At 39.1% G+C, this 72,089-nt stretch overlaps 2 protein-coding genes and 1 non-coding gene across 3 annotated transcripts; 1 reads left to right on the top strand and 2 right to left on the bottom strand.

Moving 5' to 3' along the window:
* Positions 1 to 34,694: 34,694 nt before the first annotated feature.
* LOC107785464 (respiratory burst oxidase homolog protein B) lies at positions 34,695 to 39,790 on the bottom strand. The gene is made up of 12 exons (XM_075217653.1): positions 38,813 to 39,790; positions 38,332 to 38,491; positions 37,756 to 37,804; positions 37,543 to 37,656; positions 36,844 to 37,272; positions 36,381 to 36,767; positions 36,190 to 36,285; positions 35,983 to 36,098; positions 35,791 to 35,893; positions 35,633 to 35,706; positions 35,028 to 35,542; positions 34,695 to 34,926 (listed from the first exon to the last, which is right to left on the bottom strand). Exons 1-12 carry the CDS (start codon positions 39,276 to 39,278, stop codon positions 34,817 to 34,819), a joined length of 2,619 nt encoding a protein of 872 aa, XP_075073754.1. The 5' UTR covers positions 39,279 to 39,790; the 3' UTR covers positions 34,695 to 34,816.
* An 18,666-nt stretch (positions 39,791 to 58,456) lies between these two features.
* On the bottom strand, positions 58,457 to 60,964 carry LOC107785465 (probable xyloglucan endotransglucosylase/hydrolase protein; the record flags this gene model as incomplete). Its single annotated transcript, NM_001325402.1, is given in 4 exon segments — positions 58,457 to 59,162; positions 60,212 to 60,405; positions 60,587 to 60,687; positions 60,771 to 60,964. Coding segments are annotated over 4 exon segments (888 nt in total). The 5' UTR covers positions 60,958 to 60,964.
* Positions 60,965 to 66,168: 5,204 nt separating this feature from the next.
* Positions 66,169 to 66,275, top strand: LOC142162551 (small nucleolar RNA R71). Its single transcript, XR_012693799.1, has one exon. It is a non-coding gene; the product is annotated as a small nucleolar RNA R71 (small nucleolar RNA).
* Positions 66,276 to 72,089: the final 5,814 nt, after the last annotated feature.

Raw genomic sequence — 72,089 nt, 5'->3', positions numbered from 1 at the left:
TTATACTGGTGGGCGACCTAGAACTTAAATGCATTCCCGCATTATACTGGTGGGCGACCTAGAACTTAAATGTATTCCCGCATTATACTGGTGGGCGACCTAGAACTTAAATGTATTCCCGCATTATACTGGTGGGCGACCTAGAACTTAAAATGTATTCCCGCATTGTACTGGTGGGCGACCTAGAACTTAAAATGTATTCCCGCATTGTACTGGTGGGCGACCTAGAACTTAAAAGTATTCCCGCATTATACTGGTGGGCGACCTAGAACTTAAATGTATTCCCGCATTATACTGGTGGGCGACCTAGAACTTAAATGTATTCCCGCATTATACTGGTGGGCGACCTAGAACTTAAATGTATTCCCGCATTATACTGGTGGGCGACCTAGAACTTAAATGCATTCCCGCATTATACTGGTGGGCGACCTAGAACTTAAAATGTATTCCCGCATTGTACTGGTGGGCGACCTAGAACTTAAAATGTATTCCCGCATTGTACTGGTGGGCGACCTAGAACTTAAAAGTATTCCCGCATTATACTGGTGGGCGACCTAGAACTTAAATGTATTCCAACTGTTTCCCCGTTCTTCCGAGAAAATTTTCGACAATCGGCAGAAAATTTTCTGCCCCGGTTTTTGGTGACTTCCGTGGCGTTGCATCTTGCTGCCCTCATCAATCCTCTGTTCCCCTGCAACAGACAAAAGGATTTGGTCAGTTTTAATCGTGGTGGTAGAGGGTGCCTTTCTGGCGAGCAATTTTCTCTCTTCCTCTTTTCTTGCTCTTTGTCCCCATAATTGGTTGGCGGGCAAAGTTGCCTGTTGGGGGTCTCTAGCCGGCTGGGGATTGGTTTTCAATTTATCCCCTTTTAAACACATGATGTGGGAGTCTGCTTCTAACCCCCGAAACCACTCCCTTTTGGAGCTTACTTCTTCCAAAATTTCCGGGCACAATCCCTGCATTGCCTGGGACCGGCCTTTAAGACTGTTTGTATTATCCTGCATTGGATGAATTCCCCTTTGGTTTCTGGTAGTAAGCTTTGAAAAATCCTTTCAAGACACATTTTTAGGAAAAGAAATAAAGATATGGAAAAGAGAAAAAAAAAAAAAAAAAACTTTCTGAACCAATATTTTGTGGGAGGAGACAATCCAAAGAACTTATCTGGAGGACACAACTGGTCCCCGTGATCATGACGTGCACCATAGATTCCCGACCCAGTCTATTTGTATCAATCGATTTGTCCGACGGTCTGACTTGCTGGGGATGATAAATGGATGTTCATCTTGTTGCGAATGTGGTAGCTTTTGCTGCTCTATCTTGTTGTCTCATAGTGCCCTTCGAGGGGTTTTCACTAATGAGACTCTCTCTTTTCTCATCTCCCGGCGCCTTATGGTGCCTGTGAAGGTTTTCACCAATAAGACTCTCTCATTTCATATCCCTCGTCTTACGTCGCCTCTCGGTGCCTGCGAAGGTTTCCACCGATGAGACTCTCTCATTTTATTTCTTTTGATGAATCGGGGCGTTGTAGATACGACCCTCTCTTCTGGAGATTCCTTTGACTATCAATTCATTCCCAGTCTCACGATCCTCTTCTTTGCTGGGGATCAGTGTATCATTCTCGGTCTTATTTGCCGGATTTGGCATCTCTCGAACATTGATCAGGAGGTCTTTTGGATGTTGACGTTGGTTTTGGTGTGGAGTTAAAGAAAGGCTATGAAAATGAAAATAATTTGATGGGTGATGTGCTACAACTTTTGGAATCAAACCTTTGTTGGAATTTTAAAACATAACTTCTGCCCCAGTTTTCTTGCTTGGGGAATTTATTTTTTACTCTTATGTTGTGCTATGTGCGTTACGCACGCTGTGCCTATTATGCACACTATGTACATTATGCATCCTATATTTACTATGATGCATACTATGACCGAGCCGTGAGGCGCCTACGTATCCTCTTTGAGGAATCAGGTCAAACGTAGTTCCCACGGTTTTGTATTTCTTGATTTTTCTTTTCTTTCTTTTCATTTTCTTTTCCTTTTTCATGTCTTTTTCTTTTCTTTTATTTTCTTTTTCTTTTTTTTTTCTTCTCTTTTTTTTGTATCTTTCCCATTAGTGATTCCAAAAGAGGGGTATTGAAAGAATTTGCTTAAGGCTCAAAAGGGGGAAGCAAGGGTTAAACAGTGTTTGGGTAGAAGGAGAATTGCCTCCGTCATCTCATTATCCAATAAATGCCAAATACAAACAAACAAACCGAATAATTGCCATACTTAAAGAAATTACGCATAATATCTCTTGACTGCATCTGAATTGATAGCCATGTCGACACATCTACCTTCGACATCTGTCAAACACAAAGCACCGTTGGACAATATTCTGGTCACGATATAAGGCCCTTGCCAATTTGGGGCGAATTTGCCTTTTGCCTCGACCTGATGTGGGAGGATCTTCTTTAATACCTGCTGCCCTACTTCAAACTTCCTGGGGCGCACCCTTTTATTATACGCTCTTGCCATTCTCTTCTGGTACAGCTGACCATGGCACACTGCTGCCAATCTTTTCTCATCTATCAGGCTCAACTGTTCCAAGCGAGCTTTGATCCATTCATCATCATCAATTCCGGCTTCAGCGACAATTCGGAGGGACGGAATTTCGACCTCCGCTGGTATCACGGCCTCAGTTCCATACACCAACAAATAAGGAGTTGTGCCTATGGAAGTCCGGACGGTAGTGCGGTAACCCAACAAAGCAAAGGGTAATTTCTCGTGCCACTGTCTGGACCCTTCCACCATTTTTCGCAGTATCTTCTTGATATTCTTATTGGCTGCTTCGACTGCTCCATTCGCCTTGGGACGATATGGGGTGGAATTGCGGTGTGTAATCTTGAATTGTTGGCATACCTCTTTCATCAGGCTGCTATTAAGATTCGCACCGTTATCCGTGATGATCACTTTTGGGATCCCAAATCTGCAGATGATATGGGAGTGAACAAAGTCCGTCACTGCCTTCTTGGTTACCGATTTGAAGGTTTTAGCCTCAACCCATTTGGTGAAGTAATCAATGGTCACTAGAATGAACCTGTGACCGTTGGACGCTGCTGGCTCGATGGGCCCAATGACATCCATGCCCCATGCCACAAACGGCCAAGGTGCTGACATCGTATGTAACTCTGTTGGCGGAGAATGAATCAAATCTCCATGTATCTGGCACTGATGGCATTTTCTCACAAAAGTGATACAGTCGCGTTCCATGGTGAGCCAATAACACCCTGTTCGAAGGATCTTTCTTGCCAATACATATCCGCTCATGTGCGGTCCGCAAACTCCCGCATGTACCTCTTCCATAACCGTCATTGCTTGACTGGCATCTATGCATCTCAACAATCCCAAATCCGGGGTTCTTTTGTACAATACTCCTCCACTGAGGAAGAAACCATTCGACAAACGCCGAAGGGCTCTTTTTTGGTCTCCAGAGGCATGTTCTGGATATATCCCCATTCTGAGGTATTCCTTGATATCATGAAACCAGGGTTCGCCATCTGCTTCTTCTTCTATGGCATTGCAGTAGGCGTGCTGATCACGGACCTGGATGTGTAGAGGATCCACATACATTTTGTCAGGGTGGTGCAGCATTGATGCTAAGGTGGCCAAGGCATCCGCATCCTCATTGTGAATTCTCGGGATGTGTTTGAATTTTACCGATCGAAATTGCTTGCTCAGATCATGCAAGCATTGTCGGTATGGTATGAGTTTTAGATCTCGTGTTTCCCATTCACCCTGGATTTGATGTACCAAGAGGTCCGAGTCTCCCAAGACCAAGACGTCCCGGACATCCATGTCAGCGGCCAGGCGCAGACCCAGAATGCAAGCCTCATACTCGGCCATATTGTTGGTGCAATAGAAGCGTAGTTCAGCCGTGACAGGATAATGCCGTCCTGTTTCAGAAATGAGTACTGCTCCTATTCCAACCCCTTTTGCGTTTGCAGCTCCATCGAAGAAAAGCTTCCAACCCGGTTCCTCAGGTAATTCCAAATCAGTCGTGTGCATCACCTCTTCGTCAGGAAAATACGTTCTTAAGGGCTCGTATTTTTCGTCAACGGGATTCTCTGCCAAATGGTCTGCCAGTGCCTGGGCTTTCATGGCCGTCCTCGTTACGTAGATGATATCAAACTCTGTGAGCAGAATTTGCCACTTTGCCAACCTTCCCGTGGGCATAGGTTTCTGAAAGATATACTTCAATGGGTCCAAGCGGGATATGAGATAAGTAGTATATGAAGACAAGTAGTGCTTCAACTTCTGAGCTACCCAAGTTAGGGCGCAGCATGTTTTCTCGAGTTGAGTGTACTTGACCTCATGCACTGTGAATTTCTTGCTAAGATAGTAGATGGCCTGCTCCTTCCTTCCTGTGTCATCATGTTGCCCCAGTACACAACCAAATGAATTTTCCAAGACTGTCAGGTAAAGGATTAGGGGTTTCCCGGGCTTAGGCGGGACCAACACGGGTGGATTAGACAGATACCCTTTGATTTGGTCGAAAGCCTCCTGACACTCTGTCGTCCAACCTTCTGCAGCGTCCTTTCTCAGTAGCCGAAATATGGGCTCGCAAGTTGCTGTGAGTTGAGCGATGAACCTGCTGATGTAATTGAGTCTACCCAGCAAACTCATTACCTCTGTTTTGTTCCTTGGCGGTGGCAAGTCTCGGATGGATTCAATTTTGGATGGGTCTAACTCAATCCCCCGTCGACTGACGATGAAGCCTAGCAACTTTCCTGATGGAACCCCGAATGCGCATTTGGCCGGGTTAAGCTTGATATCATACCTCCGGAGTCTTTGGAAAAATCTCCTTAGGTCTGCTACATGGTCCTCCTGACGCCAAGATTTGATGATCACATCATCGACGTACACCTCAATTTCCTTGTGTATCATGTCATGAAACACCGCAGTCATTGCTCGCATGTACGTTGCCCCGGCGTTCTTTAACCCGAACGGCATTACCCGATAGCAGTAGGTTCCCCATGGCATAATAAACGTTGTCTTCTCAGCATCCTCTTCGTCCATTAGGATCTGATGATAACCCGCATAGCAATCCACAAAGGATCCGATCTCGCGCCCAGCGCAATTATCGATCAGGATATGAATGTTGGGTAACGGGAAATTGTCCTTGGGACTTGCTTTGTTAAGGTTGCGGTAGTCGACGCACACCCTGATTTTTCCATCCTTCTTTGGGACTGGTACCACATTGGCCAACCACTCGGGATATCGAGTGACCCGAATGACCTTCGATTGCAACTGCTTAATCACTTCTTCTTTGATCTTTACACTCATTTCTGTTTTAAATTTCCTTAGTTTTTGCTTGACCGGAGGGTATGCCGGGTCAGTGGGCAATTTGTGAACCACTAAATCGGTGCTCAATCCAGGCATATCATCATATGACCATGCAAAAACATCTTTGAATTCCCTGAGAGTTTCGATCAATTCTGCTTTGACATTCGGCTCAATGTGGATGCTAATTTTGGTCTCTTGGATGTTATCAGCGTCTCCTAGGTTCACAGCCTCAGTGTCATTTAGGTTAGGCTTGGGTTTCTCTTCAAATTGGCACAGTTCTCGGTTTATTTCTTCGAAGGCTTCCCCTTCGTCACCTTCGGATTCATTATCACAAACGACCTCTTGCATCATTGAGTCAGATTTAGATTGATTATTTAGACTAGGTCGAAGATCCGCTGTGCATGCCATGTCATTAGGACCAGTAAAAAGAGAACTGTTCAGAAAGAAAAAGAACAAAACAAGAAATTAAAATGGGACAAAGAAAAGAACTTTATTAAATTTGCAGGATAAAAAGGGTTCACACTTTTACAAAACGGGAGTAAAATTTGGATTACACCCTTGAATAATCCGATCAAACAAATAAACAAACAAAACATTAATCAAAGCCTACTACCAAGACTCCCCTCGGACAGGAAGAGGAGTAACCGTCCAATTGTTGGTCTTGGCCTCGGGCCCCACGAATTGTATCTCTGCTCTGTTGGAACCCTCTCCAGCTTCCACCATACTGACATCCGCGAATAGTCTCTCAAAACTTTGATTCAGGTCTTCACTTATGCCGATCAAAGGTCCTCGAATCTTTGGGATCGCTGACCCCTTGGCACTAGCTTTAACAAAAGACCTTGAGAGGCGTGGCACTGGTTTAGGCAGAAACCAAACTCTCTTCTTCATTTTTCGCGCTTGCTTCCTGTCTGCTGCGGTTGGTTTGAACCCCAACCCGAAAGTTTCCAGATTCTTAGGAAGGGAGACAGGTTGGACTATCCCTTGAAGTTCAACTCCCAGGCCTTTGCCCGGCACAAACCCATTACCCAGCATTTCTGATATCATCATGACTGTTGCGGCAGCTACCCTAGGGTGCGGGATGATTTCTCCTTCAGAAATTTTGTTGGCCGACCCTGTATCGAGAATCTGGTAGGCCCAGGGACCCTTGTCATCAGTGGTCTCTATGAAAGGCACAATGGTTCCGCCCATGGTGCATGTTGTATCCTCGCCGTGCAATACGACCTCTTGTCTTTCCCACTCGAACTTCACTGTCTGATGTAGGGTGGAAGGCACCGCTTTAGCTGCGTGAATCCAGGGTCGTCCTAACAGCAAATTGTAAGATACTGTGGCATCCAATACCTGGAATTCCATGGTAAACAGGACCGGTCCAATGGTTAGTTCAAGTACAACATCCCCCACAGTGGCTGTTCCGTTTCCGTCAAACCCTCGGACACAGATGCTATTCTCCCGGATTCTTCCACGGTCAATCTTTAACTGGTCCAGGGTGGATAATGGACAAATATTGGCGCTTGAGCCGTTATCCACCAATACTCGGGTTACCACCGAGTCTTCACATTTGACAGCTAGGTATAGAGCTTTATTGTGCTCCGTTCCTTCCACCGGCAGGTCATCATCTGAGAATGTTACCCTGTTCACCTCGAAAATCTTGCTGGCAATGGTTTCCAGGTGGTTTACGGAAATCTCACTGGGTACATGGGCCTCGTTCAGTATCTTTAACAGGGCCCTGCGATGTTCCTCGGAATGGAGGAGTAATGACAATAGTGAGATCTGGGCAGGCGTTTTTCTCAGCTGCTCAACCACAGAATAGTCTTGTACTTTCATCTTCCTCAGGAAGTCTTCAGCCTCTTCTTCTGACACTGGCTTCTTGGTTGCCACTGGGTTGGTTTTTCTTAACTCCACCGGAGCAAAACATCGACCTGATCGAGTCAGCCCTTGCGCTTCACAACTGACTTCTTCCACCTGTTTTCCTTGGTACGTCACCACTGCTTTTTCATATTTCCAGGGCACAGCCCTGCTGTCAAGCATAGGCAGTTGGACCACCGGCTTTATGGTTACCCGTTCTCTACATACCCCTTTCAACACGACCGCCGGTGTGGGCAGGATCCCTGGTATTACCAACTTACTTGGCTCGGGTTTGCTTGCTATGACGGACGGGTTCTTCCCCCATAATACTACCGGCTTGACACCTTCTCCCTGCGACTGTACATTTGTTCCTCCACTGGTTAAGACTTCTTTTGGGGCAGCTTGGATCATCATCACTGTTTGTGAGGGTTTTCTTAATTCACCTCCCTCACACACCAACTCAATCATGTGAGCTTCGTGGTGCGCTGGCAACGGGTTTTGGTTGATGTTAGGAGCCTCCGGTGTCTGGACCTCGATCTTATTGGTGTCAATAAGATCCTGTATGGCATGCCTTAACTTCCAACACTTCTCGGTATCGTGCCCGAGCATCCCTGAACAGTATTCACAACTGATTGAACGATCCAAATTCTGAGGCGGGGGATTTGGTTCCCGAGTATGGACAGGACTAACCAAACCTAATTGCCGCAGCTTGTGGAACACAGCGGTGTAGGTTTCTCCCAGTTCGGTGAAGGTTCTTTGTTTCCGCAACCTGTCATTTCTGGCATCTGGATTTCCCCGGAAACCTGCCCCCGAAGGATTTCTATATGCCCTTGGTGGAGGGTAAGTGTTTTGTGGTGGTGCATATATGTTCTGGGGAGCCGGTGCGTGCCATTGTGGGCGAACCGGAGGCTGAGTGTATACCTGGGCTTGGTGTACGGAACAATGTGGTTCTCGAGGTGGATAGAAATTTTGTGGTGGGTTGTATGGGTAGTTTGACCTGTGAGGCCTGGGTTGGTTGTAGTGCGGCCTGCCAGCCCTGGACCAACTGCCTGCCTCGATCGTGGCAACCTCTTCTTTCTTTCTTCTTAGCGCACCTCCCGTGCCGCTTTGAATAGCCTGGGTTGTGGCCTTAAGTGCCGAATAGTTTAAGATCTTGTCCGACCTCAAACCTTCTTCTATCATGACCCCTATTTTGACCACCTCGTTGAAAGATTTTCCAACCGTTGTCACCAAGTGACCAAAGTAGGTTGGATCCAATGTCTGCAAAAAGTAGTCTACCATTTCTCCCTCTCTCATGGGAGGATCGACTCTAGCTGCTTGTTCTCTCCAGCGGAATCCGAACTCGCGAAAACTTTCCCCGGGTTTCTTCCCAGTTCTCAATAACGTGAGACGGTCAGGGACTATCTCTAGATTGTACTGGAAATGACCTGCAAAAGCCTGTGCCAGATCATCCCACGTGTACCACCTGCTGAAATCCTGCCTGGTATACCATTCCAGTGCAGATCCGCTCAGACTTTGGCCGAAGTAAGCTATCAAAAGCTCATCCTTGCCTCCTGCCCCTCTCATTTTGCTACAGAATCCCCGCAAATGTGCCATGGGATCACCGTGCCCTTCATATAAATCAAACTTGGGCATCTTGAACCCTGCCGGGAGTTGGACATCTGGGAAAGGGCACAGATCTTTGTATGCCACGCTGACTTGGTTGCCCAGCCCGTGTAAGTTCCTGAAGGATTGCTCCAGGCTTTTGAACTTTCTCAACACTTCATCCTGTTCAGGGGCCTTAACCGGCTTCTCAACCTCTGCCGGAACTTCCAAATGGGGATTGTAAGCCTGTGGTTCGGGTGCATGGAATGTAGGCTCAGGGGGATAGTATTGTGTATCGTGAGCCTGAAACAATGGCTCACTGGTCGTTCGCTGCAAAGGGGCTGATGCAGGTCCCACAAAAATGGGAATATTGGGTGTTGGGAGAGGTTGATGGGGTGGTGGAGCTTGGGAATCATGAGGGCTTCTTTCTTGATGATAGAGGGGATTTGGGCGGCTTGTGGAGGGGCCAGAGTGAGGGTATTCCGGCATGTGTCCCAGTGTCTCAGGGCTCTTTTGTGTTTTGGCCAGGGCTAGCTGCATTGCATGCATCTCTAGTCCCATCCTTTCAATCTTTTCCATTGCCTCTTTTAGCAGCTGGCTCATCGGCCTTTCTTCCTCATTACTATTCTCTGAAGTAGTCATGCTTGTCGCTACCGGTCCTTTGGATCTGGTTTGGTATGAATGTGTTGCCAGAATTCTTTAACAACTAACTGTCTGATATCAGACAACAACAAACTTTGTTAGTGTTAGAGCTTAACAGATTTGATCATAACACATAGAGGATGCAATGCACCTAGGCAGTTAACCGTTTCTACATGCTTTGCTTCAAACCACATGCGTCATCCCGGTTTGTTCATTCGTCTCTTTTTAGAGTATTCTGCGAAACCCCGCGTTTTATTTTATTTACATTTTCTTTTCTTTATTTATTAAAAGCGGTCGAATCTTATGGGGATTGCCTACGTATCACGTCCCCGCGTGAATCAGACCAGGCGTAGTTCTGCCTCAAAGTATAGACACATAGAAATTCTTCCGGAGTCACTTAATTTCATTATCAAAATTTGCTATTACACATTACTTCAAACAAAATAGCAACAGTACAGACTCCAGGGTTTTAAACTTGGTTTGAGGAAAAGAAAACAATATTGGGGAGACAACAAACAAAACAACCAGGACTCGATTAACAACTAATTTTCCAACTTAGGGACCCACGAGGCATCTTTCGGCCCTTTCGCGGCCCTGGGTGTAAGGTCTCGTTGCAAGCTCTTCAACTCGTTCATAATCCGATGGACGCAGCCCATGATGGAAGCAATGAGGTTTTCCCGAGGTGTCTGCTCGCATGCCAAACATTTTAGGTAGATGTAATGCCCGACTTCGTCAATTCTTGCCCGAATGTTGTCCCTTTCTGCGAACAATTGCCTTATCTGTCGGCTCTTTAATCCTAGCGTTTGTGCATTGGCGGCGAGCTGATCCTGGAATATATCCATTTGCCTTTCCATCCTTGTCATTGTATTGTAATAGCGTCTCCGGTCGGCCTGGGAATCTTGTGTTTGCTTGAAGATCCGCTCTTGCAAAGCGGAATTTGTTTCCTTTGCTGCTTTGACGCTCAGTTCACAATTCCTCATGACTTGCTGTAGGCGCTTCCTCCGGGCCATTGTACCTTCTGCCCATTTGTCCCTCATCCTTGCTATGCAAGCCTTTGATTGGTCTAATTCTTCTTGGCTCTGGATGACCTGATTTCTCAAACTGGCTATCAATCTTTCGTCGGAGCAGCGCTTCTGTCGGTCGATGTTATTCTTACTGGCTTGGCGAAGGCGGGCCCTCAGGGTTTGGTTCTCTTGGGCTAACTTGTCTTTTTCAGCCTGCTCTTGGGCGACTCGCACGTTGTTTTCGAATACCATCCTTTCAATTTGTCGCTTCAACTTCCTAATTTCAACCAGGTAACCTTCCTCTTTTGCGAGCCAATCCCATTGTTCTTGCGATGACTCAACAAAACTTCGGAGGTGAGGCCGTTTGGTTGGTCGTTTCACGATGCTCTTCTTGTTCTGCCAAGTGAGATAGGCCGGCGAGACTTCACCTCTAGACACATCATTTACCCGGGTATTTGCCGTTAAGTACTGGCATTCACTCCATATGCAACGAACTGTCTTTTCAGGAAATTGGCCGTCACTGCTGACCTCGACTGCATAAGTGCTGAGATCTTCGTCCGGGTGTAGTACTTGACATCTTCCCAACTGTCTCATTACCCTGTAAGGGGCATAAGGTTGAATACCCCTGAGTCCCATCAAGAGGAAGTGAGGACCAGTGGCGGGCATATATATGATTTCTTCCACAGAAAGCCAACCCAAAGTCCAGTTTACTTGGTCTGCGGTGATGATCCGGAGATAGGATATCCATTCTTCAAACCCTCCCGGTGATCGAAAACCTGAAACCCTTAGGCTATAACCCTCGATGCAGCCCCCATTTGTAGACATGTAGTGCATATACTGAGGATGGTGACACAAGTGTTTGATCATCCACATCTGTAACAACAAGTTGCACCCTTCGAAGAAGTCTGCTCCAGCTTTACAAGTTGTGAGGGCTCGATATATTTCTGCCATTATCATGGGAGCAAGGATGCTTTTATCGTTGGTAATCAAGATTTTGACGATTCCAGCCACCTTTAGATCGATATTTCTATCTTTTCGGGGAAACACCACAAGGCCCAAAAATGCCACCATAAAAGCGAACCGCCTATGCTCATTCCATTTTACCAGATTTCCCCTGCTACAAATACCACTTTCTGGATCATTAAATCCTCCTTTGCTCCCGTACCTCTGGTATATGAATTGTAGGGTAGAAAAACCTCTATCCAGTTCAGCGTATGGGACTCCTTTGCTTATCTTCAACAGATCCATGAATTTGTGTGAATTCACAGCCCTTGGAGCGATCAGGTATTTGTGTCTCAAACCTTCAGTGACGTCCATGTAACCCGCCATTTCTTCTAAGGTTGGGGTGAGTTCAAAATCTGAGAAACGGAACACATTGTGGGCTGGATCCCAAAATGTAACTAAAGCCTTTATGATGTCGCACCGAGGCCTAACTTTCAACAAATCAACCAAACCTCCCAGGTGCAGTTTGATCTTGTCTTGCTCTGACCTTTCCAAATCCTCCCACCATAATCGCACTTCCAGGGGGATTTTGCTTCTAACTGTTACCGGCAAACTTGGACTCATACTCATTCTGCATGAGCATTGGGGTGATTAAGCAAAGATCCAGACTCATTAGACTCAAATACCAAATTGACACACTTCTAAAAGAAAAAATGAAATTTGGTTGTTTTTCAAAAAAGCATGATGTTACCTTAAGAACTTTCGTTCTTTGGATTGTACCTATATTTTGAAAAACAAGTTGAGCCCGATGGGGGTGCCTACGTATCCCGCACCATGCGAGAATCAAACTGACGTAGTTCGGGCATAAATTGAATTTTGGGGACACCCTATTTTTCTCTTAAAAATGAATCAAAGACTCCTTTTTTTCTTTTTAAAACAAATTAATAAGACACACATTTTTTCAAAATTCTGGCAGAGCTTTGACCATTTTTGTGACTTTTCAAGAATAAATAAGTAACCCCTTAACCGTTATTCCTCTTCCTTTTCCAAACATTCCCGATATTCAAAAACCGGTCAGCATGCAAGCCTTGAAACAAGTAAATGCATAAAGCAAACAGGATGTAGCAGGATGGTCTTTATTCTCAGGTTGCCTGTCCTAGACGGACCCAGCCCCTGTGCTGAGTCCCCTAAGTCAAATGAACATGATGCAAATAAGCGTTCCTACTAGGGATCCGGCATGAAGTTATGTTATGCTAAGCTGTAAAACCTAGGTGCTTGTTCTAGACCTGGCTTACCCGAGCGGACAACTCGAGCCGAGGATGGGAGCTGTGTACCGGTAACCAAAAGGCCATCCGACTTTGCAACTCCTCCGAATCCTCGTTCTATTTTGGCATATGACACTAACAGAAAGAAGCCACGACCAGCGTGCGCTCCTCAAGAGAGAAGAGAAGGGTTTCGGCACAGTTTATATATACAGTCCAAATAATATCAAGGCGGTAAAAGCAACACTTAGCACATTAGGCTCAAAACATGTAATAAAATCAGATAATAAATAAAACCAAATAGTAACAATTATTCTAAGCTCGAATTCTTAACCCTGAACCAGTGGTTCTAGGTTCGTTCCCCAGCAGAGTCGCCAGAGCTGTCACACCTCCTTTTTCCGCACCCGAGAGGGTACAAGGGAGTTTTTCCAATTAAAGGACAATCGAAACGGGATGAGTTTATTTATTTCAGAGTCGCCACTTGGGAGATTTAGGGTGTCCCAAGTCACCAATTTTAATCCCGAATCGAGGAAAAGAATGACTCTATATTACAGTCTGCGTACCAGAAATCCGGATAAGGAATTCTGTTAACCCGGGAGAAGGTGTTAGGCATTCCCGAATTCCGTGGTTCTAGCACGGTCGCTCAACTGTTATATTCGGCTTGATTATCTGATTTTAAATACAATACGAACTTATGTGCAAATTTTATCTTTCAACCGCTTTTATCATTTACCGTGATTTTTATCAAGAATTGCAACGTTATAAAATGTATCTCGAACCACGTTACAATCAATGTACCCGTGGTCATCGACACGCTTTGACTCCGTTGAGATTTGGATTTGGGTCACATCAATGTGCACCCGAGTTTAAGGAAATTAAATTATTAAAGGCGCGTCTAAAGCGACTAGCGTATTTATTTTGGGTAGGACCGTGAAATTTTACTAAACGGTCCATCCCGAAGTCTAAACAATTTTTAAAGCAATATTTATTGAGGGCCCCGCAATTTGTATTTTATTTGGCGAGGCTCATCTCGTTCTTTATTTTTAATGAATTTGCAACGTCATGGACATGCATCTCGAACCACGTCACAGTCAATGTACCCGTGATTAGAAAGGCATTTCGAATCCGTCGAGATTTGGATTTGGGTCACATAAATGTGCACCCGAGTTTAAGAAGGTAAAGTTTATTAAAGCGTATCCTAAAGAGACTAACGTGTTGTCATTTCAGGAAGGTTGCGAGATTTGCTAAGCAACCCGTCCTGGAAACTAAATGCTTCAATAATATACATTTAACAAGGGCCCCGCATCTGCGCGTTTTGTTTATTTCATCGAGGCTCATCTCGTTCTTATTTTAAAGGGATATCTTATAGCAACTACGTTTCTTGTCGTGTTTGTCTCTATCAATTGAAAACAGTAGAAAGTCCTAATTAATTACATGTTTGAAGATATTGTAACAACATTCAGAAAGGCTAAAAAAAAATCCGAAACGGGGCTGCATACATAGTCAGCCGATCCAGTAACCACGAGCCCAAATCCAGCCCAAGCATGATTGGCCAGACCCGGGCCACTGTTTGTTCGATGCGAGCCTGCCGGGTCTGTTTTGACCCGGGCTCGACTTCTCGTGGGGTTGAGATTGTAAACCGGGTTCTTTATCTAAAAAAGGTTTTAGCAGTTATATACGGAACATGTACTGGAAAGGAAAGAAATTAATTTATAGTGTACAATTTTCATGCTTCGCATACATTACTTGTTTATACTACACTATTGCATTAAATCTGAGATACAACCCACTGCCTTGGGCATACTCTTATCACCATCCTATATACACAATCTAACATTCAACTACCATTCATTGACAGTTTACTAGGACTGTAAGCTAACTTTAGTATCCAAAACAAGAAGGTAAACTATTATACATTATATGAGGTCTAACATAATATTCTATGTATATATAGACATCTGCAGATCTTCTCCATTCATGCTCAAACTTTTCAAGTTACATTGGTAATATATTTGTGTACCTGGTATAGAGGACAACAGGAGGGAGAAAATGATCAGCTGAGTGGTATGCAACAAACACAGCAACAACAACCAAACAGTAACAACTCAACAACAAACCAACAGCCACAAAATGCTCTCCACAGTCCAACAGACAAATAGCAACAGTTTCCAGAACAACAGAAACCACAGATGGTCGAGGCCCAAAAAAACAATCCCAGAAAAAGAGTAATGAACCAGTAGAAAATCCAAGATACCAAATGTGACAGCAACAGAAAACCCAATAACCCCAAAGCTCAGCTAATACCCGATACAGTTCCAGCAATCAGGAAGACTAAGACTCGAACCACAGCCCACAGAAAACTCAGTATAGTAACAATCACAGCAGAAAACACACAGCCTTTCTCTTAATGGAACAGTAATGACTCTGGTTAGAATAACTGGCTTGGCCAGGATAGCCCAACCAATTTAACCCCTCGTGCAGTTTTGGGCAGTGATTGGTTAAAGTGTTCTGAAAATTTCCCCCTTTTGTTTTCTCTCTTTCTGAAGACTAAAAAGTCCAGCCTCGTTTAAGTTATCAAATGGCCTATTTATAGGCCAAATGAACCAGTACAGCTGAGCTGCCTGCCCTGCCAATTGGCAGAATGCCCATACCCTTTAAGCCCATGCCTAAGCATCTTTGGTGCCAGCCCCTTTGCTCCCCACGCCTGGTCTTTGTTTAATCAAGAGTTATGGGCTCGTTTTATTTATTCATTTTAAACCCATACTCTTGTGTCTTGTCCCCCCATTAGCATTAGTTTAATCCTAATTTCGTACCCCATTTGCCAGCTCACTTAAACTAATTACTTCTGTTCTTTTTGACACCCTAGAATACCCCTGTTAAACCCTGGTTATCACTGTCTTGACCTTTTTGCAGCATCAGGGCATTTTTGAACTGATGAGAGTTCAAATTCAGGACTGCCTAGACTGAACCCTTTTAGTCATTTTTATAATGCCAACAAACCATTTCAAACATTACTGGGACATTCAGTCAGTGTCCGAGTTCAATTAGTTACGTGAAAATACTAGCTCATTCGATTCATTAGTTATAGCAAACTAATCGACGACATTTATCGAGTCGACTATACTAATTATAACAGGTAATAATCAGTCGCTCACATAAACAATACATTTAGGGATCTAAAGGGCATCAGACAATTTTTGTTCAATTACTGGGGCCTATATGAGTTATCATGTTTATCACAGAGTACATTCAGAATCATACACAGAACACAATCGACCAAATAAAAGGTCTTTACAGAGATGAAAGAAATCCGAATGAAAAAAAATAACAAAAAATAACAAACAAACACAATGAAGCATGCTGACCACTTAATCAAAACTAAACACAAAAGAAAGGAAAACTTACCGAAAATGTTTAAATCAAAACAGACCCAAATCTGATTCATCTTCGAACTTTTGGGGCCGAACAAACTTTAATCAGGGTGTTCTCACATGAGAACACCTTGATTAAGGTCTATTAGACCTCAAACCCATGTCCAAACCGGCCGATTCCCCAGGTGCATGTGTTCTAAAGTCTGGATTTCCAGATCTGATTTTTAGGGAGTTGTGGGTAGATTCGGACCAAACCAAGCTTGGTTTGGTCACGAGGAAAGTCAGGGGAGTGTCTGGTATGAAGATGGGATGGTTTGGCATAGATCCGGGTTCGACTCAAATCTTCAAATGAAGATTCGAGACGAACGGAAGTGATTCGAGGCTCGTGGTTAGTGGATTTGTGTTCAGGACAGTGAGGTGGTCCTAGGGTGTTCAGGAGGTGGCCACCGGCGTCCATGCCGCCGGTTTTAATGGCGAGGGATACTGGGGCGGCATGCTAGGGTTCGAGGATGAGAAGGGGCTGTGTTTAGGACGAGGGTGTACAGTGGGGAAGGTGGGGTTTGGTTTGGGGGCGTGGGGTGTAATGGAGAACTTATATATGTATTGAGGATTTAGATCCTGGCCGTTGGATCAAGTGAGATCTATGGCCAGGATCCATCCACTTAGGAAAGACGGTGTCGTTTGGGCGTGATGGTGGGTGAGACCGGGTAAAGGGCATGGATCGGGCCATGTTGACGGGTTTAGAGGAGGGCCTGGATCCGTTGGATCAATGGGGTTGGACGGCTTAGATCATCTTGCCTGAAACGACGTCGTTGAGGCGAGTTGAACAGCCTGATCTGGACCGTTCGTTTGAATCAGATCAACGGCTTTGGTAGGGATGCCGATACGGCGTCGTTTGAGTCCGTGTTTGGGCAGGCTTGTTTTGGACTGGATCAGAGTGCTGGTTTGGGCCTGTTTTATTTCATTTCTTTTGGGCCCAAACCGGTTTTCCCTCACTCTTTTACTTTTCTTTTTTTTTCTTTTTTTTCTTTTTTTTTCTTTTAATAATAATAAAAATAGTGAAATTAAAATCAACAACACTGTGACATTTCCACATAATTATCACAAAATAGTTAAGTAAGTTAAATCACAACCTAGAACGAACGACGCACATATATTCATATTTTTGAATTTTCTTTTAACGACACATATACTTTATATATATATATTTATTTATTTATTTTATTTTTTTTTTATTTTCGTTTGATAATGACTAGATGCAAAATGGACAGACCCACAAACACATGTCACGGACAGATCGAAAAATTGTACAGCGAAACCATTTGTCACTATTTTTATTTTCTTTTGGAGCGATTGTCCGTAAAGCAAAAATCACGTGCTTACAATTACTAATCACAGTACTCGTGCCAAAATACTAAATGTTTCACCTCGAGCAATTCGTACAAATTCCTCCAATCAATCTATAATTACATGATATCGATCTCATGAGCCAATTCCTTGGAGTCTGATCCTTGGAGTCTGATCACTATTTTTTTTCTTCTATTTACTTAATGTAAGAGTATGTGAATGAAAAAGGAGATAACCTATTTCTATGTTTGTCATTATATTGATGATACTACCACCTCCAAGGCAGAAGGTTTGACTTTCTTATTTGAAAAAGAATATACTTTGCTGCAAAATTTGAAAATTTCTTCTCTGGAATTCATGAATACAAGCACTCTGCTACAAGTACCTTGTCGAAAGAAATTCCATAAGCCATTTTATTCCCTTTTCTTATGTCTGCCTGTAATTAACTAACCAACTAATAAAGGATAGATTATATATTGAGTAATAAGGAAGAGAATCTGAAACAAATTATCTAAGGTAAGTAGAATATCAAATTACCTTGTTCTTCTTCATGGAAGGAAAATCAATGGTGGACGGCGAATCACTTGAACCAAGAAATTCCCAAAATTGGCCTCAAACTATGGAAAATACTATCAGATCATATGCGTCCATCTCTTCTCTTAGTTAACAATTTTTTTTCCTCTTTCACATTCTACTGCTTAGTGCCAAGTACTCCTCTCCAAAATTTCTTTTTGACTCCTTATGTTTGCAGAACTCTTGCCTCTGCTAGGTTATTTCTCATGGGCTAATTCGGCCCTCTTTTTTTTTTAGGAAAACTTAAATTATTTACTAAATACCCCATATGACCTCATTTAAAATATTGGGGGTATTACACCCTCCCTACCTTATGAAATTCGGTCCCCGAATTTAACTCAAGTACGTACCTCTAGACTGAAACAAATAGGGATACTTCACTTGCATATCTTTTTCTACCTCCCAAGTAGCTTCTTCAACGGTATGATTTCTCCATAAAACTTTAACGAACACAATTGTTTTTGACCATAGCTTTCTTACTTGCCTATCAACAATTGCCATCGGCTCCTCCTTATAAGACATCTTTTCATCGAGCGGTATAGTCAGTGCTTCAATCACCTGAGATAGTCTGATATACATTTTCTTAGCATTGAGACATGAAACACTGGATAAATAAAGGACAACTCAAGAGGAAGTGCCAAATGATAAGCCACCGCTCCCACTCGGTCTAGTATCTCATACGGTCTTATAAACCTGGGGCTCAACTTGCCTCTTTTCTCAAACCGCATTACACCTTTCATAGGGGAGACTCGTAGTAACACTTTGTCTCCAATTGGAACACTAAATCTCTTCTTCTCTTATCAGCATAAGACTTTTGTCTGCTTTGATCTGTAAGCAATCTCTGTCTGATCAAATGGACTTTGTCCATAGTTTCTTGTACTAAGTCAGGTCCCAATAAGTTAGTCTCACAAGTTTCAAACCATCCGATAGGAGAACGACATCTTCTACCATACAATACTTCGTACAGTGCCATTTGAATACTGGACTGGAAGCTATTGTTGTAAGTAAATTCAACTAAAGGTAGATAAGTGCCCTAGCTACCTCCAAACTCAAGAATACAAGCTCTCAACATGTCCACCAAGATCTGAATAGTACGTTCAGACTGCCCGTCAGTCTGTGGATGAAATGTAGTACTAAGATCTACTCGTGTACCCAATGCTTCTTGAAAATATTTCCAAAAGCGTGAAGTGAACTGTGATCCTCTATCAGAGATGATAGATACCGAAACTCCGTGAAGTCGGACAATTTCATTCATAAATATCTGTACATACCTCACTCCACCTTATGTAGTCTTCACTGGCAAAAAGTGTGTTGATTTTGTCAGTCGATTTACAATTACCCACACCGAATCATAACCTCTAAGGGTTAGTGGTAGACTGGTGACAAAATCCACAATAATTTTTTCTCATTTCCACTCTGGAATCTTAATTTGTTGTAGTAGTCCTGCGGGTCACAGATGCTCAGCCTTGACCTGCTGACAAGTCAAACAACTAGAAACAAAGTTAGCAACATCTTTCTTATACCTTCCTACCAATAAAATTGCTTCAGGTCATGGTATATTTTTGTGGATTCAGGATGTATAATGTATTTAGAGTTGTGGGCTTCTTCAACAATAGTATGTATCAACCCATCTACGTCTGTTACAAATAGCCTGTCACCCATTCGAAGCACACCATCACTTTCAACAACCATATCCTTGCTTTTACTAGCTAAGGCCTCATCTATGTATTTGCAAAATCACTCTTCCTCATGTTGGGTGGCCTTAATGTGCTCAACTAATGAAGACTTAGGCTGAGCACAAGCCAATAATACCTCTGACTTTCCGACACTAAATATGATACATGTATCTTCTAGTCTCTGAATATCTTTGGCCAAAAGTCTCTTTGCAGGAGCTATATGTGCCAAACTCCCCATAGATTTTCTACTCAATGCATCAGCCACCACATTGGCTTTTCCAGGATGATATAAAATAGAACAATCATGGTCTTTGAGTAGTTCCATCCATTGACGCTGTCGAAGATTCGGATCTCTCTGCTAAAAGATATACTTCAGACTTTTATGGTCAGTATAAATCTCACAAGTTTCTCCATATAGGTAATGCCTCCAAATATTTAGAGCAAATACCACTAAATCCATCTCCAAATCATGTGTAGGATAGTTTTGCTCGTGCTTTTTCAATTGTCTCGAGGCATAAGCTATAACACGACCATTTTGCATGAGAATACATCCTAATCCCACCCTCGAGGCGTCACAAAATACTGAAAATCCTCCAGAACCTGATGGTAAGGCTAATATTGGTGCAGTTGTCAGACACGTTTTGAGTTTCTGAAAGCTTTGCTCACATTCCTCCATCCACTGAAACTTTGCATTTTTCTGTGTTAGCTTGGTCAATAGCTGTGAATCTATGTAGGAGAAGTAGGCCTTGGCCATTTCTGCACAACTTCTGTCTTCTTTAGATCTACCATAATTTCATCTTTGGATACAACATGTCCTAGAAATGCTACCAAGTCTAGCTAGAATTCACACTTCGAGAACTTAGCATAAAGTCGATGTTCTCACAATGTCTGCAACACAGTCCTAAGATGATCCTCGTTCTCCTTGGCTACGAGAATATATCAGGATATCATCAATAAATACTATTACAAATCTATTTAGAAATGGCTTGAACACCCTATTCATTAAATCCATGAATGTCGCTGGAGCATTAGTCAGTTCGAAAGGCATCACAAGAAACTCATAATGCTCGTATCAAGTTCTGAAAGCAGTCTTAAAAATATCTTCATCTTTGATTCTAAGCTGATGATAACTAGAACAGAGATCAATCTTTGAAAAGTGGGCAGCTCCTTGTAACTGATCAAACATGTCGTCTATATGAGGCAAAGGATATTTATTTTGTATTGTTATCTTGTCCAACTGCATGTAGTCAATGCACATTCCCAGGGATCCATCTTTCTTCTTTATGAACAGTACTGGTACACCCCTTGGTGATACACCAGGTCTAATAAAACCCTTATCTAACAAATCCTGTAACTGTTGCTTTAGCTCCCTCAACTCTGCTGGTGTCATTCGATATGGGGGTATAGATATGGCTATGTGTCAGGTAGCAAATCAATACCAAAGTCTATTTCTCGTACTGGACGCAATACTGGAAAATCCTCAGGAAATACATCAGAAAATTCTCTCACTATTGGTATATTTTCTATACTAACTGTTTCCTTTCTTGTGTTATTTACAATAGCTAAGAGACCCAAGCAACCTTTCTTTAGAAGTCGTTGAGCCTTCATAAAAGATACAACTTTGCAAGTCTTTGAAACCCGACCCCCTTTTAGAATATAACTAGGTTCCTTTGGTATCTCATCCTTGACTATCTTTGCATGACAACCAACGATAGCATAGCAAGAAGATAACCAATCCATTCCCATCAACAAGTCAAAGTCAATCATATCAAGTACAATAAGGTCATCTAGAGTATCTCTACCCTCAACCCGAATCTGACAAGCACGATACACGTATTCAGCTAATAGAGACTCTCCAATAGGAGTAGCAACTAGAAAAGGATCATTCAATAGCTCAGGCTGTCTACTAAACCTCAAAGAAAAGTACGAGGACACATAGGAGTGAGTAGATCCTGGATCAATCAGCGCAAGTGCATCAAATGAACAGACAAAAAGAATACCTATAACCACTGCATTCGAGGCCTGAGCATCATGTCTAGTAAATGCAAAAACTCTCGCCTAACCTCTACTAGCATTCCCTTATCCTTGATTCATAGTAGCACGGTCTCCAGCACCTCGACCTCTATTTCCTATACCTGTAGCACCTGAAGTATTACGAGTAGTCTGAGTCGGTGCAACTGACTAAATACAATCCTGGTTGAAATTTCTTAGAGGTTGAGGGCAATCTATCAAGTGATGTCCCAACTGGCCACACCGAAAGTACTCTCCTGTTAGAACACGACATTGGCCCAAATGTGATCTACCACAGGTCTGGCAGACTGGAGTAGTGGCATATATCTTCCCAAATTACGACATCCAAAAGATGATGGTCCCCTATTACCTTGTCTGTAGTGTGGTCTGTATGTGGACTGTGAAGGCATGTGTGTCCCTGTCTGAGAACCCTGTTGTTGTCTCTGATTTCCTGCTCTTCTGTTTTCACTAAAACCGCCACTGAAAGCCCCTCCTATCTTGGCCTTCTTATGTAAATCACTAGTTGCACGCTCATCACGTCCCTTGTTTTCAATCTTTCCAGCAAGGTTGACTATATCAGAATAGGATAAATTCTTCATATGTGGGGCTACTACAATATATAGACGACCAACCAATCCATCAACAAACCTCATAACTCGAGATTCTTCGGTAGGCACTAATTAAGAAGCATATATAGCCAGCTTACAAAACTTAGTGTTATATGTTGACACATCCATATCTGGAGTCTGAACCAATCTCTCAAAGTCTCTAGCATATTTTTGCATTAGGCTATTCGGAAGGAAATGATTCTTGAACAACTTAGTGAACTCGTCCCATGTCAGTGGTGATGCTCCTGCTGGCCTTCGTAGCAATACAGTTTCATACCATGTGTTGGCCATATCCTCTAGTTTGTATGCTTCCAGCTCCACGGCTCTCTCACTAGAACATCCTAGAGCATGTAATGCCTTGAATGTCCCATCCAAGAAACTTTGAGGATCTACTAAATTATCGGAACCTGTGAATTTTGGTGATTTCAATTTCAGTAACTCTTGTAGGGATACGTCCTTATTCCCGAAAGTATGAGTCTGTGCAGGTACTTGTGTCTGTAAAGTAGCCTAAGAAACTGAACTTCCACCCTGAGCAGGCACCAATGCCTCTAACACATTCAATAACCTTGACACTGCGTCTGCAGGTAAGGCAACAGTAGGTACAACAGTTGGCACTGGTGGTGGAGCATCCTGGACTCTCTGCCCTTGCACTTGATCTGGTATAGCAGCTTGGAGTTGACCCATGTTCCCAACTTCAGGTTGAGGAACAGTCTGTCTTTTAGTTTGATCAACCCCAACTTGACCGCTACCCCGGGTAGTACCACATTCGAAACCACATCCAGTAGATGAGAGTGTGCGTGTCCTAGCCATCTGCGAATGAATTATTCCAAAGTCAATCTCAAGTTATCTCAACGCACGATCAAAGAATGAAAGAAGAGAAAACATTCCTAGATGTTAAGTAGCCTCAAGATTATAAGTATGGGCGCCTACATACCCATGAACAAGACTCTACTAAATATTGCTCCATGACTCGAGACTTAAAGCCTAAGCTCTGATACCAACTTTGTCATGACCCAATTTAGGATCATGACCAGCACTTAGGAGTAAGTGCCCCCAAGTAAGCCTCATCGGTATTTTACCAAAAATCGGGCAGAGTTTTTCCTGTTTTTGGACTATCCCAAAAAAATTTCTGTCTTAAATCAACAACCAAAAATCCTAATATCATACCAAATAATCGACAACTTATCAACCAACCAAAACGAGCCTCCACCATTATTAATCAACCCACTAACAACCAAAAATACTAATTTATCTCCAACTTTAATAATAAAGAACGATACTCAACATAAGACTATAATAATAAAATAATACTCATAACACTAAAAGAATGACTATGGAGCGACTCTAAGAATTCAAAGAAAAGACCATAACAATAAATAAAATCTCCGCCCACGCGAACAAGTGCGAGGCTCACCAAGAACTATCAACCTGTGTGCTCTAATTAATGAAATCCTCGCCTGCGTCAACTGCTGTCTCTGTAAAAAAATTAGCAGGGAATGAGTCGCTAGCTCAGTGAGTAATAACACTTAACCACAACCATTTTTATTGGGGACAAATCAGAAAACATGCTAGTATATCAAACAGAAAATAACATAAGAATGCCCTTTTAGAAACAATAACTAATTTTTAGTCTCATCATGTTTTTCTTGTAGTATAATACACTTAACAATTCAGTAATCACCTCGGTAACCATAATGTAATATCAATATTCATATTTTGGGAGGTTTCAATGAATGGATCATGTAATCGGTAGAAATGTGGATTTCTTCGCTAGAAGTCAAATATAACGGTAGTCCCTACTCGAGGAAAATCGGTAACGGTATGCTTGTTCTACCTTCCCACTAGCGAGGACTATAACTATACTCTGTAGTCGGTAAATACAAGGTGCACCAGGTCTAACAAACCCGTCGTTAGCTATGAGATCCTTCAAAGTCTACTCCTATTTATACTTACCTCTGTATTAGTATAAACTCATAGGAAAATATTTTAAAACAATATAGGTATTTCGATTCTTATCAAATCATATAATTTCATTTTGATAACAGTAAATTCAAGTAACGGTAAAATATATCTAGTGATAGCAAGAATATTTAAAACAACGATACTCATGTCAAATAACTATTTCGATATCATATCGAGTAAAAGACTTGTCCCACATACAACTCAAACTAATCGATAATATACTCATATTAAAAATCATGTGTAAATCATGCAAGTTATGAAAATATAAATTACGGTAAGATTACTACTCACAGTACTCATACCGAGCGGTGATCTCCCATTCCCGCCGTCGAGAGACGGATTTTGAAATTCTTTCGCAAGGGTCCAGATCATTCCATTGGGGAGAAAGCAGGATTCATCCATATATAGTATAGATGAATAGTACCAGTGGCGTCTAGGATGAAGACGGGGAGTGACCGAGTTATAAGTTGGGAATACCAAATGCTTCATCTCGAGCAATTCGTACAAATTCCTCCAATCAATCTATAATTACATGATATCGATCTCATGAGTCAATTCCTTGGAGTTTAATCACTAATATATATATATATATTTTTAAAATTACTTAATGTAAGAGTACATGAATGAAAAAGGAGATAACCTATTTCTATGTTTGTCCTTATATTGATGATACTATCACCTCCAAGGCAGAAGGTTTGACTTTCTTAGTTGAAAAAGAATATATGTTGTTGCAATATTTGAAAATTTCTTCTCTTGAATTCATGAATACAAGCACTTTGCTACAAGTACCTTGTCGATAGAAATTCCATAAGCCATTCCATTCCCTTTTCTTATGTCTACCTATAATTAACTAACCAACCAATAAAGGATAGATTATATATATTAAGTAATAAGAAAGAGAATCTGAAACAAATTATCTAAGGTAAGTAGAATATCAAATTACCTTGTTCTTCTTCACGGAAGAAAAATCAATGGTGGACGGCGAATTACTTGAACCAAGAAATTCCAAAGTTGGCTTCAAATTATGGAAAATACTATCAGATCCTATGCGTCCATCTCTTCTCTTAGTTTACAATTTTTTTTCCTCTTTCACGTTCTACTACTTAGTGCCAAGCACTCCTCTCCAAAATTTTTTTTTGACTCCTTATGTTTGCAGAACTCTTGCCTCTACTAGGTTATTTCTCATGGGCTGATTGGGCCCTCTTTTTTTTAGTAATTCTATTTTTTTTGTTAAATGACCAATATGTCATTGTTTGAAATTTATGGCGTATTACACAAGCCCAAAAAAGCCAAGACTTCTTCTAAGAAGTCTAAATTTGTATCCAAGTCTGCTGAACCGTCTACCCTGACAAAGAGGACCAGGTCTGCAGTGAAACTTAAACAAGTAAACATTACTGAAGAAGAGGAATCAAGTGAAGAAGAGGAGGATGGATCAGACAGTGAAGTGGACAATCTGGCCAAGTTTGGCAAAAGAACTATCTTGAAAGGTAGACTCCTAAAGGATCTAGAGGAAGAAGGGATGGTCCTGCTGCTGGAAAATCTAGAGGTATGGAAGGACATAGTCAAATGGATGGCACATTAGCTAGGGATGAAGTAGTTGAGTTTATGGCAAATGCTGCTGTGCAGAATGGAAGAGTTACCAACTTGGTGAAAGGGGTGCAAATCTCTTTTGATATGAAGGAGTTGGGTGAAATTCTAGGTGTACCTGCTGAGGGGTACAACGAATACACAAGGCTTAAGTGGCCAAGCCTAGAAAATCTTCCGACTGCCCTTGACATCACCAGAAAATTCAGTGATCATGAGCAGGAAAGGGAGCCCAAGGCTGTTTACAAGAGTGCAACGAAGCCTTCCTATAAGGTGCTATTTGAATTTATCATCAAAAATGTTCTGCCTAGGCAGGAGAGGATGCACATTGCAAACTTCATAGACTTGGTTATGATGGAGTGTGTAGACAGTGGGAAGCAGATAAATTGGCATGTGTTTATAGTCCAACTTCTTGATAAGGTTATTAATGGTACCGAGTCTATGTTTTGAGGCCTTAAAAGCCTTCTTTTATCTTACCTCGATTTTTGTGCACGGTCCGGGCGTATATCCGGGACGCTTTTATGTGAAAATTTGATGAAAATGCTAATTTGGCCTGTAAAATTGAATTTAAGTTGACTTTGGTCAATATTTTAGGTAAACGGACCCGAACCCGTAATTTGACGGTCCCAGAGGGTCCGTAGAAAAATATGGGACTTGGGCGTATGCCCGAAATTGAATTCCGAGGTCCCAAGCCCGAGAAATGAATTTTTGAAGAAAATCATTTAACTGAAATTATAAGAGTTTTTGGAAATTTAAATGTATTTGAAATTGATGGTATCGGGCCCATATCTTGGTTTCGGATCCCGGAACAGGTCTTATATGGTATTTAGGTTGAGCCCGTATCTTGAGATTCTTCTTTGATTTTGATGCTAAATTCGTTGTTAAAGGTGTTAATTTGGTGATTTGATCGCACGAGTAAGTCCATATGATGTTTTTGAGTTAGGGTGCATGTTTGGTTTGGAGCCCCGAGGGCTCGGGTGAGCTTTGGATAGGCCATGGGATATTTTTACACTTAGAAAAGTTGCAAGTTTTGTTGTCTCAGGTGCTCAGTAACTTTGTTCTTCACGAACACGGAGCTCAGGACGCGAATGCAAAGCTTTGGGGGGAGTTACCCTTCACGAACGCTTTCAGGCTTATGCAAACACATAGGGTTAGTGGCCCCGGGGGAGAAGTCCAAATTGCTCTACGCGAACGCGCCCACTTGACCGCGAACGCGAAGGATTGAGGAGCAAAAGCTCCGCGAACGCGAGTCGTTCAACGCGAACGCGAAGGCCATCTAGGACTGACCCATCGCGAACGCGATGAAGGCCTGCCTAGTCATTTTAAAATGAACAAAAAATCGGGCAGAACCTATTTACTCCATATTTTCGAACTCCCAATGCCTAGAGGTAATTTTCTTCACACAAATTCATCCCCAAAGTATTGGTAATCAATGATAAACCTTACTCTTTCAATTACCCAACTATTTTCATCACTCTTTAATCAAAAATTAAGAGTTTTCATGGTAGAAATTGGGAATTTGGGTAGAGTTAGGGCTTTTTGAATAATTGGAATTTAGACTTCATTTTGGGGTTGGATTTCGAAACTAATTGCATATTTGGGCTCGTGGGTGAATGGGTGATCAGGTTTTGGTTCGAACCTCGAGTTTTGACCAAGCAAGCCCGGGGTCGATTTTTGGCTTTTTGGGAAGAATGATAGAAAATCTATAATTAAATATTGGGTATGAATTCTTTAGCATTTATTGATGTTGTTAAATTAATTTGGACTAGATACGAGTAATTTGGAGGTGAATTCTAAAGGAAAAGCGGTGTATGAGGCTTGAGTTGGCCGTGAAAGTTCGAGGTAAGTGTTTGGTCTAACCTTAGCTTGAGGGAATAGGTATTGTGCTTTATTTGTTATGTGCTAATGTAGTGTACGACATATAGGTGTAGTGACGAGTATCTATACGTCGTTGTCAAGCATGCCCATGAGTCTTAAATTGTAATCGTTGTGTTTTTAATAAGTACTACAAATGCCTAAGTTGTTGATTCTCCGTGTTGGGCAAGAATTATGATTGTTATCGTGATATTTGCTTATTGTTGAGTATTGGTTCTAGTTGAGGTTTCATCTGTGAAGTTAAATGTTGGTACAAGTTTGGTTATATTTGATTTCCTTGCCGGTACGTATTTCACTCTTACTGTTGGTTCCCTTGCTGGGATGTGTTTAATCTCATTGTTCATTCCCTTGCCGGAATATTGTTGTTTCCTTCTTGTTCCCTTGCCGGGATTCTTTTGTGATTGATGTTGAATTATATATTGGGATCATGTTGTACGCCGCAACAATATTATATGGGATCGGGTTGCACGCCGTAACTTGGAGTAATAAGGGAGGATAGGAGGGATCGGGTTGCACGCCGCAACAGTGATTTATGATTGAATTTTGTTGCACGCCGCAACAGTGATAAATGATTTGGATTGGGTTGCACGCCGCAACAGAGTTATATATTTGGATCGGGTTTTGCTCCGCAATAATAAAGAAAAAAAGTGGATATTGATTTATTACTGTTCCTTATTCTACTGATGTGAACTTTAAAATATTCTTTATGTTTTCTCCTGTGTTACTGTTGGTACTGGATATTCCCCCGCAGCATGTTTCCTTTCCCATCTTTAATTGCTAGTTTCTGTTATTATTACTTGTCGTATATGCTTTAAAATGCACAAGTTTATTTGGTAGTCTTGTCCTAGCCTCCTCACTATTTCGTCGAGGTTAGGCTCGACACTTACCAGCACATGGAGTCAGTTGTGCTAAAACTACACGCTGCACTGTGTGCAGATCTCGATATTGGAGCTTTTGGACCTTAAAATGGTTGCTGCCTTCAGTCAAGCGGAGATCCGAGGTAGCCCTGCAGACGTCCGCAGGCCTTAGCGTCCCCTTCCATCTTTATATTCTGTTTTCATTTATTTTAGAGACAGATTGTATCTTTCTTTCCAGACAACTGTTTATAGTATTCGTAGATGGTCCGTGATATTGTGACACCGGTTTTGGGTAGAGATGTATTTTTGAATGTTTCATACTAGTATTTGGCTAAGTTATCAGATTTCGTCTTTCACATTTCTTTTATTATTATTATTATTATTATTATTATTATTATTATTATTATTCCGTTGTTAATCGCATGTTGATTTAAAATTGCTAAAAGGTTAAGGAAAAAAGGGTAATAAGATATATAATACTCGGTTTGCCTAGCTTTTACGAGTAGGCGTCATCACGACTCTCGAGGGTGTGATGTCCGGGTCGTGACAGGTTCATTCTTACTACTGTGCTTGCTCATTTTAAGGTGCCTTTGAAGAAGTGGGAGCTAGCTACAAGCAAAGATCACTTTGGCACAAAAAACTCTGATTGCTTGTGACTATGAGATTCTTGCCGCTCCTAATGAACCTGGTTCATCCAAAAAGACACCCATCACTAGCAAGGTCAGAGTCTTGGTACAGGAGAGTGAGGCAAAGAAAGCTGAGATAGAAAGGCTGAAGACACGGTTGACAGAGGTAGAATCTGAGAGAGATGTTCTCAGAACCGAACTTGCAAGGGAAAACAAGAAGAATGATGTAATTCTTCAAGACATGCTGAAACTTCTCCAAGCAAATAACCCACCCCTACCTCTTCCAAGCCTTGAACCCTAGCCTAGTGTAGTTCCTTCAGTGACCCCATTTGGGATGTTTCTTTTATTGTTGTTTGCTCATGTTTTCAGTATTTTTTTCTTTTTATGCATTATGGTAGAATCATATCAACTTTCAATGAAATTAACGAAATCTGTTGGTTTTTGCTCTAACTGTTTGATTTTATTTCTTTGTTGGATGAAATTCTTAGCTTGATCAATGATGATTAATCCATGATTGCATTTGGGATAGCCCCAGTGGCAATGAGTAAGCTTTATAATCTAGGTTCTGCACATTGTTATGCAACTTTTCGATGATGCCAAAAGGGAGAAAATAAATAGGTTGTGCTTTAAACAAGTGATATTTATAACCTAATGAACCTGGTCCTTGATGATAAGTGATAAAAAGGAAAAAATATTTCTAATATTGTGTTGATGTTGAGCTGAGTTTGAACAGGGCCTAAGCGTATGAAAAACACATAGTTTGTCATCATCAAAAAGGAGGAATTTATTGGCCCACGTAAAGGTTAGTTTTGAAGACTAACAAAGGAACTCATGCATGAACCAGGTCCTTCCCTGTTGAGCACAGTTACAGACAGATTTGAGCATGTGGGATGCACGTGAAGGAGATAAACCTAACTTGACAGAATTGATATCTCATGATCCTGATCGAAAAGATTGCATAATTGATAAGGAGAAGGACTCCTTACTCAAAGAAAACACTGTTCAAGATAGGGAAGGAGTTGGAGATGGAGATCAACTAGAACTCTTCCATTAAGGAGTGTAGCATAAGAATTCGAGTTAATCTTTATTTACTAACTCCATAAATATCAATGTTGTTCTCTTTTACAGGGTACGCACAAACGCAAAAGTTAAACCGGAAATGAGAGCAAAATAGCAAGGCATTTTGCAAGCAATTCGTGTGAGATTCAAGTGTGCAAACCTAAAGTTGCATGAACCAGATAGAAGAACCAGTTCCAAATGTCTATCTTTTATTCTAGTTCAATTGTAGTCGGTGTTTTTATATGGTGCCTTTCAGCTTTATCTAGAGGCAATTGTAATAGGTACTCAGAGTATTCAAGTTAGAGTTAACTTGAAGTTATCGCAATAGTCAGAGGTTGTGTGCTACAACGGGATTAGAGTTAGTCCTAGGTTTACAAAAGAGTTTTTGTAAATGCAATTTTTGGCTGAGTGATTTTAGTGGAGAGTTTGGGAAAATTCTCCTAGAAAGTAGGTCGTGGTTTTTTCACCTTTTAAGCCAGATGTTTTCCATTTCTGCAATAGTAGGTTAAGGAACACTTAGAAGAACCAGGTCCTTCTATAATCAGTTTAAGCAAAAAATTGGACACCACACAAATCACCCCCCTCTTGTGTGGTATTGAAGTATAAAACATCAAACTCGTTGTTTGGTACCTACAATGGGGCTCGACTAAATCAGAATTCATGCAAGAAAGTACTACATTGGGGGTAAAGTGCTCCCTAAAAAAGACGATTTCATACTCATGACTCGAACCTCAGACCTCTGATTAAGGACGAAGGAGTACTTACCATTCCACCGCAACTCTTATAGGTTCATTCAAAATTATTATTCCATTCTTCCTATGATCAGAATATTGTGATTTGAATTCATACTATAATTAAAACGACCAAATAACTGAAAATAAGAAGGAGGTCAATTTCAGACGAATAGCGAAGAGAGGCAAAACGAGTGATTCATTTGGATCAACGAATTTTTCAACTCGGAAACTGAGAAGCAATGAAGTGTCGCTCTAATATTAAACAACATAAACTTTCAGTTTGAAATGAAAGAAATGGTAAAGTTTGTTTAAAGTATACTGAATCAGTAAGTTTACTTTTCCCGTCAAGAACTAACATAATATTATCAAAATCTAAACCAAACGGTAAGTCGGTGTAATATTTCTACAAGTAGATATCTTTTTTCGAAACACTCTTGTTGATTGTCGTCATTGCGAGTGTAATTGTTTCCACACTTTGAACTAATTAAGGGACGCAACGATAAGATGATTGTCTATCCTATTTTGTAAAATTTAGCTATCATGATGCACGAGCGGCGAAATTCCTCTCCAATGTCTTTTAGTTTATTTTTCTGATTTTTTTTCGTGAGAAGATGCTAATATTTCAGTAAATACTTACTCATATTCAATATTTACGTCAACTGAAATAATTTTATTATAATAATTAAAGTGAAATTGCATTAACTAATTATAATTAAGTGATAATTTTTTGTATAAAAAATAATATATCTTATATTCATTAGTTTATTATAATTCGGAATACGACTAATTTTTATTCCTCTACTACATTTTCACATCACCATTGAATACCATAAAGATCTTTTCACCCTTAGCAACTAATATGGATTGGACAAGACCACCATTATGTGCAGTGTCTATATTTATTTATTACAAGCAAATGAGCAATTCTTTTTCTAAAAACTAACGATCATAATTAAGGGCAATGTACGTATATTGATAATTTTCAATAAGCAGATACATAAATTTTTTATTCATGCAATAATTAGATCTAAAAGAAGTTGTAACATGTTGCAAACACATGGTCAAAATATTTAATTTATGATATACAATTAGTTACAGCATTTATTCTACGTAAATTCAAGTAAGCTTTACTATTTCTCCCCCTACTTTATTAATCTTAATTTCCATGCATGTTGTTACTTCTTTTTAATCCTTTATCTTTTTGTACGTACTCTTCTCTTTTCTCAAATTTCTTTTCATTTCTTTTTTACCTTTCTTTTTTTGGTGTCTAAATTAGTATGCTATTTGCAATCTTTATCGCAGAAGAATGAACTTTAAACGAGTATTTGACAGTGCACATGCACGAGGAGGGGACAATGTACGATTTTACAATAATAAGTCCTTCAGTAGCAAGTTGGAGACATACTATGGAAAAGAAATTAATTGACACTCTTTTCTGGTTTTGAATTTAAAACAATGAAAAAGACAAGTATTTCTGAAATAAAAGCACATCAAACTATTGGATCTATCCTTAAATTTTATAGCTACTTCTCTTTTCTATCTGTGTGTATTATTATTGTGATAGTTGTGGACATAAATTTAATTAAATTTGCGCTTTTATTGCATATTGAATGGTTCAGCTATTCGAATTTACTTCCCAACTTCAGAAAAGATCACAAAAGATCCTTAATACTCTTATGTTATCTTCTTAAAATGTTAAGATTTTTTTTATATGGTCTCCTGTATCCGCTTTTGGATGCGACTAATTCATATTCGACCCATTTTAGGATTGGGTGGACTATCAAAGGTGACTCCATACTCAGAGTTCGAGCTCAAAAGTTCTCGTTAAGGATAAAGTAATATTAACTATTTTACCACAAGTTCCTTGACCGTACTTGTGGGTAGGGGTGGGCATCGGTCGGTTCAGTTATGAATATTATCCCGTTATCGGTTTACAAATATCATAACCCGATAACCAAACCGATAAGATATTGGTTATCGGTTATCGGTTAATGGGTTATTGATCATTATCGGTTCGGTTATTGGTTTACCCGATAAGATAAAACAACTAAAACAGTTTCGCAATGTATAAAACTATTTCGCAATGTATAAAACAGTTTCGGTATAAAACTATTTTGCTAAAACAATTTTATAAGATTTGCAATGTATAAAACAGTTCGGTAAAATCAGAGTTCTTAAGATCTTCTTTGTTCAAATGATTAGCAGTAACTCTTTGTACATTGATATCTAATTATTTACTCTAGTACATAATTATGTATATAGATTAAAAAGTTTATTAGTTATGAAATACAAATTTTATAACAACTGACACGAGATAACTTTGTAACAGCTCAACAATTAAAGCACATGACAAATCTCACTTAAGCTTTCAAACAAACTAAGAAAAATCTAGAGCTAGAATGTTTTTAAACAAACTAAGAAAAAGATGAAAATGAAGCAACTAAAAACTTACACGAAGAGCAAGATGAAGTTGAAGAATGCGGCTGAGAAATGCGACTGAAGAGTGAAGTGAAGATGGGACTGAAGAATCTGATGAATGAAGATGCGACTGGATCTAATCAATTTCTGGATCCATTGATTTGCTTCTTTAAGTTCTCATTTATGACTATTTCCCCTTATGCTGGCTGGCCCAAATTCAGACTTTAATGTCTCACTTTGCAAGTTCTTGCAGTAAATCGTTGGCAAATGTAAATTCAACATCGACTCATCTACCCAAAAGATATATATTTTTAGCAGTTCCCTAAAAATAATAGTCGACTATATATATATGTGTGTGTCTCGACTATTATAATTAATTTCGACGGACCCACTAATTTTGTTGTTTTCCCGAAATAAAAAAAACATCGACTAATAACTTTTAGCCTTTGAAAATTTCGACTTATAAACTTTTTATAGTTGGACGTTTATCCTCGAGACATTGACTAATTGCATGTTTCATTAGTAGATAAGAATCCACACTCTTAGAATTAGTGGCCTTTAATTTGAGACTAAATCATTATTATTAAGCAATTAGGTCAAAAAGCAAAAAGACCTAATTGTTCAGCTGAAAAGTAAATTTTGTCTACTTCTAAATCATTTTTTGCTTGTGAAGGTCCACTTAATTAGGCCCTTCTTATATTAGTGCTCGTTGTGGACTGTAAATTTATATTATTATTTATTATTATTATGAAGATAGTATTATAGGAGGTAAGCAAGAATTAGGATATACTTAAAAAGTCTAATTAATATTGAATCGATCGCTATCTTTACCCGTGAATATCACCAAGTATATTTTTCAGAACCTAATCATGCATAAATACTTTATAGATAAATGTATACGTTATTACTTCTCCCTCTCTTTATTATAAGTAAAATATTTCATTCAAACTTTGCTTTATGGGCTCAATATTTCCTTTTCGTTTTGAGTAGGTTGTCCCCCTTTCCAACTTGTTGGGTTTTACTTTATTTCTCCTTCTTTCTTTTTTCCAATCATAAAGATACATTTTGAAACTATTGGTCAGTCCAAATTAAATACATAAGAAATCCATAATGGAGGCTAAGTTGACACCTGTTTTATTTGCATATTAGGATCCAAATCAAAGAGACGAAACCTCAGAGATAAGGTGCATATATATATATATATATATATATATATATATATATATATATATATATATATATATAAAATAATAGTCTAATTTTTAGTGGAAGCTATTAAAGCAATTCCAGATAGATTTGAGTTCTCAGCATTGGCTTTACAGCTTAGAGCTTTATATTAGCTGACACTGCAATTTGCTTTCTAACATCATTCTATATTAATTGGATTCAAGCTCAGCATGCATCCCAAAAGTTAATAAAGATACAGCAGGAAAGGAAAAAAAAGAATATTATTTTACATAATAAAATAAATATCTATGGAAATTACTTAACATAATAAACAAATATTTATAAGTATTGAGCTCTAGAAGTTTTCTTTATGAAATTCAAACTTTGTGCCCGTCTTATGTGAAAAATCTTGAGATAAATGTCTTAGCTCTCCAACCAGACCTTGTGGACCACAGTAAAATACTCCTGTCAACACATAAGATTAAAAACCAGAATGTTAAACATGGAACACATTAACAATATTAATCAGAATTAACTATCATAAAAGATATTGTTAGAAAGCTAACCAATTCTTTGATCAGGATGATTAATGGTAACATGTTTGAAAACTTGGCGCCAATTTGGTCTAGCAAAATGAGTCTTGACCCTTGTCCCAGAGACAATGTCTACGCCACTTTTAGCTTGTTGGATTGATTGAAGCATTGTGATTAATGCAGACCGGGCATCGCCTTCTTCATAAACGCTGGTGCAGTAGTTGTGGAGCTCAATTAGACCTTCTTGATCGTTCTGAGAGACCTCATCCATCACACCCTTGAACCACTCGAACGAGCCTTGCTCGCGAGTTACCCAATAGAAGTAGGCTCGTTTAGTTGCAAAAGGACTTCTCTTAGTACCCTTAGTTCCACTCTCTATTACGCCATCTTCTATATCCTTTTGTTGCTTGATGTTATTGAGCACATCTTTTACTATGCTTATCAATGGGGTTGCCCCAATGCCAAGGCCTACTAAGAGGACTACGTCGTATTTTTTGTAATCTTGTGCTGGTGCTCCATAGGGACCATCAATCAAGAGCTTTGGCAATCTGTTATACATTGATTTGAATCAAAATGTGCATAGAGTTCAGGAAAAAAATCATTGAACACTTAGACATTTTAAACCTTTATTCCCTTACCTAGGCTTATAGTCGGCCTTCGCTATGTCTGCTCTTAGAAGGCCACTTTGATCACCAGTTGGAGGCTCACAAACCTAGATTTTGATCAGTACATTAATTTCCTAAAGAGTGTAAGTTTCTTAGAAAATGAAGTATTTGATGTGTTATTAATTCAATACCTTAGAGAAGAGAGTTTTGAGCTGAGATGTCCAATCGCCCACTGTTCGAATGTGCATACTTAGGTAATCATCTCCTGGAGCTGAGGAGATGGTAAAAGGATGCCTGCAAAACAAAAAAGAGAGTATGATTTTAAAGGTAATACTCCAATTTGCACTAAGTTTTATGTTTCTCTCCCTCCTCCATCAACTTACCATTGGAATGAAGAAACATCGGAACAATTCACAAAGATATACTGTCCACTTGTGTACTTAAATCCCTGAGGCTTAGACATGTGCACTGCCATTACATTTCCAGGGTATACAGCTACCTGAAAATTCAAATTTCAGATAAAGGCTCCATTCACATGTAATCAAACTAAGAATCTTAATGCTTCAAATAGTCTTAGGCTTTGGATGTACCTTCAAAATCCTCACTGTTTTGTATCCTGACCTAAATGCACGAAGCAGACGTTCACAAGCATATAGTATCATAGGCGCCACAATGTACATCCACGTCTGATCAATGTTTCAGAAAAGAAAGATATTAGATCAATTTTATGGCAAGACAAGGCATGATTAATTTGATATAATTTACTTAGTCAAGAACTTACTGTCTTCTTGTACCATTTCTTGGAGAGGTAGAGGAAGTATCCATGAATAATGAAGAGGACATAGACTATAACAAATAAGTGATGTGAGTACCAAAAAGCATTGAATCCAGTAAGTTTCTTGATTGTTGATGGGAGATTAAGTCGGTTCCTACGAAACCATGGTTGGGCTAGTATATAGGCTATGATCATAAGGACCACCATCACAACACCGGTCCATCCCTCCGTGCCTTTCACAAACCACCAGTAGTTATTTGGCCTTTCATCTCCAAAAAATGGCTTCATTGGCTCGTATTCTTCATCCGTGGCATGTAATAGCCGAGGAAAATCACATGTTAAGTGTGAAATTGCATGTAGGCCTACACCAACTGCTATTCCAAATGCAATCACCTAAACAAGAAAACACAAAAATAAGTCATTTGAGTTTAAAGATTTTCTGTTTCTATTTCTGTTGAAGTCCTTATACCTTGTGGAAATTGATGTTATCATCAAAGGGAATTATTTTCCCAAGTTTGGTCCTACTTCTTAGCCAAGTTATGGTGTTTCTGCAAACTGGCAAAAGAACTAGTGCCATGTTAAATTTTGTTGTTTCAGCACCTCCTTTTGCTACAGAGACACAGTAGCCCATAACATCAAAGACAGCCCGCCGCTTATATTGAATAAATTTCCACGTAAAGAGTCCTGCACAGATTGACAGCCACAAAGCCATCACCCAAATCCTCTTCCAATTGTCCTCAATGAAATATTCCAGCCTTCTTTTGCATCTTTTTATGGGATTTCGCTCTTTCGTAGGCTTAAGCTTCTGACTGAGCATCTGACTCAGAACTCTGCTGTTTGTTGTGAGATTCGTCGAGTGGCTTGGAGCCTGAATAAGCAATGTCTCCAAGTTGTAAAGCTGCATCGGATACATGCACTTATTAGCTTATGTCCTTGTTTTAAGAGTTTGTTATGTGAACTTTTGTTTTTACTGTCACGTTAGTTGACCTACAACATGTAACTCTTTACATCAAACCTGATTTGGTAACTTGGAAAACATAATTATATTCAGATACAACATGTTAAACTGCACGATTGTGTAGAAAATTCTTTACACCGTGAATATATATATAGCTTAAACTCTTGTTTTAAGTATGTTTTGGAGGATCGTTGTAGAGACAGAACGAACCTCAATGTATCCGACATTATCTGGATCTAATTCTTCCATGATAAGAGCTGCATACTCATCTGCATTCTGTTGGATTTTCGAGAGCTTATTTGCAGAAGCACTAAGACTGATGATCTATAAAACATTTGAACAAAGTATGAGTTTTGAGTTCTTCAGGTTTGTATAATTGCATGAATTAGTACAATAATCAGTTCCTTTTCTTTAGGGACTTACCTCTTTCACCTCTTCTTGAGTAATCCTCCCATCTGCATCTTTGTCCACCCTATTTTTTATCATGCCACAGTTAGTTATCAACAACATCGACGTGAGAACTTACAGTACAAGTTTTCCTATAGAGAACAGCAAGTTGTAATGGAACTTGTCCTGTTTTTTCTTTAACAATTTGTCAAAAATAGTTTTATCTGATAACAGAAGTTCGATTCAATTGTTGATTTTCAAACATAGTTTTTTGTTAAAACTGTTGGGATTTTAAGTATATGATATGCTTAAAATAAGGTGAATGGGAAATGGAGGGAAATAAAAAAATTTAAGTGAAATTTTAAGTTTCCCCCTGGCATTGTCCCATATTGGAAGAGGAAGAGGTTTTTTATGGATATATAAGTAATTGCACTTCTTCTAACTTTTAAAGAGTTAGAGAAGAAGACAAGTCTCGCGCCGTCGTTTTTGTTTTTGTTATTTCATTTACATTTCTGTTTATGTTATTTTATTTTCTCCAAATTGTTTTACAAATACAGATTACTAACAAACTTAATTGGGAAATTCAATATGTAAAGAGTGATAAGATCTTACATGTCAAAGAAAGTTTGCAGCCGGGCATCAAAGCCAGTATCTGTTATTTGTTCCCAGAATTCGCGCAGCTCAGCCTTGGTCACTGCTGCAGATGTGATGCATCTCTTTCGAGCTAGAGCATCAAATAATTCTTCCGCAAACTCACTTGATTCCTTCATACCTGATTACATTGACAAAATGTTATACACATATTCTTACTATGTCAGCAGTTACTATTGAAGACAAAGCAGAAATAAATATGTAGTGTCTGAGTGTCACCATGTTCATTATCAAAAACAATTTTCATGTGCTTGGTCCAATAAATTAAAAGAATCAAACTCGCATGTGAGGACAGAAGTTTCAGCGGGAATATGATGAGGTGGTCACACACTTCAACTGTTACAGTATTATTAGCAGTATAACAAATATTAGAGCGATTAATCCAAATGATAAGGTGGAAAGATATTTAACCAAAGTAGAAGAGCCATAGTAATGAACAAACCTATGCATTGACCAAACAATGATTTTGGGAGCATTCCATTAACAGCAAGTTGATCGAATCGTGTTTCAATCTCAGACCAGCCTTCAGTTCCCACATTCTTGTTCATGAACTGAAGTCCTCGTAGAGCACGAGCAGCACCAGATTTGCTCCTATCCATTTTGTGAAACTTGTTTGAAGAAGTCATCCTCTTAAGTTCCTTTGAGACTTGCCTTAGATGAAAAGAAAGCTGAGAGCCAAGTGTATTAGGCCTCTTTTCAAGCCTGCTAGCTAACAATGCTGATTCCTGATCAGCACCCTTAATGTTTTGAACCAAAACTGAATCGTCGCGAACATCAAGAGTGATCTCTACGTAGGATTCATCGTCGTTGAACCTTGAACTTCTCTTGCCACTAACTAATGGACCACTGAATCCTACACGCCTCGAGCCCCTAACACTATCTGAATCACTTGTATTCTCTATATCCATTTTGATCTATATGCCGTGTTTCGTGTGTTTGAAAATGGAAATGATCGTAACTCGCACTGATCAGATGATCGATGACCCTTGTAATAACTAATAATGACCTATGTAAGAAAAGTGTGACTGTTCGTTTGATGCCTAATGCAATGAAAGAACTACTAGTAGCATTTAGTAGTTTTGTCAAATCAAGAATAACACATGAAGCACCTTGAACTTTTGACACCTACCTTGGACAATAGGAAATAAAATATATGGTCTTTCTGAGAAAGATGTAAATAACTTCATGATATTTGAGAAAAAGTACGAAGTAAATTTTGTAAGAGATGAATCAACCTTGAAAAAAAAAAGGAAATTTATAAAAAAATGTTTAAGACTATACGGTGAGAAACTCAAGAAGAATGGTGATGTATATGTATACAGGGAAGGATGGCCTTAAATTAAAATGAGAAAAGAGAGAAGTCAGAGAGAAGAGAGTAAATCAGGGGGCGGATTTTGCATTGTTTTTGAATTTAGTTGTGCTTGATTAATGTCCAGGTAGGTTGGGGTGTTGAGTATTTCTCATTTCTCTCTAACTTCCCAAACATAACGAACTCATGTGGTCAAACACCCTTTATATTTAATAATAAATTTGTTTTTCTTTTTTAGATGAAACTGGATGTAATAAGTCAAAATTGAACGTGATAGTCCTATTACATAAGTAAACTTTATCTAATCTTGGATGTAAAATGCTAAACTTTTTCCAAGTTCGTAGGTAAAATGCTCATCATATAGGCGTATATAAGATTTTAATCAATAAATGTATAATACCATCATACTTACTGCTCCTTTGTGATTACACATAGAAACTTGATATAAATATAGTGATAGCACTAAATTGCGCCTAAGCTTTTCTAGGCAGAAAATAGTATCCAAAAAATTAGCAACTTATGGTTGAATGATAAATACTAACACCAAAATGATTAGCAATAAATTAAAGGATCTAAGTATGAGATGTATGAAATTGAGAATAACACATCAGACCCACTCTGTGCTAGTTTAACAGATAAGGAAACAATTCTTAAGACGAAAAAGTTTTCTACTTTAGCTAGCTTTTTTTCTCTTCAAATAATCAACATGCATATTTTGCTCTCACTGATTTCTTCCATTTGGATGGTAGAAAATGAAGGACAAATGAAGTTCTTACGGTTTCGATATACATGGAAATGTCATTAATTAGAACAGGTCCAAAATGATCATCTAACGCCTATGGCTACTTGATATATAGCTGTTGAATATAAGTACTGGTAGGAGTTGAATATAATGACTCTTTTGCTACATAAGATGTAAATCGAGCACATCCAAAAAATTTACTGTAGTAGTTGGTGAAAATAAATTCCAGTCGCTTTGCGATTTTTAAGTATAAGACATGAGTTAGACTACCTTTTTCGCTTTTAGCTTCTTCTTTTTTGTGGTCATTTTAACTTGAAATAAGTACTCAAAATCAGTTTTTTATTTTATTCACACTACAAAATAGCTTTTAAGCTATTTTAACTTTAAAGCACTTGAATTAAGCAATTCAAACAGGATCATATATTCCTTTAGGGATGGCCCAGTTAGTTTGGAGGGTGGTCATCCATATAGATACCTGAGATCAATCCCCCTCAATGCCTTCTGGGTCGAGTCTGTCGCACAGAACTTGCTTAATGTAGTTCATAATAAGGGGCTCACCCAGTGCACACAGAGTGCTCGTCGAAAAGGCAAAAACTGCAAGTTTTTCCGGGGTTTCAAAAAGGGCTCATAATGTGATGTCTGGGAGAGTAACAGTTATCTTGTCCTTTGGCACAACTCATTACTATTTGACTGAGTGATTATCATCATCAACAGAAAACAATTCTTTTTTCCAATTGAAAAGGTTGAATTATGAGATCGTAAGAGGGCCGCCATGGCACTGTAAACTCTCATGGCATTTTGTGGGTAGTTTACGCAAAGAATCTTTCCTGCTTATAATTTCATCAAATTGGTTTGCAGCTCATATGGCTGACTTTTTCACAGCGCAGCCCACAGTTTTAACTTCCCTTTTCTGTTCCATTTTACACCTACAACTACTAATTACCAATTGTATGACAAAAACAAATAAATAAACGAATAGTTTCCATTACGAATGTGAAATGATTTCTTAAGGCTAGCTACCAAATCTCTCAAATAATCAAAAGCTATACTGTTAAATTATTCGGTTGTTAATCCAATTGAAGTCTTATCCCATTTTCTGAAAAACTTGATAATATCACTTAATTGAGCACATGATAAGGAAGCCAATCAGCTGGTGCAAGTTTTGACCAACTAATTCCCTATAATGATAAGCACAACCCATTTTGGTTCTATTAAAGTCCTTGACGACAATGAAAATATTAGGATAAGGTAGAATCACGTTGTTGTTGTTTTTCGTTTTTTTAAGTTAGAGTTGGATTTGTTGGGAAAAAATAATATCCCAGGAATAATAACACAAGAGAGTAACAAAGATACCAAATTTTTTAACGGGGTAAAATACAATACTTGAGTGGAGCAATATTATCACTATAATATTAAAACTTAATAATGCCAAAAGACTATTACAACTTCAAAAGAAATAACACTTTTTATTTTAAACACATCACTACAATATTACTCACACTCTCTAACTTCATTTGTTTTTCTCTCTCGTGTTGGTGTTTGATTGTTATCTGACAACTTCAACAATTTGCCAATTTGCATATCTTGCAAATTGGTTCCACAGCCCAGCCACAAATCCATCCAATCAACATTTTTCTCTTTTTTATTTTATTTTATTTATTTGGCTAGGTCCCACAAATCTCTCCCTTAATTTTGATTTTTTTTTTCATTCCAAGATTCAACCTCAATATATCTCTGAAAATCTTCAAGCTTGAGAGGCTTTGTGAAGATATATGCAACTTGATCATGAGACTTCACATATTTGAGCTGGACTTCCTTCTTGGCAATGCTTATCTGATGAAGTGATACCTTGTATCTATATGCTTGCTTCAATCATGATACACTGGATTCTTCGCAAGTGCTTGTGCGGATTTGTTATCAATACAAATCTCTGTAGCTTCAATTTGTGGCAAATTGAGCTCATTCAATAATCTTCTTAACTAAATAGTATGACAGGTACATGATGTTGTTGCTACATATTCGGCTTCACAAGTCGAGAGAGTAACTATGGACTGTTTCTTTGAACTCCAAGAAATAACAGAATCACCCAAGAAAAACACAAATCTAGTTGTGCTTTTTCTATCATCAATATCTCCCGCATAATCACTATCACAAAATCCCATAGGATATAAATCACTAGAAGAAGAATAAAATACCCCAAAGTCAATCGTACCTTTTAGGTAGCGAAGAATTCTTCTAGCAAATTTCAAATGAGTGGAGGTAGGAGCTTCCATGAAGCGACTTATTACTCCAACCGCAAAGAGTATATCTGGCCTGGTACAAGTCAAGTACCTCAAACTTCCCACAAGGCTTTTGAAAAATGTGGGATCCACTTTTTCTCCTTCATCAAACTTGAACAATTTTGTCCCACTTTCCATCGGCGTGTTCACGGGGTTGCAATCGAGCATGTTGAACTTTTTCAATATCTCTTTTATATAGTTTTCTTGAGAGATAAAAATTCCATCCTCCACCTGTTTTACTTCTAGGCCCAGGTAATATGACATGAGCCCTACGTCTGTCATCTCGAACTTACATGACATATCTTTCTTAAAAGCTTAAAACAAACTTGGGTTATTGCCCGTGAAAATAAGATCATCAATATAAAGACAAACAAGTAAGATATATCCATTAGTATAAATTTTAAGGTAAAAAGCATATTCATGGAGATAATGAGTAAATACATTATCTTGAAAATATTTGCCGATGCAACTATTCCATGCTCGTAAGGCTTGCTTTAATCCATATAAAGCTTTCTTCAACCGCAACACTTTATCTTCATGGTTTTTTTACCATGAAGCCCAATGGTTGTTCAATATAGACTTCTTCTTCAAGATAGTCATTCAAGAAGGTTGACTTGACATCTAGTTGATGGATCTTCCACTTCATTTGTGCCACCAAAGAGATCAACAAACGAATTGTCTCCATGCGGGCAACAGGTGCATAGACTTCTTCATAGTCAATGCCTTGCCTTTGCTTATAGCCTTTAGCCACAAGTCGTGCCTTGTATCTCTCCACATCTCCATCAGCATTCTTCTTTGTCTTGTATACCCATTTCACTCCAATTGCTCGATGTCCCTTGGGAAGAGTTGTTAACTCCCAAGTGTTGTTCTTCTTTATTGACTCAATCTCCTCCTCCATGGCTTGTCTCCACCTTTTGTTTGTAACAACTTCATCAAATTTCATTGGTTCACTGTCAGCAAAGAGACAACATAAAATATCAAAAGTAGTAATTTCTTCTGTGTCCTCATAGAGCTCTTGAATACTCATTGTCCTTTGCGGCTGTTCATTTGAACTTTCTTAAGAAGAAGGAGATGCAACATTGGTTAGAGAAGGAGGTGGAGTTATATCCTGCACAGGTTCCACGGTCTCTGGTTCTTCTTCATCACCAAAGTATGGAAGAAAATCATATGAAGTTTCTTCCTGAGCTTCCCAGTTCTATGCCAATTCTTCATCAAATACAACATCACGACTTACCACTACCTTGTTGCTACTTGGGTTGTATAACTTGTAGCTTTTTGAACTCGTATCATAGCCAACAAACACATGCTTGACACTTCGATCGTCAAGCTTCGCTCTCCCTTGATGTGGCACATGAGCATAGGCTATGCTCCCAAAGATTCTCAAGTGCTTGACACTTGGTTTTCTTCCACTCCATGCTTCTTGAGGGGTTTGATCTCTAACATTTTTTGTTGGAGACCTGTTGTTCAAATATATTGTACAAGAAACAGCTTCGGCCCAAAATTCCTTGGGCATACTTTTAGCTTTCAACATACATCTAGCCATATTAAAAATCGTTCGATTCTTTCTCTCTGCAACACCATTTTGTTGGGGTGAATAAGGTACCATTAGACGACGACAAATTCTATGAGATTGACAGAAGTCATTAAATTCATTTGAAGTAAATTCGCCTCCTCTATCTGACCTTAGAGCTTTAATTTCATAACCACTTTCTTTCTCCACATGTACTTTGAAATTTTTAAAAGCAACAAAAGCTTCAGATTTTTGGTTCAAGAAATAAACCCAAGTCTTTCTACTAAAGTCATCAATGAAAATCAGAAAGTATCTACTTTTACCAAAAGAAGGTGGATTGATTGGTCCACACACATCAGTGTGAACAAGATGGAGTGGCTTGGTTGACCTTGACATGGCTTCCTTTGGAAAACTCCTCCTTGTATGTTTTCCAAGAAGACAAGCTTCACACAATTGATTTTGATGGTTGATTGATGGTATCCCATGTACCATGTTCTTTTCACCCATTGATTTGAGTTCTTCAAAATTCAAGTGCCCAAACCGCATGTGCCACCACCATAATTCATCTTGCACATTAGCCTTCAAACACTTTGTATCAATTATCTTAAGATTCAAAGAAAATAATCTATTCTTTGACATATGCACTTTAGCAATTAGAATTACACTTGAATATCTAAGCCAATGATGCATATTTTTCATGTGGATGTCATATTCCTTTTCAAGAAGTTGGCCCAAACTCAAAATATTACTTTTTAATTTTGCCAAATAATAAACATCTTGAATTAGCTTGTGACTACCATATTTACAGGAGATCAGAATCATACATATCCCTTCGATTTGAATCTTTGAGGTATCTCCAAAGGATATATTACCTCTTACCATTTTATTGATCTCCACAAACTTTTCTTTGCATCCACACATATGATTGCTTGCTCCATTGTCCAAATACCACGAGCTGCAATCATTCATGTCTTCTTCCTTGAGTGCCATCAACAACGTTGACTCAACTTCTTCTTTCTTGTCGTCAACAAGGTTAGCTCTTTCTTCAATATTGCTACGACATTCCCAAGAGTAATGGCCAAATTTATGACGATTATAGCACTCAATTTTTGATTTGTCATACCTTTGTCCATTATTTTCTTGATAGTAGCCACGTCCTCTTCCTCCTCTATGTCTACGACCACGGTCTCTGAATGTTTGGTGGATTTTAGCTTCATTGTTGAAGTTGTTACCGTTAATTCTTCCTCGTCCATGACCGCTACGGCCTCATCCCCGTCCATTCCCTCGATAACGTTTTTCACCTTTATAATCCTTAAAGGATGCCTGAATTTTAAGAAGTTGCTCCAATGACACTTCTTGTCTTCTATTGATCTTTTCTTCATAGGCCTGTAAAGAACCCTCCAATTGCCCCACCGTCATTGAGTCTAAATCTTTAGCCTCCTCAATAGCACACACCACAAAATCAAATTTAGGTGTTAAAGTGCGAAGGATCTTTTCTACCACACGGATATCTTCTATGTCCTCCCCGTATCTTCTTAGTTGATTCACAACAGCCTTCGTTTTTGAACAATAATCCGAAATGCATTCGAATACTTTCATTTTTAAAACTTCAAAATCAGCCCTTAGAGTTTGAAGTTTTACCTTCCTCACTTTGTCAACTCCTTGAAGAGAATTTTGTAAAATCTCCCAAGCTTCCTTTGAGGTGGTAGTATCGGCCACCTTCTCAAATATGGCATCATGCAAACATTGATGGATGAGCGTGAGGGCATGTTGATCCCTCTTCCTTGTCTTTGCTAAGACATCTTTTTCATTTTCATGCAGAGCTTCCTCGTTATCCGGTTTTGCATACCCTCTATCTATAATTTCCTACACATCCTGGGAGCCAAGAATGACTTTCATGCATTGACATCATTTCTCATAATTATCTTTTGTGAGTCGAGGGTACTGAAAGGATAGTGGGGCGTTATTCGCCATGGCTCTGATACCACGTTGTTGGGAAAAAATAATATCCCGCCCAGAAATAATATCCACGATAAATAACGATAACACAAGAGAGTAATAAAGACACCAAATTTTTTAATGGGGTAAAATACAATACCCGAGTGGAGCAATATTACCACTATAATATTACAACTTAGTAGTGCCAAAAGACTACTACAACTTCAAAAGAAATAACACTCTTTATTTTAAATACCTCACTAAAATATTACTCACACTCATTATTTATCTCACAGACTACAATCTGTGGATTACTCTCTCTCTAACTTCAGTTGTTTTTCTCTCTTGTTTTGGTATACCTGAAATGAGGAACGAGGGCCTCTATTTATAGCAGGAAGAGTTGATTTTAACCAATCAAAATTGATTGGTATCTGACAACTTCAATAATTTGCCAATTTGCATATCTTGCAAATTGGTTCCACCGCCCAGCCATAAATCCATCCAATCAACATTTTTTTTCTTTTTTTTTTATTTTATTTATTTGGCTAGGTCCCACAGGATTAAGCCCTAACTTTTGAAATGCAAACAAGCTCTCGCATGTGTTGATCAACTCTAGATCAAAGTGATTCAATCATCAATGAAACTTGATCACAAGACAAATTGTAACTCTCTCCTTATTCTCCTCACTTTTTTCTCTTTTCATTTTTCCCACTTCTAGCTACACCAAAAATAATTGCTTCTAATAATAAAAAAAAATAATATATGAAATACCACAAAAGCAAGCAAAACTTAAACAATATCCATGAATTAAACACTGAATACGTAGATCTGGAAATTTAGCTAAATCAGAACTCAATTATGCATGTAAATTTATTCTTCACATAATTCATTTCTGCCCACTTGAGCTCATAGTCATCAGGGGTACAGTTGTGTACCTGGATAAAGGAAAATATGAGAAGGAAAGAAATCACCTACTTTGAACAGCAACAGCAACAAACTCAACAATATACCATCACAGAACAGGTCAGGAACTGCTTTTGAAAAACCAGAAATACAAGCAGACTCAACAGATCCATATATTATTGTGGAAAATTACTAATATGCTAAGAATGATTATTTAAGTAACTAGATAAAATAATCTATGCACGCAATAAACTCTGATTCACGATTTTTAATTATTAAGCAATATCTTTTAGCAAAATATAGTGTCTAAGTTATACTTAATTACTTCAAATGAGATTTGGAATACAACGCTCTACGTCAAGTAGGGAAAATAATCCTAATTAGCTTAAGACTCGCACGAACTAAAGCGTGAATGGAGCGAACATGCACTTTAACAATCGAAGAGCAGCATATCTACGTGACTGCATGTCTACATCTTCTTAATTTTCTTTTACCTTTTTCCTTTCCCCGTCTATTATTATTTCTATAATTGAAATTAAGTACGTAGAATATCGTGAAAATTGAAGTATATAGGTTGAATATGCTAGAGGGTTACATTTGTCAGGAAATCCATGCTTTTGGAGGGAATTAGGTTTAGACATATAATCTGTTAATCGCATTATCGGTGTGTTAGGCTCACTAATATATTAACTACTTCCTCTGTTCACTTTTACTTGTCATATTTCGCTTTACGGGAGTCAAACTACATAAATTTTGACCGACGTTTTAACATATATTTTTTCACCATATTTGATATGAGAAAATTAAAAATAATTATAGTATTATTCATATAGTTTCCGAATATATAAATTTTAAGTTTAAAATATTAAGAAAATCTAATGCAATTTAACTTCAAAATTTTGTCAAATTATCTCTCGAAACGGTGTTAACTGAGGCATCCTTAACAATTAATGGGTACTCCATTAGAAAAACGAGCAAGAGAAACCTGTTTGAGCAAATAAATGCTAAACCAATTAGTAATAAGTTAATAGGGTGAATCTCAGTTGGGCTTAATAAATCCTAGACCAAATAGAACGAAATTCTTGTATAGCGAGAAGAGTTTAGGAGTATTAACTAGTTAGCTTAATATGCTATGATTGACAAAATATTTAATATCATAAATATGCAAGAAATGACAAGGGTTGCAGGGTAAAGAAATTGTCACCCAATAATTGTATGATTGAGTACTTCCTTTCTCTGACGACGTGAAAAGGAAAGCAGTTGATATGAATGTGAAATCTTGAGACTTATGGATGAAAGTTGAACAACATGTGCTTGAATAAAGTGAATAAGATAACTTTTTCGTATCTATTCTTCTCCCAACTTTACAATGTGTCTCAGTTCTTAAAACAGCAGATCCCCCCTCCATTGTTCACTATCTCTTCTTATTTATAAGGGACATTCTCCAAGAAAACCCTAAAAAGTACAACATAAAGAATATGCAAAGGAATATTCTTCCTGTCTTTTTCTAAGTTTAAGTTACTGTTATTATCTTATCTCAGCTGCCCACTTCAAGTTGTCAGCCTTCATTTGGATGACCGTCAGTCGCTGTGTCGTGGTCGACTCGGTCTCATGTCTTGCTTATCCATTATTATGGTTACTAAATTTGGACCTATACAATTAGTCCCTCCGTTTGTTGAGGTCATAGCCCTGCAAGTCCTCGATATGCGGACATCATTCGTTTCCATTGTGGGAGAATTTGGCTATTAACGTACACTAGGTTGATCAAGATCGAGAGAGCGGCACAACATGCGGAATCCTGATTGATGTGGTTATCAATATGAGACGTCACTACCACGCGCGTCATCATTACGCATCTTCCCGAGACAGCATCTATGTGCGTTTTACTTTGGTTTTAGCGCCATTTGAAGTCTTCTACTTCGATTCTCGCACCACCCAGCCCTATAAATAGGTGAGGGTTTTATTTTTTCAGAAATTTTCACCATTTCCTTCCTTGTGTATACATTATTCTCCTTTGATTATCTTTATCAATTCTTTGCTCTATTTATGTGATTCTGCTTCTCATCTTCCCGTTCAGTCACCGTTTCTCCTTCAGGTTTACTAACACACCTTTTGTTATCGAGTTTCTCTGAACCTTTCGTGCACACGATGAAGTTTCTGACGCCATTCCGTTACCAGTGGCCCCTTCTTCCGGTGGCGAGGATATCGCGGTTGAGGAGGGTGACAATTTCCCTACCGTAAAAGAGATACTCCCCAAAAACCTTTTGTCCAGGAATGATTTCCATAAGGAACCTTCTCCTCCTCCCGTTCCGGTGATCTCTGAAACCGATCCATCTCAGATAAATGAACTCCGGTCTACGTACCATATTCTTCCTCATGTCGAGATAGTTTTGGTTGGAGGGGACATCGTGGAGGTTCACAGACCGAGATATTGTACTTTTTATGTATATCCTTTCGTGATTGGTCATACCCTCCCTCTTCTATCGCTCCGCTAGCGAAGGATTTTTGTCGGTCTGAGGGGCGAACTGAGCGTTAAGGCTGATGAATTGGCTCGTGCTGAAAAGGGCAAGGTGACTGCCATATCTGAGGTAGCGGCTCTGGAAGACGCCCTTCGTGTTTGTAGGTCTGAGCGGGACAATGAGATGGAGATGCCGGCGTTCAAGGTAGCGAGGTTGGAGGAACAAATCCAAGATCTGGAGGCGGAGTTGTCCGTGTTGAATAAACAGGTAGTTTCTTTGAAGGTGGAGGAGGTGCGACAACAGTCCCAACCCTCCACGTCTCATACCTCAGTTGATCCCGTCGTGTCGCGGGAGTTGTATGAGATGTGGGTCCATACTGAGGCTCAGCTTGACGTGTACAAGTACCTACAGGCTAACGGGAAGGTTTCCGAGGCAAAACTCGAGGGTGTTCATGTTAAAGCACGTGTATCCCACAAAGCCTGCGGTTATGATCCTGGTACGCCCGGTGGGGATGATATCAATGATGATGATGCAGACAGGCTTGCCTCCGATTCTTGGTATAACGAGTATGCCGTGGGGGATGACGCGGTGTTGGGCTATTGTATTTATTTTGTTTTTCTTTGTTATTTTTGTGAGGGCGTCTTCGAGCCCTTTGTAAAAAGTTTTTATAATACAATAGTTGTAATAGAATGATTACCTTTTTGTTGTGCTTTTTCGGATTGTTATTTATTTGATGTGAGGAGGTCGCCGGCTTTTCCGCCGCTTGTGTATAACATTTTGGCGTAGTCGATTGTAGATCTTGGTAACTCGGGCGAGATCGAATGTTAAATGATTCAGGCGAGGTCGAATGTTAAGTAATTCGAGCGAGGTCGAATGTTAAGTGATTCGAGCGAGGTCGAGTGTATGCTTTTGGCGATAACCTTTGGCCGTAGGGGTATTATTTCGAGTTAAGGTCGAAATGTTAATCCGTTGTAACTCGAGCGAGGTCGAATGTTTTCTTTTGGCGATGTCCTTTGGCCGTAGGGGTGTTATTTCGAGTTAAGGTCGAAATGTTAACCCGTTGTAATTCGAGCGAGGTCGAATGTTTTCTTTTGGCGATGGCCTTTGGCCGTAGGGGTGTTATTTCAAGTTAAGGTCGAAATGTTAACCCGTTGTAATTCGAGCGAGGTCAAATGTTTCCTTTTGGCGATGGCCTTTGGACGTAGGGGTGTTATTTTGAGTTAAGGTCGAAATGTTAACCCGTTGTAGTTTGAGCGAGGTCGAATATTTTCTTTTGGCTGTATGTGTGTTATTTCGAGTTAAGGTCGAAATATTAACCCATTGTAATTCGAGCAAGGTCGAATGTTTTCTTTTGGCGATTGCCTTTGGTCGTATGGGTGTTATTTCGAGTTAAGGTCGAAATGTTAACCCGTTGTATTTCGAGTTAAGGTCGAATGTTGGATGCAAAAGTAAACGATGGAGAGTAAAATGTTGCTTTATTTCACTTCGTTGGAGAATAACTTGATGGAGTACAAAATGCTGCTTTATTTCATTTACTGGAGTACTATACATGTCTGTTTCATACATATATTGGAGAAGTTTCCATGTATCTAGTCCCTTCATCGTTCGGCCTGGAGAGGCCATCGGTAGGCGGGGCGATAAATTATACTTTGAACTTTGAGACGTCCCCCTCGCCGCCTCGTTAAAAACCTCCCCGAGAAAACCCAATTGGGACAAAACCTGGGTGAGGAAAAAAGAGTATGACTTGAGAGGTGTCCTTTTTCAGAAGTTGAAGTATTTGAAATGGGTGACATTTCAGTTGTTTTATAGTAGTTTTCCTTCTATTGTTTCTAGTTGGAATGCCCCTTTGCTTGCTGCTGCTATGATTTTGTACGGCCCGTCCCAATTGGTTCCCAGTTTGCCTTCTTTCGGGTCTTTGGTCACTTGTGTTTTGGCCTTGAGAATATAGTCTCCGACTTTGAGTGGTTGTATTTTGGCCTTCTTGTTGTAGTATCTTTCCTTTGTTGTTTTTGGGCTACCATCCTAACATAATCCATGTCTCTTCGTTCTTCTGCTTCGTCGCGGTCTTGTTTTCTGGAGTATCTCAGGCTAGGCTCTCCAACATCAACAAGTATCATGGCATCAGTCCCGTAGACTAATAAATATGGCTTTTCGCCTGTGCTTGTTTTTGGTGTGGTACAGTAGGCCCATAATACCTCTGGTAGCAACTCCGACCATATCCCTTTGGCGTCCTCAAGCTTTTTCTTTAAGAGATTCAATATTGTTTTGTTGGAGGATTCAGCTTGACCGTTGCTAGTGGGATGATATGGCGTGGAGAGTATTCACTTGATGCGCCATATTTCGAAGAACTCGGTCATCTTTTTCCCGGTGAATTATATCACAGCTGATTTCTTTGGGGATGTCGAAGCGGCATATAATGTTTATCCATATGAATGTGACAACTTCCTATTCGCATATTTGGGTGAACGCACCTGCTTCCACCTATTTGGAAATGTAGTCAGTAAACTAAAAGGAAACGTGTCTTACCTCGCCCTGCTGGGAGGGGTCCGACGATGTCCATTCCCTATTTGATGAATGGACATGGCGAAGTGACGGAATGGAGGAGTTCGCCCGCTTGATGTATCATAGCACGTAATTTTGGCACTGGTCGCATCTCTTGACATAATCTGCGGTTTCTTTTTTCATAGTAGATCAGTAATACCCTGCCCGAATGAGGCATCTAATGAGGGATCGGTTGCATGTATGGGCACCATAGTGACCCTCACGTACTTTTTCGAGCACATGCCTTTCTTACTCGGCCCTAGGCATTTTGCCAAAGGGCCCCAGAACGTTCTCTTGTATAGGTTGTGATTTATGAGGTTGTGCCTCGCCACTTGCATTCGAAGCTTTTTTGCTTCCTTTTTGTCTTGTGGGAATGTTCTCTCCTGCAAATATGTCATGATGTGGTTGCGCCAGTCCCAAGTTAAATTTATGGAATGTACCTCGAGTTGGTCTATTGACGAGTGGAGGAGGGTGAACACGTTTTCTTTAGTGATATATTTGGTGGTGGCTGCTAGTTTGGCGAGGCCATTCGCCTCGATGTTTTGAGCTCGGGGTATCTGGTCGAGTCGGTATTCATCGAATTCTGGCAGTAGTTTGTGAATTTCTGCCTGGTACTTTTGTAGCATTTGCTCTTTGATTTAGAAAGTCCCTGTAACTTGGTTAGCGACGAGTTGTGAGTCGCATCTGAGGATGACTCTTCTTGCTCCATATTTGAGAGCTAGCTTTAACCTTGCAATTACGGCCTCATACTCGGCCTCATTGTTAGTCATATCAGGGCACCGTATGGATTGGCGAATAACTTCCCCTGTTGGGACCTCTAGTACCTGCGATTTTATTGTCGTTCGTGGCTGATAAGTTATATCATGCTCGCTCAATTCTATGGCCCACTTGGCCAATCTTTCCGACAATTCGGGTTTATGTAGGATGCTCCTTAGGGGAAAGTAGTCACTATTGATATGGGGTGGCATTGAAAATAGGGTCTAAGCTTTTGTGAAGCTATAACCAATGCTAAGGCCAATTTTTCAAGGTGGGGGTACCTCGTTTCGGTGTCAACCAGGGTTTTGCTAATATAACAAATTGGAGATTGCGTACCTTTATTCTTGCAGACCAGCACCGCACTTACCGCAACTTCTGAGACGACCAAATATACTAGGAGGCGCTCGTCGGGCTCTGCTTTGGAAAGTAATGGGGGTGAGGACATCTATGCTTTTAGTTCTTTCAATGCATCGATGCATTTTGAGTTCCACTGGAGCCCGTTGTCTTTTCTCAGCACGTTAAAGAATTTGTGGCATCTATCGGATGACCGCGAGATGAATCTTGACAGAGCGGCTATATGGCCAGTCAGTTTTTGCACCTGTTTCTTGCTAGTCAACACCTCATGTATCCCTTCAATGACTTTGATCTGATCTGGATTGACCTCGATGCCTCTTTGTGATACCAAGAAACCAAGAAATTTGGCCGAGGTTACGTTGATGGCGCATGTTTCGGGATTTAGTTTCATGCCGTACCGCCTCAATATACTGAAGGTTTCTTTTAGGTGATCGATGTGGTCTTCTTTTCTTTTTGATTTAACCAACATGTCGTCGATGTAAACTTCCATTGTTTTGCTGAGTTGATCTTTGAACATCTTGGTGACCAACCTTTAGTACGTTGCCCCTGCATTCTTTAACCTAAATGACATGACTCTATAACAGTGCATTCCTTGATGAGTGATGAAAGTAGTTTTCTCTTGGTCCTCTTCCTCCATGAGGATTTGGTTGTAACGCGAGTAGGCGTCCAAGAAGCTTAGTAACTCGTGTCATGTTGTTGCGTCGATGAGTTGGTCTATGTGCGGCAATGGGAAGGAGCCCTTTGGGCATGCCTTATTTAGGTTTGTGAAATCTACACACATCCGCCATTTCCTATTTTTCTTTTTTACCATGACCACGTTGGCGATCTATTGGGGGTATTTTATTCTCGGATGAAATCGTTGACGAGGAGCTTATCCACTTCATCACTTACAGCCTCGTTGATTACAGCGTTGAATTTCCTTCTTATTTGCCGTACTGGCAGATAGAATGGGTCAACGTTCAACTTATGTGTGGCCACGTCTTTCGGGATACCCGACATATCTGCATGGGAGAAAGCAAACAAATCGGCGTTGGCAATTAAAAACTTGTGAAATTTACCTGGTTCTGAGAGTTTATGACCGATGTAAGCCTTTTTGCCGCTATCGTTGTTGTTTAGTTGGAAGGGATCGAGATCTTCTACCATTGATTCAGCTACTTCCACGATGTCGGGGTCCTTGATGACGTCTGTTTGTACGTCAAGTCCAGTCCCTAACTATGGTAATTGCTATGCCTCTGCGTCTGTTCCCTTCATCTGTTGGGTGTGCGCGCAATCCTGGGTGATACGATAGCATTCTAGGGCGGTGCGTTGTTCACCTCAGATACTGAATATTCCCCATGGAGTAGGGAACTTGATTACTTGATAGAGGCTCGACGGGATGGCCCTCATGGCGTGTATCCATGGTTGCCCTATGATGGCGTTGTAAGATGTGTCTTGGTTCATGAAATGGAATGTTATTTCTAGGGTGACACCCTCAGCCAAAACGGGTAGTGTTATCTCCCCGGAGGTCCGTTCAACTGCATTATTAAAACCTGTTAGTATTATGCAACGCGGTATCATCTTGTCCTCGAGTCTCATTTGTGCGAGGACTCAATGGTGGATAATACACCCGCTGCTTCCGTCGTTTACCATTATTCTTCTTACATCAGTGTCTAAAATACATAAAGTAATAACAGGAGCATCGAAGTGAGGGAAAGTCAAATTGTCGGTATCCGACTTATCGAAGATGATACTGTCTCCGAGGTCGTCGTACCGTTTGTGGGTGATCGAACATTTCAGTTTATGCGTAGTGGTGAACTTCACATGGTTAATCATTGCTTCATCGCCTCCACTAATGATCATTTGGATGGTGCGAGCGGGAGAGGGAGGCTTTAGAGGTCCCTGGTGTGGTGCGCGTCCGCGGTCAAAGTTGGCTCATCCACGATCGCTCATTAGTTCCCTCAGGTGCCCTTGGTTTAACATTCTCACTACCTTTTATCGCAGACCAATGCAATCCTCGGTTTTGTGACCTCGTTCCTGGTAAAATTCTTAGAGGACGTTCGACTTCCGAATATTTGGGTCGGACTTCATCTTTTGTGGCCATTTCACCTTCGTACCGAGCTTCTCTAGTGCGTACACTATTTCTAAAGGGGAAACACAAAAATTGTGAACGGAAAGAGTGGAGGCATACCTCTTTCGTTTCGTTGAGTCTTTGTGTGCGGCCTGGGCGACCCTTCCATATATCGAGGAGGTGGTGAAATGGTTGTTCTGACATAGGGCTGATGTCTTTCTCGGCTGAGATGGAGGCCCGACTGATCCCTTTGACTGTCATTACGATGATCTTTCCTCGATTCTATTTGAACTGACGTCAGCCGTTGGATTGGACCGTTAAGGTCATCCTCGTCGGCTCTCACCTAGACGCAATAGGCATTGTTGATTTCCTCCCAAGTGGTAGGAGGGTATTTCATGATCCTGCTTAATAGTTTTCTAGTTTCTCTCGACCCGTTCCTACTCAACCCGTTCTGGAAGGCTGCTACCGCCATCCCTTATGATACATTTGGTAGGCTCATTCTCACCCTGTTAAACTAGGCGAGGAAGTCCCTGAGCCCCTCGCCAGGCGATTGCCTAACGGCGAATATGTCATTCACCCTGGCTTCAGCCTTCTTAGCCCCTACATGGGCAATGACAAACTTGTCGACCATTTCCTCGAACGTTGCTATTGATCGCGCTGGCAATTGTGAATACCAGGTTAGGGCTCCCTCTATTAGGGTTTCGCCAAACTTTTTCAGTAGCATCGATAATACTTGCTCCTTCAAAAGATCGTTGCCCTTCACCGTTGTAGCGTAGTGGACGATATGATCTTCTGGATCTGTAGTACCGTCGTAGATCTTCAGGTACGATGGCATTTTGAAGGTTTTGGGAATGGCGTGTGGAGTTGCTTCTTCGTCGTACGGTTGTTCGACAAATCGACCAACGTCTCATTTTGGTAATAACTTTGGGGTGCCTGGTATCTTGTCGACCCTTTCTTAGTGTTCTTTCATCTGGTCGCGGAGCACCTTATTTTCGTTTTTCATTTCTTCCATTTTCTTTAGGACGCTTGTAAGCACATTGTTACCTTCATCCACAGTGGGGTAAGTGTTACCTGTTTGAGGAAGGGGCTGCTCGCCAGTAGTTGCTACGATATCTGCTTGCGCGGTGTTTCCATTCTCCCTTTGAGCAGGCATGTCAAGTATATTGTTTAGAGTGTTTGTCAGCCACTCTTCTAGTAGTTTTTTCACTGCTGGTGGTGCTTCTTTATCTATGGATGTGGAGGCTCCCCTTTCGCGTGAAACTGTCATGCTTTCATGAAGGGGAGATGAAATGCTTCGCCTTGGCGTAGCATTTGGTGTCACATTCTCGTCGTCTCCCCTGCCATTTTTGTTGATGGTGTTCAGAATGTTGGTAGTGATGCATGCTATCGCCTTCAGTCTCGCATCTCCTTTTCCTGCCATCGTTAGTTTGTGCAAACGTGGAAGAAATAATTTTTTTTATGATCTAGAAAGAACTAGAGTTTCAACTAAAACCTCCCCACAGACGGCGTCAAACTGTTTGAGTAAATAAATGCTAAACCAATTAGTAATAAGTTAATGGGATGAATCTCAATTGGGCTTAATAAATCCTAGACCAAATAGAACGAAATTCTTGTATAGTGAGAAGAGCTTAGGAGTATTAACTAGCGAGCTTAATATGCTACGATTGACAAAATATATAATATCATAAATATGCAATAAATGCAAGAAACGACAAGGGTTGTAGTGTAAAGGAATTGTCACCCAATGATTGTATGATTGGGTACTTCCTTTCTCTGACGACGTGAAAAGGTAAGCAGTTGATATGAATGTGGAATCTTGAGATTTATGGATGAAGGTTGAACAACATATGCTTGAATAAAGTAAATAAGACAACTCTTTCGTATCTATTCTTCTCCCAACTTTACAGTGTGTATCAGTTCTTAAAAAGGCAGATCCCCCATTGTTTACTATCTCTTCCATTTATAAGGGACATTCCCCAAGAAAACTCTAAAAAGTACAACATAAAGAATATCCAAAGGAATATTATTCCTGTCTTTTTCTAATTTTAAGCTATCGTTATTATCTTATCTCAGCTGCCCGCTTCGAGTCGTCGGCCTTTATTTGGACGACCGTCAATCGTTGTGTCGTGGTCAACCCTGTCTCATATCTTGCTTATCTGTTATCGTGGTCACCAAATTTAGATCTATACAAAAACAATATCCAAATTGTTAAGTTTCCATTATTACGTGTTCATCATGATGTGACTAACTAGTGGAGATTACAGTAAGAATAAACAAGAAGAAATATAAAAGAGGCAGAGTTAGACAATTATACATGGAATTGTTAACTAAGTAAATGGGAGTTGGTAAGACTCCCTATGTTTGAGAAGGGAAGCGGCCATTGAACTTAGAGCCTCCTGTTTTAAGGCAAAACCACTAAACAGTCAAAATTTTAAGGCAGTGGCAGACCAATTCATGATGGCACGACCTAAAAGACCTCTTTCTTTCTCATTATTTGTTGCTTAGACCGTCAAAATATAAAGACGCTGACAAAATTGTACTATGACACAATCAACTCTAACCAAAAACCACCACCAATTAAAGCGTGTGTTATAGCTGCATGGCAAACAAGGGTAAAACTTGTATTTTATCAAACCATATTAACACGTAATGATTACGTGATAAAGCATTAATTATTCATGATTTAATGAAATTATTTTCAATTTGGCAACATTGAGGGAGAACTATTTTTTTGCTATATAATCTACCACTTTTAATATATAAAATTTTCAAGGAACAAGTTAAATTTTAGTATGAAATATAAATATATAAACTATACTGCTCAAGGGTGGATATACTAATATCACCTCATTATAGTGACTTATACATCTGTTCATTTTCTTTAAATACTAACATCACGTACAAAAGACTACGTCACGGATGGTGCTAATACAACTAAAGTAAAATTCCATGTAGTCAATAAGTGCATAATGTATAATTTCTCACATATCAACATTCTAGCCGTTAAATGCTTTTTATCTTATCTTTAATTTTACCTCTTGTAGTAAGTCAAAAAATTCGATAATAAAAACAAACTCAATTTGATCTCATAAATAAAATCTAGAATAATGTGTATGTAGTCCTAACTTTATCTTGTGAAGGTATAAAGACTATTTTTTGATGAATCAGCTCAGAAAAAATAGTCACAATATTGTTGATTTCAATGGTGATAATTTATACAACACCTATGTAAAAAAAATGTAATTATATAAGTTGTTCAATAGTGCTACACTCATAAGTATTGGTTCATATTTTAATTCAGAGAAAACAAATAGTGCAATAAATTACAATACATCACTCGTTACACGCTGAGTCATGAAGACCTAGCATGAGATGGATATCTTCATGATTTCACCAATGATACACTCAAAAAATAGGGAAATAGAGATTAATTAAAAGCTCTTTGTTTTAGGGGTTCTCTCATGGATGTTTATAATATTAACATCCTTAAAATACTCACAACATAAATAATATTAAGTGCTTAAAAACCCCCCTCTTAATTAAATTACTTAAATATCTCTGTCCTTAGTGCACTCTGGGGGAAGTGTAGGGTACCTCTTCCTATCAGTACAATAATTATAAATAGTGTATTTTTGGCGAACCCAACGAAGTCTCCTGTATTGTAAAGCATCTAAATCTTGGAAAGCCTTTTGATCCCACCATCTCATGCCTTTGGTGTTACAAACTTGGACTTCTTGTGGGGTGGCAGCTTCACAGCCGTCCACGTGGAATGATGTGTAGGAGGCAGTAAATGGGGCATTGGACCAGTCTGTTTTCTCCAATCCACCTCTTGTGGCCCAATCATCTGCATCCCAAAGGCTTGAGTATATTTTCATGGGCTGATTGAATGGAAATTTCACACCTAGGTCTTTTGAGTTCTTGAATGCTCTAATTGGGACGTCATCCACAAAGATCCTGCAATGTTTAAGACAATTTAGCCTTGTCCATTTGGTGGTGGCCCGAAGGAAAAGTATAAAGCCCAATAGTATAGAGTGTTTATAAAAACTTACGCAATAGAGTCTGCTCTAAAAAATAATAAAGTGTAAAATATATGTTTTTTTGTATATTTGACTAGTAATTATGTTTGGCCGAGTAACGAACCGTGCAACTCCCCCGAGCATGACCAAATTTCCACCATTGTGCTCAAATTTCAAAGCTAAGTAGTAAACAGTCGCAGGTCTTTTGAAAGAAAAAGTTGCACATTCGACAAGGAAACATTATTTTTTCAAGATTTAGGTGCAAGATAGAAGACAAAAATTCTGTAGCAAGGACACCAATTCACCAGCTGCTTTATTAAAGTATGTGGACCAGATAATTTGAAATAAACAATTTAGACACATAAATTTAAGTGTAAATATTGAGAAATATATACATATATTATTATTGTGAAACCCTGACAAAATGGTAAAGTTGCTACAGATGATCCTGATCATCGTGCTACTGCAATAGACCCTTATAATCCGGACATTCTTCGAACCCCGCACATAATAGAAGCTCGGTGCACCGAACTACCCTTCTTTTCTTTCATATATTATCCCTATATATAAGAGTATATCGAAAGCTTCAAATCTTGATTAACACAAAAAGACCAACATATATACTCGAGAGGATGCTCACATGGGAGAGGTCCTTACTATAATCTTGACTATTTTTAGACCATAGTGAACTTACAAGTTTTCATGCTTTATTTTAATTAAATAATACTAATGCCTAGAGAAATGTGTATTTTGCTTTTTTTCTCAAACAACAATTGTTAACATACTATTTTAAAACATAGCAGGACAGGGACCACGTAGAATAAAATCAAGTGCACCCGCTCCAAGAAATACATGGGACCATTGAAGAAAATATGACTGACAATACAATAATCAAAACTTAAACTATTAGTAATATTTTCTGTTTTAGGAAATTTAAAGACAAGGCAAGAAATTTACAGGAAAAAAAGCTAAGGTTAAGGTACTTACACAATCTGGAAGGTATTCCAAAGAACAGAATAAGAATGGTAACCCTTGGTTGGGTCAAACCAGAGATAGATTCTCTGCTCTCTGTCTCCTTTTCCTCCCGTGAACACATTTGTCTGCAAAATGTATGGTTGCCCAGTCCTGTTCCCTAAGAATTCAAAATCTATCTCATCGTGCTCTGCATTATTCGATGACAGCTGAAACATTCCCCAAAATATAATTAAAATCAGTACATAAACACATAAATTAGTTTGTTCATTGTGAAAGAAATGAAAAAATTCTGCAACGCAAAATATGTTGCTGCAAAAATGGAGAAAATTGCAGATCTAAGTAGTGTCCATTTTCTAGTATGGTGCAACAACTGAACTATTAACTTACGTAAAATGCAGTGACAACGCCAGCTGAGTCTCCACCAACAAGCTTCAGTTTCATGCTAAAGTGCCCAAACAAATATGATTTCTTTGACTGAAATCCAGCACCTTCATTCATTAAAATAAATTAGACAAAATAACAATAACAAAAAATAAACAGGCAGCCATATTAGTACTAGTAATATTAGTACCTGAAGACCTGTCAAGAACAAGATCAACAGTGGAACCACCACTGAGGTACTTGATGTGGTGACTAGCCCAACTGGGCTCATAGTTTTTCCAAAAGGGTACATCCACTGGTTTTCTGGGATACCCACAAAGTCCTAGTAATGACAAATTAATCAAAACAATACTAAACAAAAGTCCTTTTACACCCATGGTGAAAGTTCTAAAGCTAAGCCAATCAGAAACAACTATGTATCTTTGTTTGGGAATGGATTATGGCCCAATGGGGGTGAGGAAAATGGAAGGGAAATGGCTGATTATTTATAGGTGTAAAGGGGCAGGAACAGGAATCACTTGTGGTCGTCAACACAGGGTTGAAACAAAGTGAGATTTTCGGTGGTTGTGTTTGGCCTTTCAAATAATTGGGAGGTGTCTATTGGGTAATACACATTGAGGGAGCAATTAACGGAGACATGCACATGCCCGCATCAGAGAAAAGCTTTGTCACTCTCAGACCGAGGAGGAAAGTTATATGACCCCATTCATTTCACTCGACCTAATAGCGCGTGCTTTTCACTTTTAATTATCGCTTAAAATGTCTAAACCCCTCTATAACAATTTCATTTTGTTCCAAATATTTTTTGACTGCTATAGTAAAGTACTATTATAAAATAGTATAACATAATTTGAAATTTTTATTTTCAAGAAAACTTGACTTTTGTAACGAACGCAAAACACACACTTAATTATGCTCAATAATCAAAGATAATATAGTATAATATCGTATCCACAAGGATTGGATTTAAACAGTATTCTCGTAGTTTCTACCTTGATTGCTATCCAAGAGGATCAACAGTTGAGATTTATATGATTAATACTAAAATTAACTACGAATCTAAATCTATTGACTAGTGATTATCGAAACAAGGAATAAGCAAAGAAGGTTATCAATGAGAGAAAATAGAGTTTTGATAGGATAGGTGTAAGATAATTATTCGGGATCTAACTCTAGATAATTCACTTTTAATGTTCAAATGAGTCTCTCGAATTCACTCAATTATTAGTTCAAACGTTCAACAGAAACTCCTCTCTCGATTAAGTCTCAACCTCACGAGATGAACCAAATTAAGCACTGTGAAGATATGCAAGAATGCACAGTGGATTGGTCCTTAGGAAAACCTCTTTCGATTATTCTCCTAACTAAGTTTAATCAATGATTCAACTAGGCTTTTTTGATTACTTAGAAGAATTAATGAACTCAACCAACAATATAATGCAAAGATATCACAAGTTATGCCTCTCTTGATTATATGAACAAGTGAATATGGATGCAATTAAATCATCCAATATGCTTCAATACATAAAACTAGAGTTACAATCCACAAACAATCATCAATACACCAAATTCATCAAACCCTAAAGGGCACTATTCCATAGACATGGAGAAATTCATCACAAATATAATTAAAGTATAGGAAAACATAGATTCAATCCAAACTCAGGTCTTGAGTGAGGAAGGAATGATGAAATCCTTATGCTTGTATTCTTCCAACTCCTCCTTAGCTTCCTTAGGTCTAACGTATGTCAAAAGTCCAAAAAATAACGTTTTTTCATGTATTTATACCAAGTAGGATTTGGCCCAGACGCAACCACTCTTTCCTAGTCGAAATAGAAAAATGGCTCCAGGAAAAACACACAGGCGCGCCACATGGGATGACGAGCCATTAGTGGGACTTATCAGGGAGATTAATATTTGCAAGGCAGCAGGATTTTGCACTGTTGCGGCGCACCACGCTCCATGGCACCAATTTCCACAGAGTTCGGCTGCAACTTGATTTTTGATGTCTAGACTTGATTCTTGACCTCCGAACACGATTCTGGCTTAATTCCTTGGGCTTTTAATCAGACTTCAAAGCTCCAAATAGCTCGAATTAACTCCACAACATCTACATAACTCGGAATTACTCCTACAAAGCATAATACATACAATAAGTGCAAAATACTACCATTTAAAGCTCAACACAAGTAAATTGCAATGAATTAGAATGCAATAAGTGTCTAAAATACGAGATTATAGCCGACCATCAATACCTCACACTTAAACCATTGCTCGTCCTCGAGCAATCAAACTACACTTTATAAAGACACGACCTTTTTAAACAACTCTCCTAACTCATCACACCAAGAATAATTAAAACAAATTAAGCACTCTAACGTAACATCTTCGCCTCAATATTTGACTCAAAAGCACCACGCATTTTTCACAACCCTCTCACTTACTTTAACATAGTGGTCAATGAAATTACATTTCTTTCATGAATCCAATGCCCTCACACAACAATGGAGAGTAGTTCTACACATAATAAAATTTAAGAACAATTAGGAACTCAAGATAGAAAGAATTCACTCACTCTCAGAAACAACATTCATGTGCCACAAAAGACGTACCATAGGCTTGCCCGCAGTGCACTACTATACTAATTAAGCTCATTCAGTCAAGGATCAGGTAGGACTTATTTGGTTGTAATGTTGGTTACGGGATGTGTATGATAGATTTAGATATAAGAGTGACTACACATCCCTAAGTACTTTAATACATATAATTAACCGTTCAAAACTCCACACTTATGCGAAACCATAACTCCACCTTCACATCAATATACATCAATTACCTATTTTTTTAAGCATAATTACATCAAGAGTTACCACTATCCAGGAATATTTCTTCACAACAATACAACTACCTTTTTTTTCTTATTCAATTCAAGTGGCTCTTACTTTTTTAAAATAGTGCACATTTCCCCTTATTTCAATAGTTTCACTCAAAAGCCAAACCAACACCTCACACTTTAACTTTTACAAAGTTTATAACAAATTCAAGTGCTCATGAGAAGTAAAAGGTTCAAATAGATGGTCAATTCAAACAAATGGGTAAGGCTTGTAATGTGGTTGCCAAAGAAACAAGATTACAGGCTCAAAAGGGTTAACTAAGATACATAACAATTAAGTAAGTAAACATATATCTGGCTCAACAAAGAAACGCCTATATCACTCCCAAGACTGAATAAAACTACTATTTCGCTTTGCAAACACAAAGGGCAAGTTCTAGACATCAAATGTGATGCACAGAATAATACAAAACGTCGCACACACATAACACATAACTCACCTTGGATCGGACTCATCAAGACACTTTAGTCAAAGCAGTTAAGCAAAGTTAAGATCATACAATTTAAGATACTTATACAAGGGTCAAAAACTGAGCCTAAGCGTTACAACTAAAGCACTTACTATTCTGAAGGCATAATAAAGTCAAGAGATATTGCCTTCAATTCAAATCATAGCACAAGGTTTGCTACTCCTAAAAATTAAAAACTAACTATACCCGGTTCAAACAAAACCCTTGAAAAAGAACCACAGCACAAAGAAAAACCGAAGGGGAATGTTTACTCTACCTAAAAAAAGAATTTCTTTTGTCTTTTTTTCTTTCGACTTTGATCCCTCGAGAAACTTGTCGATGATATCCATCATCAGAAAAAATCGAAAACTTTTTAATTTTTTTTTCTATCTCTAACTACGAGAACTAACAAAAAGAAACACATATACATACAAATATATATACAAATATCCCCTACCCCACACTTTAAGTTGTTGCATGTTCCCATGGAACAAAATTAAAAAGCATAAGGTAAAGAAAACTTTCCTGAACATTTAGTCGGGGTCTGAATTGAGGGGCTCCATTACTCGCGCCCGAACTAGTGCACACAACCATGCAAACAGCGTATTCTCAGCCTTCTTTGGGTACACCCCACACTTATCTTTCTCGCTCACCGCAGCCTTCTCTTTCGAGCCCTTTACTTTTCACTCAACACTCACATCTAGGTTATCCTTTTGTGCCCCCTTTGATACATCCATCTTAAAAGTCACAGTCTCCTCACCCACTCTAAGCATGAGTTTTCTCTCTTGTATATCTAATATAGCTCTGCCTTTTGCTAAGAATGGTATTCCTAGGATGAGGGAGACCTCCTTTTTTTCCTCCATTTTTACCACTATAAAATCTAAAGAAAATACAAACTTATCCACCTGAACTAACACATCTTCCATTATCCTCTCGGGTATTATAGTCGTTTGGTCATCCAGCTGCAAAGATATGGGTGATGGGCTTATCTCTCCAATCTCCATCTCCAGTTTTATGTAGATAGATAGAGGCATTAAATTAATTGAGGCACCAGAATCACATAAGGATTTATCAAAATTAATAGTTCCTAAAAATCAAGGTATAGTAAAACTCCCTAGATATCCACACTTTTGTGGGAGTTTATTTTCCAATATCTCACTACAATGCTTTGTGATCTCGACCATTGAGGTATCCTCTATTTTCCTCTTCTTCGTAAGGATCTCTTTCAAGAATTTAGCATATGCAGGCATTTTTTTGAGCACTTATGTGAAAGGTAAGTTTACATGAACCTATTTTAGCACATCTAGAAATCTCTCAAACTGCTTGTCTAGGTTTTCTCTATAGCGTAGGCATATGCTTGCTCTCCTCAGGTTCCTTCTTTCTCGAAGTTTCTTCCTTCTTCTTTTTCTCAGCTTTCATATGTCCTTTCTTCTTTTTATCAACATCACCTTTGAGTTGCTCCCACTTTCTTTTTCAAGTCTCACATCTTTTTGGACTGGGTTGAGATCTTTCAACACTTGCCCACTTCTCAAGGTTAAAGCATTCACTATTTCTTTCGTTCAGTATCAGCAGTGAGAGTTCTTGGAACCCTCTCAGATAATATCGTCGCAATCTGTCGCACTTGTTTCTCTAATTTTCGAATTCCTACCCCTTGTACTTCAAATCTTTCATCAGTTTTCACAATGAAGGTCGTCACTAGATCTTCTAGACCAGGATGATTAAGCTGTTGAGGATGAACTGTTGCCTTGGCTGATTCATAAAACCAGGATCTCCTTGTTCCTGGAATTTGGGATTGTTTTGTTGCCATGGATTTGTAGCACCCTAGGTAAAATCCCTAAAAAATCGGGGTGCTTCTGACCCATTGCATTAAAATTATAATTTCTCACAGCATTCACTTCCTTAGTTGAGGCTTGATGCTCATGAGTAGAGTGTTATCTTTCACATATATCACAAGCTGCATGAGGTTCACTTTATATCATGGCTAAGGTCAGATTTCATATTTCTTTAGCCATAGCATCAAGTTGTACCTGTACAGATGTATTAGCATCAACTTGGTGAACACCAGTTGATATTTTTCTTTCAGCACTCTCAAAGGGTCACTGATTTGCATCTTCAGATAACTCATCAAGAATTGTAACTATCTCCTCTTGAGTCTTCTTCATCAAAGGGCCTTCGGCTGCATTGCTTAATGTTCTATGCGAGGCCGATGTCAATCCATCCCAAAAGTCTAATTACATCCAGAGTTCAATTCGCTATGTTGAAACTTCCTAACTATCTCCTTAAACCTCTCCCATACTTCAAAAACAATTTCAGTCTCTTTCTGGGAAAAATTATGGATTTCTATTATAAACTTGCCCGTCTTAGATGAGGAGAAATATTTATCAAGGAATTTTCTGTTCATCTCATCCTATGTTCTAATCGATCTTGTGGGAAAGCTACGAAGCCGCTACTTTGCATCATGTTTAAGTATAAAAGGGAATGCCCTTAAGAACACTGCATCTTGTGACACCCATTGTATTGATAGGTGTTCATAATATCCTCGAAGTTTATTAGATGTGTGTTTGGATCTTTTTAGCTTCCCTCTAAAGACACAACAATTTTGAAGAGTTTGAAGCAACCCTTGCTTCAATTCGAAAGTGTTAGCTGCAATTGGAGGTGGTCTTACACTTGATAACCCTTGATTATAGACCGGTCTAGCATAATCGCCAAGTGATCTCCCACGACCGGGAACTATATTTCCGAACTGGTCTGCAGCCAAGGGTTGATTTTGGTTAATTCTATGACCCCTCTCTTCTTCATAGATAATATGTGCAACTCTAATAACTGCTTCCTCAGCATCCCATGTTGCTTGTTCTCGTTGTTGTGCTGCCTCTCTCGCAGCCAAATCTACATTTTCATCATCGTTTCCGGCCATAGTTTCTTTGGTTGAGAAATGACCAACCTTTTCTAATGTCTCGATGAGATTTCTTTACTTTTTTAGTTGTCACAGTTATTTTTCTAACTCTGGCTCATATGGTAGCACTTCTTTCGCAGAAGCTCGAGTCATGCACCAAGCTTAACCTGTAACATGCGCACAATCAACGAACACCAAACACAAAAAGAGAAAAATAAATAAAATAAAATAAAAAATTTCTGAATTAGCACTACAAACTATTTCAAATACTACTGATTGTCAATCCCCGGCAACGGCGCCAAATGACGAGCGCAAAATACACATTTAATTATGCTCGTTGATCAAAGATAATATAGTATAATATCGTTGTAAGACCCCGTGAAAATTTTTGCTCAAAACCTGAGATATCGAGTGCCGAGATAGGAATATGTGCGTTAAAAAGTTAAGGAATAATATTTTTCAGAAGAGCGCGTTTCTGCGGTCCAAGCTATGCGGACCGCATAGTCGCCGCAGAGTGGGCAGTTTGATGATTAATTTTAAGGTCAACTATGCGGCTAATTATGCGATTGCATAATCAATATGCGGGTCGCATAGTCATTGCATAATCTCCTTGGAATTTTGCGAGTGACAGTTCTGCGGTGCATTATGCAACTGCAGAACAGGTATGCAGACCGCATTCTTGTCGCATACCTGGGCAGTTTGTTTATGTTTTGGGTGCCATTGCGCGGTCCCTTTTGCGGGCCGCATGTCAATTATGCGATCACATATGCGATCACAAATCTGTTTCAGGGCTCCAAATTTCTAATTTTCTTACCCGACCCCATGTCGATAAATTATACACTACCCTTTATTTTAGGCCTATTTTCTAATGCATTTAGAGAGAGAGAGAGGGTCTTAAAGGGATAAGGGGTTCTTCATCAATATTTATCCTAAGATCTTGCTTAAACCTTGAAGATTTGTCAAGAAAGGCACCTAGGTCTTCTTCCTAAAAGGTAAGGTTCTATAACCCAAGCTCTTAATTACTAGATATAACTATGATAGACTATTAGAAGGGTAAGCCATAAGGATGAAAGTGGATATCTTGCATGCATGAGTTCTTAAAGTATTTGGTGAGGTTTTGAGCTAAGGATGGGATGAGAGGTGGTAGGATATTTCACAAATAGTTTTAAAAGCATAACGCCCACTTAGTGTTTGAAAATATGCTTAAATGAGTTAGAACTATGATCACCTCTCTAATTTGTTGTTCGATTTGTCATGTTCCTAAGAGATTGACGTTGCTAAGAGTCTCGGAGTATAGTAGGACTTAAGGAAAGCTCAATCGAGGTATGTAGGCTAAACTTTCTCTCTCAGAAGTGAATTCCATATTGTTTTGTAAGTTTAAGTGTGGTTTGTCTACCAAAATGGTATAGCCTTGAGTCACATTTTAAGTGAAGGTTAATATACTAATCGGGTGAGAAGAATTCGATCTGTTTAATGCTCCTAGTTGCTCTTATGTGTACTAAATACCTTGATTGAATGTGCCTATTTGTTGATAAACTGTAAAGATGTTTGGAAACGAATCGAATGAGAAAATATGAAACAAATTAGGAAATAAGCCTCGACTCAACTCTTATGAACTAATTTCAAAAATAGAATGGCCTAAAGGCCTTGTACCTGAACTATGCCCATAAGTGGTTGTTTTAGATAATGCTTTGCCTTGTAAATACATTCAATGTAATGCTAGTCCTTACACATTCCGATGTTGAAATTGTGCATTTGTCATGATGGAAAAAGGGGTAATTCAAGGATAATTGAGGTGATTGCTTGCTTATAATTTCAATGTGTATTTAAATTGTTGGTTGGCATGTTCCCCTTTGGGAAGAATCCTTTGTGTTTGATGATTTTATTACTATTGACTCGAAAATATATGATTTCCGAAATATTCTGTACATTGATATTGGTTTGTGATCCTTGAAATAAAGGAGATGGAAAATGTGGAAAACCAAATGCGGCCTTCGTGCCATGAAAAAGATGAATCTTGTGAAAGGCCCAAAGGGCCAAAGAAATACTGTTATCGAGAGAGATTAAGGATATTAATAAAAACTATAAAATGTGAAAGGTATTGAGGTAAGCATGGTTGTGCTTATGCTATATTTGTATACTTGTATTTATATTACAATTGTGTGCAATATTAAATCAAATCAAAAATATTTTTGGAAGCATCATTAGCAAAACCGAGGAAAGGTGGGTCATAAGGCTCACACCTGAAACTACATGTGCCGGTGTAGGGATGGATCGTGGTTATTCCCCTTAATTGGGATGAATTTGGTAACATTTGTAAATTGGTAACGCCAACCCACACGAGATATGTGGGAAGGCAGCCTAGCCGATCAGACCGTGGTCGGACGCCATGCCGCACACATGGTGGTATTGTGCTAAGAATCAAAAACTGGAAATTCAAAAACTGGAAATTGTGATTGTGGTACATGTCTCCAAAGGGACGACCTAGCGATTGGGTCGTGATCGGACTCCGTGCTAAAAAAAATGATGGTATAACTCATATCGATGCTAATGATCTCCCAAATAAAAATTATATATATTATTTTCGTAAACTAGAAGACTTACATGTTTCAAATTGGATGCTAGTATATTGTTGATTTTGACTTACTGTTTTGTGGTTTCTTTGCTTGTATGGTTATTCTATTCTAAAAGAGGACTTTTAGCCTTACATACTAGTGTTATTCGACGGTGCTAACGTCCCTTTTGTCGGGGCGCTGTATAGTTTAATGATACAGGTGGTTCCACAGCGGGCGGCATCGGCCAGTGATAGCGGTACTCTCTTCCCAGCAGTCTTGGTGAGCCCCACTCCATCCCAGGGTCATGTCATGTACCTTTTGTTCATTTTCACATCACGTTTTGAGGTATAGCCGGAGCCTTGTTGCCGGAATTTTTCTATTACTCTTCTATTGTATTTAGAGGCTCCGTAGACTGTTTGTGGGTGCTGGTTGATGTTGGGAGTCCAGACTAGAAAAGTTGGTACTTGATCAACATGTTTTTCATTAGACTTGTAAACTTGTAATATTTTGTAAACTGAGAACGAAGTCATTAACGGAAATGAAATGAAAGTTATTAATGGAAGATTGCTTAGTGTTGATAAATGGGATAACATTCCCTCTTTATTCATGAACTAGCTTGGGTAGAATGAAATCAAACAGGCTTGCTCAGTCGGGTTTACTTGGTTGAGCATTGGTCGTGTTCCACGATTTTTGGGGCGTGACAATCGTATCCACGAGGATTGGATTCAAACAGTATTCTCGTAGTTTCTAGCTTGATTGCTATCCAAAAGGATCAACAGTTGAGATTTATATGATTAATACTAAAATTAACTACGAATCTAAATCTATTGACTAGTGATTATCAAAATAAGGAATAAGCAAATAAGGTTATCAGTGAGAGAAAATCGAGTTTTGATAGGATAGGTGCAAGATAATTATTCGAGATCTAACTTTAGATAATTCACTTTTAATGTTCAAGTGAGTCTCTTGAATTCACTCAATTATTAGTTCAAACATTCAGCAGAAACTCTTCTCTCGATTAAGTCTCAATCTCACAAGATGAACCAAATTAAGCACTGTGAAGATATGCAAGAATGCGTAGTGGATTGGTCTTTCGAAAAACCACTTTCGATTATTCTCCTAACTAAGTTTAATCAATAATTCAATTAGACTCTTTCGATTACTTAGAAAAAATTAATGAACTCAACCAACAATATAATGCAAAGATATCACAAGTTATGCCTCTCTCGATTACATGAACAAGTGAATACAGATGCAACAATTAAATCATCCAAAATGCTTCAATACATAAAACTAGATTTATAATCCACAAACAACCATCAATACACCAAATCCATCAAACTCTAAAGGGAGCTACTCCATAGACATGGAGAAATTCATCACAAATATAATTAAAGTATAGAAAATATAGATTCAATCCAAACTCGGGTCATTGGTGAGGACGAAATGATGAAATCCTTGTGCTTGTGTTCTTCCAACTCCTCCTTAACTTCCTTAGGTCAAAAGTATGTTAAAAGTCCAGAAAATAACATTTTTACATGTATTTATTCCAAGTAGGGTCGGGCCTAGATGAAACTACCCTTTCCTAGCCGAAATAGGAAATGGCTCTAGGAAAAATACACAGGCACGCCACATGGGGAGACACACCATGCGGGGCATTAGTGGGACTTATCAGGGAGCTCAACATTTGCAAGGCAGCAAGAGTCCGGCTTTAACTTGATTTTTGATGTCCAGACTTGGTCCTCGACCTCCGAACACAATCCCGACTTAATCCTTTGGGTTTTAACTCATACTTCAAAGCTCCAAAGCTCGAATTAGCTCCACAACATCTACATGACTCAGAATCACTCCTACAAAGCATAAAACATACAATAAATGCAAAACACTACAAATTAAAGCTCAGCACAAGTAAAGTATGGTGAATTGGAGTGCAATAAGTGATTAAAATACGAGATTATAGTCTACCATCATGTTGTAGTCAAGTTTTATTATAAAATATGATTGTTATAGAAAAATTTGACTATATCAAATAATAGTAGATTTTCGACATGTATTTGTAGAAACTTCTTTCACTTACATACGAAAAAATAAGCTTCTCTCTCCAACAGAGATGGGTGTAGAGTAGTGGCACGAGTTTTATCTGAATCCATAACTTCTAAAGCGGAGTATAAATATATGGATACTAATTTATTAAAGTTACAACAAATGATATGTGTGAATTCATAAGTTGTAAAAATTATAATAAAATTAATACTAAGAGTCTGAAAGGTCTAAAATATAAATTTTATGTCTTGGATTCGCTTCTTCTCTCCATGATCTTTATTTAATATATATGCTAACTTGATTTAAGAGTAAATTTTATGGGTGGTCATTCAACTTTGTGTTCATTATCCAAAAGTCACTTTTCTTTCTTTTGTTACGTAAAAGTTATTAAAATTTATGTTCATTACCCAAAGGTCACTTTTCTTTCTTTTGTTACACAAAAATTATTTTACCATGCTCTAGTTATCACAATAATCACTTTGATCATATTCTACAAACCTTTTATCTGAAAAGTCTATTATGCCATTGACATTATAAATCCTCATATTTATGTAATATATTCGTACATTAATTTTTTCTTAATATTAATTTTCAAGATATATAAGGACCATTATTAAATTTGTCAGTAACATTACCGTGAACAAATCTCAAATCCACGTTCTTAATCATGCTTAGT

This window comes from Nicotiana tabacum, chromosome 7 (assembly GCF_000715075.1).
Source record: "Nicotiana tabacum cultivar K326 chromosome 7, ASM71507v2, whole genome shotgun sequence".
Classification (NCBI taxonomy): Eukaryota; Viridiplantae; Streptophyta; class Magnoliopsida; order Solanales; family Solanaceae; genus Nicotiana; species Nicotiana tabacum.
The sequence above is the reverse complement of the archived record's forward strand: the minus strand, read 5'-3'. Positions and strand labels throughout refer to the sequence as shown.

What these genes read in the sequence shown, in the direction of transcription:
- LOC107785464 (XM_075217653.1), bottom strand. Translation starts at nt 39,278, where the DNA reads ATGGATATAGAGAATACAAGTGATTCAGATAGTGTTAGGGGCTCGAGG. An exon ending in ATAACATCAATTTCCACAAG is followed by an intron (nt 36,768 to 36,843) that starts GTATAAGGACTT and finishes TTTCTTGTTTAG; the next exon opens with GTGATTGCATTTGGAATAGC. An exon ending in AGAAATGGTACAAGAAGACA is followed by an intron (nt 36,286 to 36,380) that starts GTAAGTTCTTGA and finishes AACATTGATCAG; the next exon opens with ACGTGGATGTACATTGTGGC.